General features: G+C 43.0%; 1 protein-coding gene and 1 non-coding gene across 2 annotated transcripts; both read left to right on the forward strand.

Annotated features, from left to right (window-relative positions):
- The first annotated feature begins 7604 nt into the window (after positions 1-7604).
- YTHDF2 (YTH N6-methyladenosine RNA binding protein 2) lies at positions 7605-38408 on the forward strand. Its single transcript, XM_040229776.1, has 5 exons — positions 7605-7979; positions 8478-8502; positions 9079-9158; positions 12165-13751; positions 37559-38408. Exons 1-5 carry the CDS (start codon positions 7953-7955, stop codon positions 37580-37582), a joined length of 1743 nt encoding a protein of 580 aa, XP_040085710.1. The 5' UTR covers positions 7605-7952; the 3' UTR covers positions 37583-38408.
- Positions 38409-54669: 16261 nt separating this feature from the next.
- TRNAE-UUC lies at positions 54670-54742 on the forward strand. The gene has a single exon. It is a non-coding gene; the product is annotated as a tRNA-Glu (tRNA).
- The last annotated feature ends 17040 nt before the right edge of the window (positions 54743-71782 follow it).

Here is a 71782-nt window from a genome sequence, read left to right on the forward strand (position 1 = left end):
CTTCTACACTGAATAAGTTTAGCTTTATGAAAAGCTTATTATATTATCATTAGCTTTCTCATTTCTTGGGGGACTGGTGAAACTTTCAGCTTTTACCTCTAGACTCTGAGTTAAAAACTTCAAGGATCTTTTCCTGCTGGCTCTTTCTGGGTTCTGGTTCTTTTCTGCCCTTGATGACATCCCCAACAGGGCCCTTGTGGATTCCTAGTGTCCTTAGGCCACCTGGCCCAGCTGTAGGTCTTTTCTTCCTTTAGCTTTGTTCTCATGTTGCTCTTCTCAGACCTTCATTCAGCAAGTCATAAAACACACCTGCACGTCAAAAGCCAACCATCCATTTATCTTGGGATTTCCACAGTGCCTTTCCTTTAACATTCAATTATGCTAGTTAAATCTTCACATTTAACTTTTGAACGCAAAGGTTGGCCCCACAAGGTTTTCATTAATAAAATGGAGATTGACATTACTAGGGAGAATTTTGAAAATGAATGAGAGAAATTAATTCAACAAACATTTATTTAGCAAGCACTGGATTATAAAGATTAATAATAAAATGTTTTTTGTCCTATAAGCAGTCACAGATTTATTGGAGAGGCAGAATATAAGCTGAGAGCTGGTTCTCTTAACCTGCAGTCAATGAAATGAATGTACTTGGGGAAAGTGTGAAAGCAAAAGCGTTAGTCGCTCAGTAGTGTTTGACTCTTTGCAGTTGCATGGACTGTAGCCCGCCAGTCTCTTCTGTCCCTGGAATTCTCCAGGGAAGAATACTGAAGTGGGTAGCCATTCCCTTCTCCAAGGGATCTTCCTGACCAGGGATCAAACTTGGGTCTCCTGCATTGCAAGCAGATTCTTTACCATCTGAGCCACCAGGGAACCCCCATACTTGGGAAAGAGAGTACATAATGAGATTGGAGGTAAAAATTCGGTTGTATGTGCATTTTTCTGAGAAGTTTCATTATTCTCATTAGATTTTCAACTGAGTCCAAGATTTCCAAAAGAAAAATGCTGATATAAACAGATAACTTTAATACACTAAAACAGGTTACCATAAGGAACTGTGACCAATATTATGGGTGGACAAAGAGAGCACCTTTGTTCTGCTCAAGGGAAAAAATATGGCTTAATTGATCAGGGTTTCGAAGGACAAATGGGAGTTGGGGAGGGGAGATGGCAAGGACACTGGAGGCAGAAAGAACAGCATGTGCAAAGTTGTAGGTTCCAGGAAAAAAATGTATGTTTCAGAAAAATGCAATGTGGCTGGAGCTTGGAGTGTATGGTGAGAAATATACATGGCTAAGGAGTCACAAGCTTTGTAAACTGTGTGGATTACAGAGAACCAGTAGAAATCTTTAAAAATAGGGTTTTACAGTGTCAGTTGTGTGAAGTATATAAACATTTATCAAAGGATAAATGTTCCATTCCTGCCTTAATAAGGGGGTGACTTGGGCAATGAAGTCTGCTGTTCCTGAAGTCTGGAAGCATTTGAGAAAAAGAGCAAGACTGCTAGGGCCCAGCCCAGCCCATAGTAAAATTCTGGAGATTACACATAAAATCTGTCCTAACCAGGGATTGAACCTGTCCTAACCAGGGATTAAACTTGTCCTAACCAGGGATTTGAAATGAGATTAAAAGACGCTTACTCCTTTGAAGAAAAGTTATGACCAACCTAGATAGCATATTCAAAAGCAGAGACATTACTTCGCCAACAAAGGTCCGTCTAGTCAAGGCTATGGTTTTTCCAGTAATGTATGGATGTGAGAGTTGGACTGTGAAGAAAGCTGAGTACCAAAGAATTGATGCTTTTGAACTGTGGTGTTGGAGAAGACTCTTGAGAGTCCCTTGGACTGCAAGGAGATCCAACCAGTCCATCCTAAAGGAGATCAGTCCTGGGTGTTCTTTGGAAGGAATGATGCTAAAGCTGAAACTCCAGTACTTTGGCCACCTCATGCGAAGAGTTGACTCACTGGAAAAGACTCTGATGCTGGGAGGGATTGAGGGCAGGAGGAGAAGGGGACGACAGAGGGTGAGATGGCTGGATGGCATCACCGACTCGACGGACATGAGTCTGAGTGAACTTCAGGAGTTGATGATGGACAGGGAGGCCTGGCATGCTGCGATTCATGGGGTCACAACGAGTCAGACACGACTGAGCGACTGAACTGAACTGAACCAGGGATTAAACTGTATCCCCTGAGCTGGAAGGCTGAGTCTTAGTCACTGGACCGCCAGGGAAGTCCCCTCCTTGCCTGCTTCTTTTCTTTCTCTTATCCCCACTGCCCCCTTCATACATCCGGAAGAATTTCTTTGGTTTTTACCTTCCAGAGGTCTAAAATGGTTGAACTAGAAGGAATCTCAGAAGTTATTCTGAGATTAATAGCCCCACGTCCCTATTTTACAGTCTTGGAAATAGACTCTGAGTAAGGAGATGATTTCCTCTGTCTCTCCCCTTCCATCTCTAGTTTGGTACTGGGCCTGTTGCTCTCCTCTTGCTCTTCTGAGGAAATTTCAGGGGCTCTTTTGGCTTTAACTAACCCTAACCCTAACCCTAACCCTAACCCATACCAGAGATTCCAAGATTTGTATTCCTAGTTTGATTTTACTCTCTAAGCCCCAAACCTTTTGATTGTCTATGGAATATTCCTATCTGATATTTTAGATTCTCCTGAAACACAGCATGTCCAAAGGTGAATTAATGATCTTTCCCTATCTCTAGTATTACCTGCTTTAGAAAATGGCACCTGCTTTCAATGCAGGGGGCCCAGGTAGGGGGAACTAGATCCCACATGCTGCAGCTAAGAGTTGGAATGCTGCAATGAAGATTAAGATCCTGTGTCCTGCAACTATGACTCAGTGCAGCCACATAAATAAATATTGATATTAAAAATAAACATAGTTAAAGAAAATGGCACCAGATCCACCGAATCACTCAAATTAAACTAGATATTATGTTTGTATCTCCTCCTTTAATGCCTTCCCCAAATCCAATCAATCACTGAGACCTCTCATTTTACCACCTAAAATGTCCATTTGTCCTTTTCTGTTTATATATATGTTTTCTTTTTCTCCTCCCGACAAGCCGCACAACTTGTGGGATCTTAGTTCCCCCACCAGAGACTGAACCTGGACCCTTAACAGTGAGAGCGAGAAGTCCTAAGCATTGGACCGCCAAGGTATTCCCCATCATCACTGTATTAGACCAATACCTTTTGCCTGAATTTGCTGCGATATTCTTCTAACTCCTAATGTACTCATCTCTCTCTGAATCTCCTTTCCACACTGCAATCACAGTGAATTTCTTAAAACATAAACCTGAGAGTACTAGGCTTCTATTAATCCTTTACCAGATGATCACTGCTTGTAATTAACAACTAAAGTCTCTATTTTTCTTCTTTCTGCCCAATTCTTGAGTCTCATTTAGTTTCATCCTGTCTCTCATTATGCACCAGTCACACTGGCCTTTTTTTCAGTTCCTCACCAGTGCCAAAGCTCCCTCCCTGCCTGAGGCCTTTGCACACATTATCTCTCACGTTCTTTCCCTCCTAGACTGGTCAGTTTCCGGTCACCTTTCAGGTTCTAGCTGAAGCTCAGAACTTCAGAGAAAACTTCCTGGTCTTCTGACTAATTGAGGTCCATCTATGCTTTCTCACGGAGAAGGCAATGGCACCCCACTCCAGTACTCTTGCCTGGAAAATCCCATGGACGGAGGAGCCTGGTAGGCTGCAGTCCATGGGGTCGCACAGAGTCGGATATGACTGAGCGACTTCATTTTCACTTTTCACTTTCATGCATTGGAGAAGGAAATGGCAACCCACTCCAGTGTTCTTGCCTGGAGAGTCTCAGGGACGGGGGAGCCTGGTGGGCTGTCGTCTATGGGGTCACACAGAGTCGGACACGACTGAAGTGACTTAGCAGCAGTATGCTTTCTCATGCACTCTACACAACTGTGATTGAATAATTATTTTAATAGCTATTTGCTGTCAGTTTCCCTGACTATAGACTTCAAGGGGAAGTGAACTCTTAAGACTTTCTCTCCAGCAAATTGCCTTAGTTCAGTTCAGTTCAATCACTCAGTGGTGTCCGACTCTTTGAGACCCCATGGACCGCAGCACGCCAGGCCTCCCTGTCCATCACCAACTCCCAGAGTTTACCCAAACTCATGTCCATTAAGTCAGTGATGCCATCCAACCATCTCATCCTCTGTCGTCCCCTTCTCCTCCTGCTTTCAATCTTTCCCAGCATCAAGGTCTTTTCAAATGAGTCAGCTCTTTGCATCAGGTGGCCAAAATACTGGAGTTTCAGCTTCAACATCAGTCCTTCCAGTGAACACCCAGGACTGATCTCCTTTAGGATTGTCTAGTTTGATTTCCTTGCAGTCCAAAGGGTTCTCAAGAGTCTTCTCCAACACCACAGTTCAAAAGCATCAATTCTTCAGCGCTCAGCTTTCTTTACGGTCCAACTCTCACATCCATACATGACTACTGGAAAAACCATAGCCTTGACTAGACGGACCTTTGTTGGCAAGGTCCGTCTGCTTTTTAACATGCTGTCTAGGTTGGTCATAACTTTCCTTCCAAGGAGCAAACGTCTTTTAATTTCATGGCTGCAATCACCATCTGCAGTGATTTTGGAGCCCCCCAAAATAAAGTCAGCCACTGTTTCCACTGTTTCCCCATCTATTTGCCATGAAGTGATAGGACCGGATGCCATGATCTTCGTTTTCTGAATGTTGAGCTTTAAGCCAACTTTTTCACTCTTCACTTTCACTTTCATCAAGAGGCTCTTTAGTTCTTCTTCACTTTCTGCCATAAGGGTGGTGTCATCTGCATATCTGAGCTTATTGATATTTCTCCCAGAAATCTTGATTCCAGCTTGTGCTTCATCCAGTCCAGCATCTCTCATGATGTACTCTGCATATAAGTTAAATAAGCAGGGTGACAACATACAGCCTTGACGTACTCCTCGCCCTCAGTAAATACTTGTTGTTAGTAGAGGGACTGAATGATCTATGCACATAGTGGTAGAGGTGAAACTAGAATCCAAACTAATTTCTGATACAGTATTCTTTTCTCTGCCACCCTAACATGATACCCCACACTCCAGACTTCCTCTCCCTCTTCCCGATGATTAATTATATGTCTCCCTCTCTCTTTTTTGGCTATGCTGGGGTTTTTCTTGCTGCAAGCAGGCTTCCTCTACTTGTGGTGGGTGGATGCTCAGGCTTCTCATTATGGTGGCTTCTCTTACTGCAGAGCACGGGCTCTAGGGTGCTCGGGCTTCAGTAGTCGCAGTCTGTGGGCTCTAGTGCACAGGTTCAGTAGTTGCGGTGAACAAGTTTCGTTGTCCCATGACATGTGGAATCTTCTTTCATCAGGGATCAAACCCATGTCGCCTGCATTGGCAGGTGGATTCTTAACCACTGCATCATCAGGGAAGTTCTATATGTCTTAAATTTTGTGTGTGTGTGTGGCTGTGCTGGGTCTTAGTTGCAGCATGTGGGATCTAGATCCCTGACTGGGGATTGAACTGGGCCTCCTGCTGTGGTAACCAGGAGTCTGGGCCACTGAACCACCAGAAAAGTCCCTAAATACATATCATTATTGTTAGTGTTCTGTTCAGGGGCCTGTTAAAGCCAATCTTGTGAACTAATTCAGGTTTAGAGACTATCCTTCCCCCCAGGATATCTGCCTTTTAACTGGGAACTCCTGTAGGACAGAAAGTAATCCCAAAGGGACTAATCAAAATTTCAGGCACTAAGAAAATATTATTGAAAGGAGGGAATTTTCACTATCATCCCTTAATGGGATTATAGGAAAGAAACTTAAAATGTACCAGATTTAATTTTTTGATTTATGGAACTTTATCTTTGCAACAAACCTGTTAGGTAGATATTATTATCCCTTTCACCAAATGAGGGAATCGCTGAAAGTTTTAGTAATTTACCTAGAGTCATAAATCTGTTGAGAAGGCCTGTATTTAGTCACTCCCTCTCCCAGGTTATGACTCCTGGTCTAATCCTATTTTTACCATACACACCTAAAAGGGTAGGTTAGGTAACTTTACTTACAGTTTACACATAAATCTGGGTCATGGAGTTAACTAAGTTATCTTTCTTTCTTTCTTTTTTTTTTTTTTTAAAAAAAGGCTTACCAGGTTACTTTTCTTTCTTTGGTGGGATCTATGCTCTGAACCTGGATTCTGCCAGAAATCTGTCATATTTGGTACCTCACCTTATCCATTCCAACCATAAATGTGATTATGGGCAGGAAAACAGTACTTTGAGCACTTTTAGTAAAATTATGATGCAACATCCAACATATGTTATCACTTATGTTACTACTGAGTCCACCAAAGCTTCCTGTATCCAGGGAATGGATGGTATCAGGTTGACCCTTAAGAGTGCATTATTCATCTGTTTACTACTATTTGCAAAAACAAAAGCTATTAAGTAATGGGCTGTCCCATATCAAATATCCTTGCACTAGTCAGGTTTGCCTCTGATGAAAAATGCATCTGCCCACCCTTTGTGTGTGTGCTCAGTCACTAAGTCCTGTCTGACTCCTTATGACCCCATGGACTGTAAACCCACCAGGCTCCTCTGTCCATGGGACTCTCTAGGAAAGAATACTGGAGTGGGTTGCCATTTCCTCCTCTAGGGAATCTTCCCAACCCAAGGATAGAACCTGCATCTCCTGTGTCTCCAGCTTTAGTAGGCAGGTTCTTTACCACAAGTGCCATCCCCATCCTTTAGACCTCCTCAATATATATGATTTCTCTTGGAGTTGGAGGGCCACTATTATATTCCTCTCAATGTCAGACAGGCTTAATAGCTTTGTGACCTTGGGCACATGCCTTAACGTCTCTGTTTCCTCAGTTGTAAAATGGATTGACTGACAGCTGTTTTGATGCTGAAAGCCTTTAATGTGTTTGAAAACTCCTAACAACAAAGGGTAGTCTACAGCAGGTATTTAAAGAGCATGAATTTCCTTCCTTCTCCAGGTAAGGGCTCATTGAAAGAACAGTAAAATTTTGTGTAGATGTGTGAAGTGTGTTTTTCTGGGAAAGAAAATCCACAGTTTAACAGATTATCATGGGGGCCAGCGATGTTCCTGAAAAAGAATTGTAGATTCTCCTGCCTGGAACCGCCAAAGGGTAAATCTCTTTCTCAGGGGATCAGATTTTTTGTGACCATTTTTGTTCTCTGGGTACTCTTTCTTGTGGCCTGATAGCAGAAGAGGATAACCAGGTGAGGGGCTTTCTTTCTCAGGGCAGGGTCCCTTTGAACTTTCCCTGAGGGCTCTGTGACTCCCATTTGTGTTCCCTCCCATATGAGGGGGAGTGTGCCATCCGCAACTGGGAAGCAGGTTTAAGGTCGCTCAGCCTTCGAGGGTCGCTTCTTCCCCGAAAAACCAACTTTTGTAGGTTTCCTCAAGCTAAAGGGACTCTCTTCAGCTCCAGCTGTTAGTCAAAACCTCGTGGTGCAACCCTGGCCGCCAATCCCACCCTCCTAGGCCCCAATCCCGAGGCGGTGGGGGCGGGGAGGCCGCGCGCGCCGCTTCCGCTCCTCCACACGACCAGAGGGCGCTGCGGTCCCGCCTCTACCTTCCCGGGGTGCTTCGCGCCGGGCCCCTTCCGCGTGGGTGAGTGACTGTGAGAGTCAGCGTCGCGCCGCGCGCGCCGAACGCCTCCGCTGCCCGGCGCTCTTATTTCGGCTGCGAGGGGCGAGCGCGCGCGTAAAGGCATAGAGACGGGCGTTGAGCTTTCGGGCTAGAGCGTCGCCGAGTCGGAGCCGGAGCCCGAGCCGCGCGCTGTGTCTCCGCTGCGTCCGCCGAGGCCCCCGAGTGTCAGGGACAAAAGCCGCCACCGCGCCGCCTGCTCTCGTCGCCGGGGCTCATCCACTGCCGCCGCCGCCCTGAGGAGAGTCTGCCGCCGTCTTCACCCGTGAGGATCCGAGAGTCATGTCGGCCAGCAGCCTCTTGGAGCAGGTACAGGCCCGGCCCGCATGCCTCGGCCATTGTGTGAGGCGAGAGGGAGCCTGACTAGGCCCGGATCCGCCGCCCCCAGTCGGGCCAAGGCGAGGCGGCGCTTCTCGCGGGCCAGGTTTCGAGCCTCTTAGGCCGGCCGCGCCCAGCGCCTCGCCCTCGGCCCGTTCTCCCCGCTCTTCCCCGGGCCTCGGACCCGCCGGCCGCGCCGCGTCCCTTCCTCTCAGCGGGCCTCGTTTTTTCTCCTGTTTCCTTCCCCTTCCTTGAAGCCCTAGCCCCCTCGCGTTGTTTGTGGCGCGGCCCCGGCTCCTCTCCGCGGCCCCCTCCGGCTTCGCACTTCCCCCGCCTCCCATCTTCAGCCTCCCCCTCCACCCCCGTTCCTGACGCCGCTCCTCAGGCCTGCGCCTTTATTCCCTTCTCGGGCCCGGCTTTAATTTGTCTTTCCTTTTCCGTTTCTTCCTCGGACGACTTGCCGCTCGGCGACGTTTCCTTCGCCTGCAGAGACCAAAAGGTCAAGGAAACAAAGGTGAGCCCGGCTCCGCCGGTGGCCCCGGGCGGGCGGGGGCACCCGGAGTGGGGGGGCGGGGTCTCCGGGAAGCGCCCCGGGGAGAGGACCGTTCGGAAGCCGCTTAGTTTGCAGGTGCCTCACACACTTAAGTGTTTGACCCTTTCGGTGTGTTCCTGCAGCTGACGAACAGCTTTTTAGTGAACAAGGAGTAATTCATTAGAAGTGGGGGGTGGAATCGGTCTTGAAATGTTCCAGGTCCTTAGTTTCCTGTAGGTCTTAGAAGGCCTTTGTTTTTCATCCTCGTGGATCACACTCTGGAAGTACTCACATGTGGTGGGGGAGGGGAAGCGGGAGGGAATTGAAATCTAGAGGAGCCAATAAAATGACCTTTTTAGATCAACTTTCTCTGGGTGGAGGGAGACATTTTCACTGACAAATTGTTGCTCAGCATTCACTCTCATCTTTACCGTTTTGAAATTCAAACTTAACTTGCTCTGTTTAGTAAGGTTTTTCTCTTGTTAGGAGGTAATTTGATTAATTTGGGAGGTAGATTGTACGATTGAGACACTCCTAATTGGAATTTTTTTCCTCTAGTACAAAATGGATCTGTACATCAAAAGGATGGATTAAACGATGATGATTTTGAACCTTACTTGAGTCCACAGGCAAGGCCCGTGAGTAGTTAATCATTTACATGCTTGATCATAGGATGTAGTATACGTTTATTCTTTGCTCTATCAATAAATCTAAGTTTCACTGGTCGACTTTCTTAATACCAGTCAGCATGTTATAAAAAAAAAAAGTTGCTACAGATGTTGTAGGCTGTTAAGGTTCTCATCTTTATTGTCAGCAAACAATTCTCTGAGGCTAGTAGTGATAACATTTTATAGTGTACTAACAGCAACACTTGTTTGAGTAGTTCTCCTCCTTACCGAGAATATAGCAGTGCGAAACTTAAGAGTACTTTTCTGTGTTAAATATTTTCACCCTCAAAACATTTTTCACATTGGCTTCTTTGGGGAGCTATAGAATTTACAAAATGGATTTAAAGTAATATAAGATAGTGTTTAGTACAAAGATAGATCAAGAATAATGGAATTCAGTTTTTGCAGTGTAATTATCTTCTAATGTGAAGATGAGTTGCCTGTAGGTTCATGTATGAACATGACCTGTGCACACAAAAAGTTTTGACTTCGAAGTTCTTTGTATTAGTATTTTGAATCCCAAAGACACAGCCTCAGAGTTGTAGCTAATAAAGATAACTCCCCAGACTAATTAGCCAAAAGGAAAATTGATAGTAACTCATTTGGAATATCCTAGAAGATAGAGAAGCTTATGGAACATTTATATAAATTCTGAACAGATGCTCTGTGATAGATATAATAGTCTTGAATAACTTGACATATTAGTGAGAGTGCATGTTTGGGCCTAATTCTTACGTAAAACTCTTTGATTCCTTATGTAAAAGTTTCTGCATTGAAAGTGTAGAAACCACTTAAGCAAGTGATTGGGGAAAAGTTTTTACAGAAGACAACCAGTTAATCAGGAAAAGTAGGGAAGAAGGTAGAGGAATGAACTATCACTGGGTTCCTGCTATTGAAGTAGTTTGCTTACATAATCATAACAGGGAGAGTGAGAGCATTTGGAAACATAATTCTAGGTAGTTCTTGTGAAACATTGTGTAATTCAGAGTTTTGAGCTCAGGGGCATGTGGGAACCTGCCAGATGAGGTGTAGGTATTCAGCTGTTATAATAGCAAAACCTGTGATAATGAGTGCATTTGTTTTATTAAAAAGAAAGCTAAAACTTAAATGTCTTGAAAAACTTGGGGGTATATAAATTTTGGTTGAGAAGACATAATTTGAGCATTTTTGTAGTTTGTCAAGAGTGTTTGATCTATTTTTTAACCAATTTTTAATCACATTATTTGGAATACTTCAGGCTTAATCTATTAAGTGTAGACTGAATTTCTTATTTATAATGAATTTGGGACTGTTAAAATTATAACACTATCTTTGAGACGTAGGATTTTCATAAACTTGAGGGTATATGTCACTTAGGTTTTTAAAAGAAAGTTTTAAATTGGTAGAGAAAAGCACCACTATTGAATTAAACTGCATTAGTTGAAAAATTTAATCTTCAAGGAGATGTGTTTTAGTGGCCAGGGAGAAGTACTCTTGGCTTTGATAATACAAACTAATACAGACCTAGCATATTAATAGTTACCATAATCCAACTCTCTCAAGAACAACATTCCCTATTGACTAGTTAGTGGGTTCTTAGATACCAGAGCTCTTTTGAAGTTAGAGTAAAAGCACTCTTACTTTTGAGTTGAGCTGACTCTGCAAGTATAGAAACCAATTGTATGTATCTGTTACTTTGATTTAAGGGACTGCTTTGTGAGTTACAGGGTTGATTTTAAAAAAAGTTAAAATACTGTCAGCACTGATGAAAGAATGTTCTTACAATGTAATGTTTTCTAATGTGAAGACTAGTTGGGTAAAACTTTTTCTGGTTGTTATTCTCAAGGATGATTCCTTTTTTAAAAATATGGACTGTACCATGCCTTTAGAAGTTAATTCCTGTTTTTAATGGAAAAGTTAAGTGTACATTTTAGCTACAGCCTTTACTTTTATAGATGAAACAGAACAAATACCAATACTTGTTTAGTTTTTAATTCTCTGGAAGCCACTGTGCACTTTCTTTCCAGGTTATAATTTTTTTTTCATTTTTAAAAATTTTAGGTTATAATTAAATAGTGGCATCTACTGATGTTCTCAGATGGTCTGCCAGAAAGCTATATTATAAACTAGATGTATTGAACTTTTCTTTTTGGTTTATGGTTGGGTAATGGCTGCACAGATTTTGGGGATAGAAATTGAAATTTCTAGTTCTTTTTGTGTTATTTATTATACAATGCAGTTTTAATAGGAAACTCTTTTGAATATTCTTCTGTTCTGCCAGTATTCCCATTCCTTCAGTCCAGAGATAGTGGTTTTAATAAAGGCATCCTCAGAGAGCGGGCTTCCTGGGTAACTCAGATGGTAGAGAATTTGCCTGCAATGCAGGAGACCCTGGTTCCATTCCTGGGTCGGGAAGATCCCCTGGAGAAGGGATAGGCTACCCACTCCAGTATTCTTGGGCTTCCCTGGTGGCTCAGCTGGTAAACAAAAGAATCCACCTGCAAATGTGGGAGACCTGGGTTCTCCCTGGGTTGGGAAGATACCCTGGAGGAGGGTATGGCAGCCTACTCCAGTATTCTTGCTTGGAGGATCACCATGGACAGACAAGCCTGGTGGGCTACAGCCCCTGGGGTCTCAAAGAGTCAGACACGACTGAGTGGCTAAACACACATTCTTTCTCACAGAACAGGACTTATACTTGGTGAGATGCTGCGTTTTCCCTCTTCTGAATTGAAGCACTAAAAGCTAAGGCCTGTGTTCAGTGTATGTCAGTTTAGGTTTAAATGTTTAAACACTTCAGTGATTAAACCAAAATATCTTAGTCTATAAAAATGCCAGCAAGTTTATGGGAAGAGACCATCTGAAAAAAAACACTCATTTTTTATGGTAATGGCTGAAATGTTTGTACTGTATGAATAATTCGGAGAGGAAATGTCCTGGTTGTTTTATTTGTTTTTGTGTTTAGTTCTAATTTGCCTTTTTTTTTTCCTTCCACAGAATAATGCATATACTGCCATGTCAGATTCCTACTTACCCAGTTACTACAGTCCCTCCATTGGCTTCTCCTATTCTTTGGGTGAAGCTGCTTGGTCTACTGGGGGTGACACAGCCATGCCCTATCTAACTTCTTATGGACAGCTGAGCAACGGAGAGCCTCACTTTCTACCAGATGCAATGTTTGGACAACCAGGAGCCCTGGGTAGCACTCCATTTCTTGGTCAGCATGGTTTTAATTTCTTTCCCAGTGGGATTGACTTCTCAGCTTGGGGAAATAACAGTTCTCAGGGACAGTCTACTCAGAGCTCTGGATATAGTAGCAATTATGCTTATGCACCTAGCTCCTTAGGTGGAGCCATGATTGATGGACAGTCAGCTTTTGCCAGTGAGACCCTCAATAAGGCTCCTGGCATGAATACTATAGACCAAGGGATGGCAGCACTGAAGTTGGGTAGCACAGAAGTTGCAAGCAATGTTCCAAAAGTTGTAGGCTCTGCTGTTGGTAGTGGGTCCATTACTAGTAACATCGTGGCTTCCAATAGTTTGCCTCCAGCTACCATTGCTCCTCCAAAACCAGCATCTTGGGCTGATATTGCTAGCAAGCCTGCAAAACAGCAACCCAAGTTGAAGACCAAGAATGGCATTGCAGGGTCAAGTCTTCCACCACCCCCAATAAAGCATAACATGGATATTGGAACTTGGGATAACAAGGGTCCTGTGGCAAAAGCCCCCTCACAGGCTTTGGTTCAGAATATAGGTCAGCAGCCAACCCAAGGGTCTCCGCAGCCTGTAGGTCAGCAGGCTAACAATAGCCCACCAGTGGCACAGGCATCAGTAGGGCAACAGACGCAGCCATTGCCTCCACCTCCACCACAGCCTGCTCAGCTGTCAGTGCAGCAGCAGGCAGCTCAGCCAACCCGCTGGGTAGCACCTCGGAACCGTGGCAGTGGGTTCGGTCATAATGGGGTGGATGGTAATGGAGTAGGACAGACTCAGGCTGGATCTGGATCTACTCCTTCAGAACCTCATCCGGTCTTGGAGAAGTTGCGGTCCATTAATAACTATAACCCCAAGGATTTTGACTGGAATCTGAAACATGGCCGGGTTTTCATCATTAAGAGCTACTCCGAGGACGATATCCACCGTTCCATTAAGTATAATATCTGGTGCAGCACAGAGCATGGTAACAAGAGACTGGATGCTGCATATCGCTCCATGAACGGGAAAGGCCCCGTTTACTTACTTTTCAGTGTCAACGGCAGTGGACACTTCTGTGGCGTTGCAGAAATGAAATCTGCTGTGGACTACAACACATGTGCAGGTGTGTGGTCCCAGGACAAATGGAAGGGCCGTTTTGATGTCAGGTGGATTTTTGTGAAGGACGTTCCCAATAGCCAGCTGCGACACATTCGCCTAGAGAACAATGAGAATAAACCAGTGACCAACTCCAGGGACACTCAGGAAGTGCCTCTGGAAAAAGCTAAGCAGGTGTTGAAAATCATAGCCAGCTACAAGCACACCACTTCCATTTTTGATGACTTCTCACACTATGAGAAACGCCAAGAGGAAGAAGAAAGTGTTAAAAAGGTAACCAGCTTACCCTTCTTAAAACTTTAAGGGAAGGAGAAGGAACCCTTTTTAAGACTTTAAGGGAAGGAGAAGGAACTAGAGAGAACAGGAGAAGTATAATACTGAACCGTTAATAAAGCTTTGTAAATAACACAAGTATCATTTAACAGTTCAAGTCTTTATGGGAGGATAATTGGTCTTATTATTTTAACTTAGTGTGAAAGAGTGTGGGAATATTAATAGGGGGCAGAAATGTGGGCTTAAGTTAAAGCAGAAACCATAGAGAAACAGACTTTATGTGATGCAGGAACAGGTGAAGAGTGAGTCTGAAAAGTACACAAAGGGAGTAATTGAAGTGAAAGAAACAGAACTGAAAGTAGGAAAAGATGGAGGCTGTAATGTGGCAGAGAAAATGATAAAAATTCTGTTGCAGGTTTTGGCCTAGCTGGGTACTTGGTTATTTTCAAGAGTCACCAAGCCCTAACATTTCTGCCTGCCTGGTGACAACTGACACTGTTAAGGAGGATGTTTTTCAGAACTTTCTTCCTTGTTCCTATCTTTATTAGTGTTCTGCTTAATCTTTTTTTTTTTTTTTCCAAGATCTTTTTCCCATTAGAAGAGTTTATTTTATAAAACTTGAAAAACAGATGGTCAGAAAAAGCTGGCCCCTTGCTCTTAACATTTTGCTGTATTCCTAAAGATCCACTTTCTTGTTTCCTCTGTAACAGGTGGTTATCTTGGACAGAGTGATGGGGAATAGATCTATACCAAAAGACTGAATTTATTTGAAAGAGTTGGTCCTGTGCATTGAGTGTGTAAGGACCATAAGTGAATGATAAAATACTGGTCAGAGCAGTCATATATTATCCAGAACTTAAACATATTTAAATGTAGAAAGTAGGTGAAAAGATAATGGCGAGGAGATAATACTTTAAAATTTGTTTCATTAATGATAGAATCCTGAGTGGTTAGTTTCAAATGTAAAATAAACAAAACCTAACAGAGTTATGTGGAGAAGGCAATGGCACCCCACTCCAGTACTCTTGCCTGGAAAATCCCATGGTTGGAGGAGCCTGATGGGCTGCCGTCTACGGGGTCGCACAGAGTCGGACACTACTGAAGCGACTTAGCAGCAGCACCGTTATGTAAATATATTCTCCTTGAATTGGTCATTAATTCATAGGGATCTTCTGTACTTGATCTAGGACCTGAGGCACTTGTTTTCCCTCTGTGAGTGACTGCTCAAAGAAATAGCTTTGCTCAGGTAGATTCTCCACCTCCATAACACAGAATCAGAGGTCTGTAGTTCCCTAAAACAGGATGGTTGACTTTTATCTTCCAGTATGTACAGACAAATAAGAAATAAAGATAATACTTGTCAGTGATGCTGAAAGTATTGGGGTGATAGAGCCAGATTACTGGCAAGTTGGCTGTCAAAAAAACTTGCTCCTTTCCTAGAGTTTTAATAATTTAACTTAAAATTCTCCATAATCTTGTAGAAAAAAGATAGTTGATTATTTTTGCCAAACTTGTGAAAGGGTCTAAGTATGTCTGCACAGGCTTCTCTTTCTGGAGGAACAAGAGAGGAGACTGGCTTTTTGGGCATCATGTAATGGCAGAGCAGATTATTAATGTGTGTGAGGGGCATCCAGGTGCTTGGTTTAATCACTTGCAACATGCATAGTGTCTTATATATTAAGAAACTGCTTGCTTTCATCTGCAAAGTTCTGTTCTACATCTTGTGGTTTTAAAAGTAAGAAGGCAAAGACAGGACTATTTTTTGGAATGTACAGCATAACTTAAGATGATTCTGTATATATTAGAACTGGTGGGGAAGCTGTTTAAAAATGAAGTAGCAAGTTTGAGGATTGTTAACTTATGTTCGGTCTTTATCAGGTATTAAATTCACTTGAGTGGTTCAGTGAATGATAAAACTTCATAAGAAGGTGTGCGATACATTGACCAGCATTGTATTTTCAAAGAGTGAGTGTATTAATCAAGCTGGGGTCTTTGTTAAGGTAACTGATGGATCTTCCATAAAGACTTTTGATGAATGAGTACCCTAATTGTTCTCAGGTGAACTAATCACCAAAAATAAAAATAAAAGCTATTATACTTGTGTCAGATTACTTTTTAGCTTACTTTCTGTAAGAAAAACTTGCTGAGGTTTCAGGAAGGTCCCTACGATTGCTTCTAAATCCAGTTACCCTTTCAGTCAGTATTGCCTTACTCCTGTGTTGCCCACTGTTATTCTTTAACATGCTTACATAACTGACTATAAACTGTACTTTTTAGTCTTTATTAGGCTTCCAAGATAAAACAAGTTTCATGAGAATGGGACTGATAGCTCATTGAAGCAGTAAACTCCCTTAAGTTGGGTGTTTGTGTGTCTGCCTTGGTATTATTTACAAGATTGCAAAAGATCTTTTGACCAAATGGTAACTCAGTCAGTAGGGAAATACTTAATACTTCATCCTGAAAATGATGTCACAGCTGTTCTAAAGTTCCATGATTGGGCATGTTTCTTGGCAGAACACAGTGAAGCAGAACTGCAGCCATTTTTGCCTTGTTCTGTCACATGATCTAATTCAATATCATAAAACCTTTTCAAGATCTATCTGGCTTGAATATCTTAGCTGTCTGGCTTGACGCTTCCAGCAAATTTCGGTGACTTCAATATGTGGTTTACTTTGTTGTATACCTCGGATACTGTTTTGTAAACTCTTTGTGCATTTGTTTAGAACTTGCCCCTAATTGTTAAATATTTCTTCTGTGACATCACTTTTGAAGGCTTCATAGTATTCTATCAAAGATTTACTGTGATTTGCCAGTCTCTGTTGAGTATGTCGGCTTCTTTATACATTTTTCCTGGCTAAAGTAACACTGTTGTAAACATTCTAAGGGGCTTCCCTGATAGCTCAGTTGGTAAAGAATCCGCCTGCAATGCCGGAGACCCTGGTTCAATTCCTGGGTCTGGAAGATCCTCTGGAGAAGGGATAGGCTACCCACTCCAGTATTCTTGGGCTTCCCTTGTGGCTCAGCTGGTAAAGAATCCGCCTGCAGTATGGGAGACCTGGGTTCAAGCCCTGGGTTGGGAAGATCCCCTGGAGAAGGGAAAGGCTACCTACCACTTCAGTATTCTGAGCTGGAGAATTCCATGGACTATATAGTCCATGGGGTCTCAGAGTCGGACATGACTGAGTGGCTTTCACTCACTCACTCTAACATTCTAAGATATAAATATTCAGTCACACCTATCCTTAAGTGCTGGGTCAAAGGATATGCTTTTTGAAGATCTTGGCTGTGCTATACATTGCCATGAGCCTTTTTCTTAAAATTTTTTTTGTTGAGAGAGCTCTGTCAGATATTCAAAAGGCAGCGACCAAAAAAAAAAAAAAGGCAGCGACAGTCAGTTTTTCCCTCTATCTCAACTTCGGAGTAGTCTGGGATAGAGGGAGAGTTGCTCCTTGCATTCAGTTCAGTTCAGTCGCTCAGTCGTGTCCGACTCTTTGCAACCCCATGAATCACAGCATGCCAGGCCTCCCTGTCCATCACCATTTCCCGGAGTTCACTCAGACTCACGTCCATCGAGTCCTTGATGCCATCCAGCCATCTCATCCTCAGTTGTCCCCTTCTCCTCCTGCCCCCAATCCGTCTCAGTATCCGAGTCCTTTCCAGTGAGTCAACTGTTCGCATGAGGTGGCCAAAGTACTGGAGCTTCAGCTTTATTTTTTTTTTTTTGAGCTTCAGCTTTAGCACCATTCCTTCCAAAGAAATCCCAGGGTTGATCTCCTTCAGAATGGACTGGTTGGATCTCCTTGCAGTCCAAGGGACTCTCAAGAGTCTTCTCCAACACCACAGTTCAAAAGCATCAATTCTTCGGTGCTCAGCCTTCTTCACAGTCCAACTCTCACATCCATACATGACTGTAGGAAAAACCATAGCCTTGACTAGACGGACCTTAGTCGGCAAAGTAATGTCTCTGCTTTTGAATATACTATCTAGGTTGGTCATAACTTTTCTTCCAAGGAGTAAGCGTCTTTTAATTTCACGGCTGCAGTCACCCTCTGCAGTGATTTTGGAGCCCAAAAAAATAAAGTCTGACACTGTTTCTACTGTTTCCCCATCTATTTCCCATGAAGTGATGGGACCAGATGCCATGATCTTCGTTTTCTGAATGTTGAGCTTTAAGCCAACTTTTTCGCTGTCCTCTTTCACTTTCATCAAGAGGCTTTTTAGTTCCTCTTCACTTTCTGCCATAAGGGTGGTGTCATCTGCATATCTGAGGTTATTGATACTTGTCCTGGCAATCTTGATTCCAGCTTGTGTTTCTTCCAGCCCAGCGTTTCTCATGATGTACTCTGCATAGAAGTTAAATAAGCAGGGTGACAATATACAGTCTTGACGTACTCCTTTTCCTATTGGAACCAGTCTGTTATTCCACATCCAGTTCTAACTGTTGCTTCCTGACCTGCATACAGATTTCTCAAGAGGCAGGTTAGGTGGTCTGGTATTCCCATCTCTTTCAGAATTTTCCATAGTTTATTGTGATCCACACAGTCAAAGGCTTTGGCATAGTCAATAAAGCAGAAATAGATGTTTTTCTGGAACTCTCTTGCTTTTTCCATGATCCAGCGGATGTTGGCAATTTGATCTCTGGTTCCTCTGCCTTTTCTAAAACCAGCTTGAACATCAGGGAGTTCACGGTTCATGTATTGCTGAAGCCTAGCTTGAAGAATTTTGAGCATTACTTTACTAGCCTGTGAGATGAGTGCAATTGTGTGGTAGTTTGAGCATTCTTTGGCATTGCCTTTCTTTGGAATTGGAATGAAAACTGCCCTTTTCCAGTCCTGTGGCCACTGCTGAGTTTTCCAAATTTGCTGGCATATTGAGTGCAGCACTTTCACAGCATCATCTTCCAGGATTTGAAATAGCTCAACTGGAATTCCATCACCTCCACTAGCTTTGTTCGTATTGATGCTTTCTAAGGCCCACTTGAGTTCACTTTCCAAGATGTCTGGCTCTAGATTAGTGATCACATCATCATGATTATCTGGGTCGTGAAGATCTTTTTTGTAATTTTGTTTATAAACCTCATAAAATAGTTGGCTTGGTTTTATCTTTCTAGCCTTTTAACTCTAGGCAAAAATAAGATAGGCTTTTTTGGTGGCTCAGTGGTAAAGAATCCGCCTGTCAGTGCAGGAGACATGGGTTTGAACCCTGGGTCGAGAAGATTCCCTTGTAGAAGGGAATGGCAGCTCACTCCAGCATTCTTGCCTAGGAAATCCCATGGACAGAAGAGCCTGGTGGGCTACAGTCCATGGGGTCACAAAGAGTCAGATACGATTTAGCGACTAAACAATAACAACAAATATGATAGTGTAGTAGAGGGGACTAAGGGCTGTGTAATTCTCTTAAAGCCTAGCCCAACATTAGACTCAGTCAGATATCTGGGTAAGAGTTTATCCAGTTGTTTAACTGGAAAGCTCAGGGGAATTTAGGAGAGACAGATCTAGAGAAAATGTGGTTATAATGACAACAGCTTAAGGTTTAAAAAATTTTTTTTTTTAATATTTAAAAAAATTCCCATTACTAGTGAGTGAGAATAGTAGGATTTCTTTACTTCTAGGATTCTAATTTTCAAGCAGAGGATTTAAAAATGGAGACTTAATTGTGTTTGCATGTAATGAAAATTTATTATGGTGTGTAAGAATTGAGATGAAGTTATTTATCTTTTCTTTGAACAATTTTACAATGTGCTAGACCTTATAGAAAAATCAGAGGAGTCTTGTCAGGGAGCCTTACATTAGTGATACATAACAGTACAAAATGGAAAGTGTTTTCTCAAGGTATGCACAGGGTGCCAGTTTGAAAGCTTGAAGATTGCCTAACCCAGTTCGGGGTGTGGGTTGATTGATCATGGAAGAATCCTTGAAGAAGTGATCTCTGAGCTGCGCCTGAGAAGATAAGTAGAGGATAGCCAGAGATGTTTTGAAAAGAGTAAACATAGTTTCAGAACAGCTCAAATCTGTCTGGATAATAACATTGTATAGATAATTTGGAATAGGAATTCTTGTATAGTTCAAGAAGAAGTCTAAATGGAGATTGTCAGATGTGTTTCTCCTAAGGAAGTTTGGAGATCAGATGAGGAAAAGGGAGTTGATTTGCATTTAGTTGGATGTAGAAGGAATCTACTGAGACAGACACAAAGCTGGCTTAAAAAAACAGGTATGCAGGGTAGGGTCTAATTTGAATCAGGTTGGAAGAGGTCCATGATGTAACCTTCACATGAAAGGCAGTGGGAAACTTGTAGAAGTAAAGGTGGGCCTGTACTATTACTGTATGTATACAGCTCACTTCTCAGCTCACTTCTTCCCGCAGTGTGTTTTAGACATGTTATCTTATATCCTATTTCTCATCATAGTGTTTAGCTTAGTAGAGATGATTTAGAAGGGGAATATAACTTTTTAAAAACTCTGGTAGGTTTATTCTTCATGTCAGTGACAGCACTAGAATCAATGGATAGAGGATATCGGGAGGAAAATTTTTGTAAATAAAAGGGAGAACTTTTTTAAAAATGGAGTCTTAGTCACAGGAAGATTTGAAGAAGAGACCCAAAGGACTTTTATTAGGTAAATCGTAAAGATTCACATATGGGGTAGTTTAGAACAGAGAAATTGAGGGTGAAGAGAGGGTTTTCTCTCCCCAGTGGCTTACTCCTGTCCAACTCTGCGATCCCATGGACTGTAGCTTGCCAGGCTCCTCCTCTCCAGGCAAGAATACTGGAGTGGGTTGCCATTTCCTTCTCCAGGAAGAGAGGGTTAGGTGGCTTGATGACATTTGTGGTTCATGGAGAGGAATTGATACAAAAGAGATCTTTTTTGGAAAACTTTATTTTTGTTTGTGTTCTATAATTTCTGACTTAAATACTTACTACATATAAAATATAAAAAAGGGCTTGAGGCTAGAAGACGATAGATGACAGAAAGGATTTGTGAATTCTCAGTGGATCTTAGTATAGATTAGGTGTCCGGGTAGTTATTAATATATTTATTGTGTGTTAATGAAAAGCTTATCTAAAATGTAATAAAGACTTAGCAAAGAAACACAAAGTGATTACCACATAATCGTTTCCTTTCTAAAGAAAAAAAATCTAGGTTTACTGTAGTGTTAGCACAAGTAATATTTTTCTTTATAAAGAAGTTTTTTTTTTTTTTCTTGCAGCTCTCTTTTTCCCCCCTCACCCTTTAACTTGGACATTCATTTCCTTGTTTACAAATATTGGCTCCATTCTCAACTTCAGAAAAATATTTAAAATATCGAAGTTTTGGTGATGGCAAAAGTCAGAAAGGAAAAAGCCATCACTTTAGCTACATGTATTGTTTTATTAAATCTTTAAGAAATAAATGACCAGGGAGTATTGTTCTTTCCATTTAACAATATCCCACTCCTGTTTTTTTAAATTACTTCTTCAGAACTAGTGAGTGGGCATCCTGTTTTAATCAGGATGGCAAACTTGAATGTTTTGTAAAATTCTAAGGCATTCTTTGTTTTCTGTCTTGCAGATAAATTTACTTGTCTTTTTGCTAATAGGATTGAGGGAATTCTATTTGTATTACTCATCTTCCTTGCTTTGTGAATAGATGAAATGCCTCTCTGTAGCCTTCTTAAAGGAGGACCAAAAGAGGATAGGTGACACTGAATTTGGAACTTTTTGAAGCATGCCCTTTGTTTGTATCCATCTTTCAACAAATGTGTTTGTGTTAATTGCTGTGATAGAACAGATAAACAAGGCACCATCTTTGTCTTAGGACCAAACAGTGTTGTTAAGCGTACAACAAAATGGATAAAATACGAGATAAGAGCTGTAATAGAGAGATGAAGAAATAGTTTGGCTTTCTGGAGAAGTGATAAGTTTGGGGAAATTAAGAAAGGCTTCATGGAGGAAACAGCATTTGGTTTGTATCAAATAGAATGAGCAAGGGGTTAATAAGCACTTAATGATAGCACAGTGCTTGGCACTTGTTGCACATAAAAGTTAACTACCCATCTAGTATAATAACTTTCCCATCTAGTATATCGTTCTCATATTTTAGATGAGGAAGCAGGCTTAAAGAGGTTCTGTATAAAGGTCTCATAGGTACAAGTGGTGGAGTTGGTATTTCAGTGTCCAAGTCCAATAATGTGCTTGAGCTTGCTCATTGTGAGCCAGCTGTTTAGGTTTCAAGAATTTTAGCAAGCTAGTTAAACACAATCATCAAACAAATTATATGAATTAAAAAATTAAATACATTGTATTAATAGATGTTTTAGATTTCTATTTACGTTTAATTACATTATAAACTACAGTTTGAAATGTACATTAAAGTTAAGCTACATAAATTTAGAATACTGTTATTACCATTAAACCATAATATTTAATCTTGAAGTTATGTCTGTATCAATATAATACACTGCACTTGCATGTCTCTTAGCCCTACAGATAGCCCACTTTTAGTTTGAGCTCAGCTATGTTATTGACACTACAGAAATTGGCAAATGCTGTATACAAATCAGGACTTGATTTTTGTTGATTGTCTAGACTTAAAAGTGATAGAGAAAATATTAATGCAGATTTGCTGTGAGGCATTCGGGATCGAACCCATGTTCCCTGCAGTGAAAGTGTGGAGTCCTGACCACTGGACCACCAGGGAGCTCCCTTAATGCAGATTAAACACACTTATGTCTCTATCCAAACGTATTTTGAATAACACAAAATTTGAGGAATTAGTCTTCCACAATTTGAAAATCATTATCCAGTTTAGCAAGGAAGTTGTTCAGATTGATGAGCCAGTGAAGTACATCTTCATTTCAGTTGTCTTAAGTCAGTAATGGGCACTAACTTTGTTAGGCACTTTCATAGTTTTGCTTTAATCCCTGCACCAACTCTCAGAGACAAAATTTATAGGTAGGAAAATGGAAACTCAGGTTAGCAATGCAACTAAAATCATCTGTTAAATGGAGAGAGAGAGGTATAGGTGACTCAGGCCAAATGAGAGTTTTTTAAAATAGTTGGGAGAAAGACACTGAGAGCCTGAATCAAGATAGTGGGAATGGGGAAATGTGATAGAAACATTTGCTGATAGTTATTTAAAACAAACAAAAAACACAAACAAACAAAAAACACAAACAAACAAAAACTTAGAAAATACTGTGAGCAGCAGGTTAGGGTTTGGAGATATGTTGGATTTTGGAAATAGTATTAGGGGTACCTGTGGTACAATCAGTTGATGGTAGGATCTTGGGCTCACGAGAGAGGTCTGTTGATAGAAATTTGGAGTTTGAGCCCTCAGTGTAGGTAAAGGCATGGATGAGTTTAAGATTCTTTAAGAATATTGGTAATAAAAATAATGGCCGAAATTATATGTTCTGTAGTGTCTATAGTATGCAGCTGTCCTGAATACATATTTTTATGTATGTTTTCATTTAATTCTATCATTGTGGTACAACTTACCTCAGTTTTACAGATGAGAACTCTAAAGAGTAAATACCTCTGCACAGTTACCCAAACTAAGAAAGCAGAGCTGATGTTCTACTTATTGTGGTTCCAGAGCCAACGTGCAGTGAGAGAAGAGGGCCAAAGAAAGAACCCCCAGCAGTAACACAGTTTAAAGGATGAATTAAAGAGGGAGCAAGTGAGAGAGATTGACAGGGAGTAGTTTGAGTTTTAAAGAGAACCAGGAAAGGGCTATATCTTGAGTAGAATTTCAAACAGTGGGGTATAATCAACTTATTCAGAGACTGCAGAGAGGTAGCAGATGACTGCAAATGCCAACAACTATCTGAATAAAAGTAACATGAGAGTGCTTTGTTAAGGGTTTGAAGGTTTTGTCCTCCACACATTATTCAACAGACTCTGCGTTTGTTGTTTCTGTAGTTTTCTAACCCTTCCCAACCTGCAAAGTTTTCCAAGCTGTCTATTCCAACCAAGTCTTAAAGAGATTTAAGGAAGTAAGACCAGCTTCTGTTTAGTTAGTATTGGCTGTTTTGGTGAATTAGACCATATAACAGTTTCTGAAATACAGTTGAGTATTGAAAATGTCAGTATTCTGGTTCTTTTTTCTTTTTTAAATTTATTTATGCACAGGGTCTTGGTTGGTTGTGTGGTGGGCTTTTTCTAGTTGCAGTGAGCGGGGGCTGCTCTCTAGTTGCAGGATGGCTTCTCATTGCAGTGGCTTCTGTTGCAGAGCACAGGCTCTAGGTGCGCGGGCTTCAGTAGCTGCTCCCCTAGGCCCTATGGTTGTGGCGCACAAGGCTTAGTTGCTCTGAGGCACGTGGAATCTTCCTGGACCAGGGATGAAACCTGTGTCCCCTGCATTGGCAGGTGGATTCTTCTCCACTGTACCACTAGGGAAGTCCAGTATTCTGTTTTTGATAGGGGTAAAGATTGATCTAGAGGGCGCCATTTTTGCAGACCTGAATAGTTTGGGACAAGGAGTGGTTAACAATTTTAGAATCATTTACTATTTGTATTTACTCTGAGTAATATAAACCAAGAATTACTGAGATGTGAACTATTTTGCTTATCTACCAGAAGTAAAGATTAGTCCTATAAGTTTTCAGACTTTTTAACATCACAGTTTTTTTTTTTTTTTTTTCTGCTCCAAACACTTGCTCAGAACCCCATGAATGGCTGATTTCACATGTGTGTTGTGCTAAGTTGCTTCAGTTGTGTCTGACTTTTTGCAGTCCTATGGGCTGTAGCCCACCAGGCTTATCTGTCCATGGGCATTCTCCAGGCAAGAATCTTGGAGGGGGTTGTCATGCCCTCCTCCAGGGGTCTTCCCAACCCAGGGATTGAACCCAGGTCGCCTGTTTTACAGGATTCTTACATGCTCAGTGTTTTTTTCCCCCTCTGGGTGATCTTCAGAGTACCTCCTCTGTGAAGCAGAATTGGGAACCCACTGTGTGACAGGAATTTTTTTGTTAATGGAACGAATGGTACAAGGAGGTGGAATTGGGAGTTGGGGTGATCTGTTTTGAAACTGAAGAACCGAAAGGAATCTGCTGCTTCAACATCTCATCTAGATGTATTGGTTATTTAGCCTTGGAGGAAGGGAGGGATTAAGAAAACATCTCACAGAAGCTGGCGATGCTACAGCACTGGCTTTGACTGCCTTAAAGAACTGTATGAAGGACTGACACCTGCACTAGTTAGGAATTTCATGTAGAGGAGAAAAAGCTCTGGTAGAATTAGGGAAAGCAAATGTGATCTCTTCACCATTGAATTCTGCAAGCCTGCAGGAGCTGACAGCTAGCTCAGTAAATAGTGCCCTAATACTTTTCATCCCTTGCTGAATAAACAATCCCTAATTGAACTAATTTAACTCCATTTAACCCTAGGGAGGAGATATAGATAAAATAGTATAAGACAGTGCATATTGGAGGAGTTGTCTTAGATGAAACAGTATAGGGCAGTGTGTATTAAAGTGCTAATTTTACAGTATGAAACTAAGTACAGAAGAAAAGAATAGCAAGACCAGGGTTGTCATTTTTATGGAAGACTGGAGTTGAGTTGGGTCTAGAAGGACATGTATGTAGAAAAAGAGTGTGGAAAGAAAGATGAGGGAAGAAAATGGCTAAGTCTTCAAGTTTCAGCTGTTGAATGTTGGGGGCGGGGGGAAGGGAAGAAGCAGGCAGTTGCTCTTTCGAACTCTTGCATTTACTGCTGTTGTAATACCTGTTGGTTCTTATGAAACAAGATATTTAATGCTCTGCTACATGTGTCAAAGCTGAAAATTTTGGACAGATAACTTGTGTAATGCATGAAGTCATTTATAAAGGGTAGACATATATAAGCTTTTGTCTTCATGTGTACCTTGGCAGTTGGTGTGGATAGCATACTGAGTTTTTAATTTGTGTTAAATTTGCTGTGTGCCAATTTTATATTAACATTTGCACATTTCCCATTGCATTTGTTTTTTCACTGGAAAATATAACCTAATTATAAAAAAACTGTAGCAATGAAAGCTGACCCATAGTTCCTCTGCTCTGACAAAACCACTCATCATTTTGGCTGATTTTCCTACACAGTTCAGTGATTTATGTAGTTATCATATTCTATATAGTATTTAATCCTGCTTTTTCCCCCTTAACACTTCAGGTATTTACCCATATTTAGCCATTTTTTTGCACGTTTATATAAGGCACTTTGCATATGTTATTGCAGACGCCTTATAACAATCCTATAGGATAGTTAAGATTATGTTGTTTTTTTTTTTTAATCCCCACTGTGAAGCTCAGGGAGGGGAGGGGATCCTGACTGGGGATCCAACCACCAGGGATGGAACCTGGGTGCTGTGCAATGGAAGCAGAGTCCTCCTAACCATTGGATGCTGGGGAATCCCCAAGATTATTTTCATTTTACAATTAGGGAATTGAGATTCAAAAAGGAATAACTTTCTTAAGAGACTGGCTAGGTCGTAAAAGAGCTGGAATTTGTTTTGCCCCAAAGCTTTTTGTTCTTTGGTCTTGTGAATCTTCACATTTGTCATTTAAAGTAAAGTAGCTAACAGCAATGATCTATTATCTATTGATGCCTATAGCCAGTCACCTCTTTGTTGCCTATATGAGGAGAGCATAATTAATTGAAACTTAAACCTTTATTTAAGCACTTAGGTTTAAAACTTCCCTCATCACAAGCATCAAAATGGAGCAAATTGTATCTACCTAACCTTGTGAGAGTTGCTGCTAATGACAGCAGGAGTAAGGGAGAACATAAATGGTTCTCTGGGTTTTTGTTTTAGTTTTTAGAAACATTATTTACTGTTTATCTTTGGCTGTGCTGGGTCTTTGTTGCTGTGTGTAGCCTTTCTCTAGTTGTACACAGGTTTCCTGCAGAGCATTGGCTCTAGAGCGCCGGTTCAGTAGTTGTGGCACACGGGCTTAGTTGCTCTGGGATCAAACCCACCTCCGTTGCATTGGCAGGCAGACTCTTAACCACTGGACCACCAACCAGGAAGTCCTACAAGTTACTATTTACATGACAGATCTTTGTCCTTCCTCTCCTACTAAGTGAGCACCTTTGAAGCTGAGGCTTTGGAATCTGCATTTTCTCAGCTCCATAGTTGATTCTTTGTATTTAAATTATGAATGTCATTAGGTACTTTTTTGTGTGTCCCCCACCTCAAATTCCTCATGCTCATTTTTCCTGGAAGTTTCTTCTTTGGCCTAAAGTTTTCCCAGTCTCTGCCTGCTAGTCTCAGACTTGATGTTTGGAAACAATGTTAGAAGTCATATGTGTCTGGTAAGCCTGGCTGTATACCTTTTTATACTGTGGCCTACCTTGAGGCTGAAAGGGTCTTTTGAGTAGTATTTTTCATCAGCTATCAATATTACCAGCCTCCAGTGAATTGCCTGTAATTGTTCATTAAAAGGTGGCAGTGTAACTGAATATCCTGCATGTAACTTTATGCTGTAATCTACTCAGAGACATTATGGCTACTTCTAAGAGGCTTTAATGTTATTAAGTTTTAGCTTATTTTATTGTATCTTCCTTTTTATGAGCACCTTAATTGTTTAGAGTTGTTAGATAATTTAAAGGAATAATATTTAGTGACCACTATCCATCCTGAAGTTGTCTAAAGATGTTAACTGATTTTTAAAGGTAATTAGTTTTGGGGGATTGTGGGAAGGGATTCTGTGAAGTATATTATGTATGACAGGCCTTTTAAAAAACTTAGGTATTTATATATTGTTCACTAGGTTGATATTATTGATGACCATAAATCATAGAGTCTGTGGTTTTGTTAACATAGTAGGGAAAAGCCTAGGACCCTTCTCTGCCTCTTAGTGATTTGAGCAAGTAAACCTTTTGAGCCTTAGTATTTTATGAAAATAGGGGCAAAATCTTACTGAGTTGTTAGGATTCAGTTCAGTTCAGTCGCTCAGTCGTGTCCGACTCTTTGCGACCCCATGAATCGCAGCACGCCAGGCCTCTCTGACCATCACCAACTCCTGGAGTTTGCTCAGACTTAATATCCATCGAGTCAGTGATGCCGTCCAGCCATCTCATCCTCTGTCGTCCCCTTCTCCTCCTGCCCCCAATCCCTCCCAGCATCAGTCTTTTCCAGTGAGTCAACTCTTCGCATGAGGTGGCCAAAGTACTGGAGTTTCAGCTTTAGCATCATTCCTTCCAAAGAAATCCAAGGGCTGATCTCCTTCAGAATGGACTGGTTAGATCTCCTTGCAGTCCAAGGGACTCTCAAGAGTCTTCTCCAACACCGCAGTTCAAAAGCATCAATTCTTCAGTGCTCAGCCTTCTTCACAGTCCAACTCTCACATCCATAAATGACCACAGGAAAAACCATAGCCTTGACTAGACGGACCTTTGTTGGCAAAGTAATGTCTCTTCTTTTGAATATGCTATCTAGGTTGGTCATAACTTTTCTTCGAAGGAGTAAGCATTTAATTTCATGGCTGCAATCACCATCTGCAGTGATTTTGGAACCCCCCCAAAATAAAGTCTGACACTGTTTCCACTGTTTCCCCATCTATTTCCCATGAAGTGATGGGACCGGATGCCATGATCTTCGTTTTCTGAATGTTGAGCTTTAGGCCAACTTTTTCACTCTCCACCTTGACTTTCATCAAGAGGCTTTTTAGTTCCTCTTCACTTTCTGCCATAAGGGTGGTGTCATCTGCATATCTGAGGTTATTGATACTTGTCCTGGCAATCTTGATTCCAGCTTGTGTTTCTTCCAGTCTAGCGTTTCTCTTGTTAGGATTAAATATATATATATGACTGAAGTATTTGCATACAGGTCTTTTATTAATATTATCCATAATCTCAGGCATATAAATATATATATACATAAATATACATATATTTGTGTTTATTTTGGGTCAAACATCAAATTCTTCAGTAACTTTTGATACAGTACTTAATAATGCTGCTGGGTCCCCATTATTGGAACAGACTGAGGAGGGCACAATACTGAAAGACATCAGTTAAAAGGAGTCTGTAGCAAAGTTTTATTGAGAGATCACAGTAGCTTGGGCTAGAGAGGTATTCATGGAGGTGTCGAGGATGGTTCCACTAGAAATTTTTGAAGGTCGAACTGGAGGCTATATCATTTATCAAATAGCTGGGAAGCATATTCAGTGATTGCTTCATTTTCTGAACTTACTGTCAAATGCTGGGAGCTGGGGGGTTTGACTGACAAGCTATTAAAAAACCTCATTTGTTAAATTGTATTCTGAAGTGTTTTCAGAAATTGGTTTTATTGTAAAATTAGTTTTTGTTCAAATGTATTTCTTATTGGAGAATCAGTTATTTTTGAAGAATAACTGAAAAAATGTGATCTGTCTTACCCTTTGTTCTGTTACCAGTTAGACTTAACTATTCAGTGCTTGAAAATAGTAGATTATCCAGGCTTTTACTTCTAACCCTTTTGGTGAAATGTATATAGGAGTTCAGCTACTAACTCGTTGTAAATGTGATGGTAGGAAGAGTTAATAGTTAAATGCATTTACTTCATCCTGGTGCTCTTATGTCATTTCCTAGAAGTTTATTTCAACTAAATGTCCATTTCTGCACCTAGAAAATCTCAAAAGGGAGAAGATAGAAGATACTTTAAATAAAATACTATAGCTCTGCTTTAAATTAGAGAATTGATGGAAGATATTTTTGTTCCTTCATTATGGGGAAGGCAGAATATTTATATACAGCTTGTGATCTTTCTGCCCTTAGACTCAGGTAATGCATATATTAACAGCATCAGGGATTATTAAGATTGTTTTCAGGGAGTTCCTTGGCAGTCTGGTGATTAGGACTCCACACTTTCACTGCCGAGGGCAGGAGTTCAATCCCTGGTCATCAGGGAAATAAGATCCCACAAACCTCAAAGCGGGACCAAAAAAAAGATTTATTCCATAAACCATATAAAACAGTGAAAGTTATTTTAGTATAATCCTATTTTCATGTTAAGCTGTCTACCATTTTCTTATTTTCAGCCAGAGGTTGTGAAGTGTGTGTTCTTATCTACCAAGGACCATGGGGACATAAGATTTAGTTGAGGGCTGTTAAGTAAATTTTATTTCAGAGGATAGACATCAGATTTTAAAGTTAATAAAATTAAAAAAAAAAAGTTAATAAAATTATATCTGATGAATAGATGTATGTGTGCCTGTTGTGTTTGTGGCCCATTTAAAAGTTGGGAGAGGAGTGGTAGTAGAGATGAGAAAGGATATTAAGCTAAATAGAGGGAAAATTAAGCAGATTTAAAGAATCTCAGAAAGAGATTTAAAATGTGCAGACTTTAAGTAACATTGCCACTTTGTGGCCTTTAGGATATTTCCTCTAGAGATGGATTTTTGCATTTTATAGTCATAGATGTAAGGTGAGAAGAGACTAAAATGTGATGGATAGATGGTGTATTAACCTTTAGTTGTTTAAGTGACAGACCAGATATTGAGGCCTAGAAACTTCTTCCCCTGGCTTATATATTCTTAGTTAATATCTTTAAATTTATCTTATTTAATTTCATAAGATTTTTTCCTTTATTGAACAGTGAACAATGGAATTGTGAACTGATTTAACGATTAGGTGAATGTTCTAGTGGGAATTTTGTAATGCAGTGTGAATTCAGTAAAATCTTGCTCTGCTATTTTCCTTTATTCCTTATTATATCACAGTATATTGTAAAGCTCTGGGAATGCATCTTTCTTCCTTTTAGCATTTGGTCTGTTTTCTGTTTAGGACTTCATGATTAATTTTGTGTTTGTGCTTGAGGATCTTATATAGGGGCTTAACCTAGACTGGCCACTCCAGCCTGTTCCTACCACTGATCACACTATAGCTGCCTTGCACATGACACTAGGTTTAAAAAATGTGGTAGATATAGGCTGCAAGAGGACACCACGGTGGGGAAAGCCAGTATGCCTTACCACTTCCCCTGCTACGGTGGATCAGTAGCATCTCCATGTATAAAAGCTGGAGTGTCCAGCAAGACACAAGTACATTTTGTGCTTCTGGCAATTCCAGCTGGGACCTGGACCCACTGGAGGTCTCAGCTTGCTTTTATGTGTTCTGCTCTTTCCTTTTATTGTATATCTATCACCATTCTTCTGTCTCACTCCCAGGTTTTTCTTTATTAAATATTACCACGGTAGCACTGGTTGATTAGAAATGTTATAAATGCATTTGACAAATGGAGTCTTGACCACAGATTGTCAAAGCAATCAATTTATTGGGATTCCTGCAGTAATAGGAAATAGTCAAACAAGTAAAAGAAAAGGCCTGTTGTAAGAGAAGTATTTTATAGAAACCTAAAAGGTTTCAATGTCTCAAAATGGTTAAAATAATGGTCCTTGTGTTAGAATCTTTTCTGTCATTTTTTCTCATTTTAAAAGACTTGTAAAAAGCTGATAGGAAGATGTTTCTTTTTCTTTTGCTAAAATACTCTCATGTTTGATGATTTTAGCATAGATATGAGGAAATAAACACATTTCAAAGTTTCATGAGTTGTTAAACTTCTTTTTTCTTGGCTACAGCTGCAAGTGGGGTCTTAGTTCCCTGCCCAGAGATCGAACTAACACCCTCTGCATTGGAAGTGCACAGTCTTAACCGCTGGATCGCCAGGGAAGTCCCCAAACATAGCTTTTTAATGCAGCCAATTATTGCAGAATTAAATGAATTGTCCCACATTTTATTAGCTTTTTATCTTGAAATAATTTCAAATTTGGAGAAATTTAAAGAACAGTGCAAAGAACTCCCAAATAGTCTTCACCCAGATTACCAGTGTAATATTCTGCTACATTTGTTTCATCATTTTCTTTGGAGATGTGTGTGAAATTTTTTTGTGGATCATTTGAAAGTAAATTCCAAGGCATCGCGCCCTTTTTTCCTCAATACTTTGCTGTGTAGTTCCTAAAAAGAAGAGCATGCATTTATGACCACAGTGCAGTTTTTCAGAATCAAGAAATTTAACATTGATGCAGTACTGTTGTCTACGCTACAGATGGTATTCATATTTTTACCAGTTGTCTTAATGTCCTTGGTAGCAATTTTTTTGTGGTCCAAGGTCCAGTACAGGACCTTTCAGTTTTATGTCTTTTTAGTCTCTTAATCTGCAGTTATACACACACAATCACACACCAGCATCCTACCCATTTGCCCTTTTTGTTTATTACATTATATTTCTGAAGAGTATATGAATTCTGTTTTTGTAGATGTTGCTCTCGGTTTGTCTAAAGTTTCCTTTCCTCATAGTGTACAATCAGATTATGCTTTTCTGACAGGAATACTCCGTAAGTGACTGTCCTCAGCGCATCACATTAGGAGGCATAAGATGTCTGTTTATGCCATTATTAGTAGTGTTTACTTTGAGCACTTAGGGTATCCATGTGGTTCTTCATTGTAAAAGTACTGTTTTCCTTTCAATAAGTGGGAAAATAGTTTGAGACTATAAATAAATCTTGCTCCTCATCAAATATTCATCTTTTAGATTTAGCATCCCTTCTTGCCCAGTTAAGATATTACTAAGATAGTTGTTCATTTATCATTAAGGCTGTGTAATGCTCACATCATCATAGATTTGGGCAGTCATGGGCCCTTCAAGCTGGGTCATCTGATTCATTTCTGTTTCTAGCCAAGTTGTGGATCTTTGTTGTTGTGTTTTGTTTTGATTTTCTTTTTTGGCTGTGCTATATGGTTTGCCAGATCTTAGTTCCCTGACCAGGGATCAAACTTGATCAGGGATCAAACTCATGTCCCCTGCAGTGGAAGTGTGAAGTCCTAACCACTGGACTGCTGGGGAATTCCCCTTAGTTTTTTTTCTTTCCTTTTTTAATGTTTAAAATGTCTAGCAATATTAAAAATCTTGTCAATCATTTACAGTTTTATTATGTTTATCATTTATAGTTTTATTATTTATATTTACAGTTTTATTAGTTATATTTACAGTTCTATTATTGATGCCAAATTCATTTTGCTTTTCAAGATGTGAATGCTTAAGTATCTTTACAATTTCCGAGAAGATGGATATTTATTTGTAAATATGTAAGCTTATTTGTGTACACATCAAAATTGTATTTGAAAGTAGAAGAGCAGTTTAATCAGCTTGCTGAATTGGATCAATATGATATTTTCTTGATGTTGATTAGGAGATTAAGGCAGCTAATGCCATTTGTTGTTTGCATGAAATTTCCATAATTTAAAGCAGTGGTCCCCAACCTTTTTGGCACCAGAGATCAGTTTTGTGGAAAACAGTTTTTCCATAGTGTGGGGGTGGGGGGTGGTTTCGGTTTTGCCCCAACCCTGGCCCCTGCCCTACCACAGCGCTCACCTCCTGCTGTATAGTATGGTTCCTGACAGACTGTGGGGTGGGGTGGTGTTTTAGGACCCTTGATTTAAAGTAAACCTTCTGTCACACAGGTTTACATTAGGACACAGGTAGTATTTGCCCTCTTGGTATAATTGTTAAATTCAGGAATAGTTTTGTTGGAGGCAAAGTTGAACGCAGGTGTTTGTGGATTTAGTATCATATTATATAAGGAGAAACAAACTTTGTTTATAATAAGTGCAATTTCACAGTGCTGTTTTGAATTTCTTTTCACTAAATATTTTATTTTATTTATTTATTTTTTAACTTGAAATATAGCTCTTTATTAGGTATGTATTTGGCAAACATTTTCTCCCAGTGTATGGCTTGTCTTCTCATTCTTTCGATATTGCTTCTTATAGAGCAGAATTTTTAATTTTAATGAAGTCCAACTTATCAAGTATTAACTTCATAGACTGTGTCCTTGATGTTTTATCTAAAAAGATGTCACTATACCCATATCATCTAGGATTTATTCTATGTTATCTTGAAGGACTTTTTTTTTTTTTTTACTTTATTTTACTTTACAATACTGTATTGGTTTTGCCATACATTGACATGAATCGACCACGGGTGTACACAAGCTCCCAATCCTGAATCCCCCTCCCATCTCCCATCCCATATCATCTCTCTGGATCATCCCCATGCACCAGCCCCAAGCATCCTGTATCCTGCATCGAACATAGACTGGCATTTCGTTTCTTACATGATAGTATACATGTTTCAATGCCATTCTCCCATCACTAAATATTTTAAATGTTGTAATTTGCCAAGCCACTGGGCACATGGAGATTTTAGTTCCTCAACCAGGGATTGAACCTGTGCCCGTTGCAGTGGAAGCATGGAGCCCTAACCTTTGGACCACCAGGGAATTTCCTATAAATGTATTTCTTAGGGGAAAACAGATTTGGCAGAGTCTAGGTTTTCTAATTTAGCAGTACAATTTGGAGTATATAAGTTTATTTGTATTCTTGGGGCCACATTATATTAAAATAAGAAATAGTAGGCAGAATTTTTCCCCCAGTTTTTTTTTTTTTGTCTTTCTACCAGTCCATTTTATTTTTTGATGTATTACAAAGAAATTGTCATTATCAGTACAGTTCACCCCTAAACATTTCAGCATACATGTCATTATTAGAGCGCAGTATTTGTTTTATGTATTTCTTGAGTTTAATTTACATGAAATGCACAAGTGTATATTTACAGAATGCTGACAAACGTACTTATCTGTGTAACTCAAACTCCTCTGAAGATACAGAATGAGGACTTTGTGGTGATCTAGAGGTTAAGACTTTGCCTCCCAAGAGCTGCAGGTTTGATCCCTGGTGGGGAGCCAAGATCGCACCTACCTCTCACTAAAAAATCCAAAACGTAACACAGAAGCAAAAAATTCAATAAGGACTTTAAAAATTATCTACATCAAAAATAATAATTAAAAAAAGACAAAAAACATCATTCTAGAAGTTTCCCTCATGCCCATTTTTAGTCAGTCCCACCCCTGCTTCACCAAAGACAACTACTTTTCTAATTTTGTCCCCATAGATTTGTTTTCCCTGTTATAAAACTTCACATAATTGGAGTCATGCATTATGTGTTCATTCTTTTTGTTTAAGGCTTCTTTTATTCAGCATGTCTTTGAGAACTACTTTTCTTTTGAACTACTTTTCTTTTAGATCTTCAGTACTTACATTCAGAGCTAGGAGAGTGCTCCCAGATCCATAAAAAGCAGATCTATATGTGCTGAAATTGAACAGTCTGCAGGACATATTAAGTGAGGGGGGAGAAAGCAAAGTGAAGGGAGTGTTATATGCTACTTGTGAAAAGCAAAAAACAATATCAGCTTTTATGTGCGTAACATAACTCAGGAAGGACAGGAGGAACTGGTAATAGAAATTGCCTCTAGGGATTTTTCCCAGTTTTTTGAGATGTAATTGATACAGCATTGTTAAATGTGTACTACAGCATAGTTATTTGATAAATGTGTATATTGAGAAATGCTTACCACAATAAGTTAATTAATATCCATTACCATTTTTTTCTTGTGATAAGAACCAGAATTTTATTTAAAAGTCAATTGTAGCCTGTTATCCACTGCCAAACTTGTAAGTAAGTATGTGAGTGAGCTTAATTGAAGACCTTTTCTTTGCTTTCTAGGAGGTTTTGGTTGAGTTGGGACTAATTTTCTATGAAACAAAACAATTTAATTTTCAATTGTGGTTGCAGATTTAGAAGGACCTTTAAAACTGCAGTGATTAAGGAAGTCTCAAGGAAGGAGTTTTGAACTGTACCCTAAAGGTCAGAAGGCTAGGTATTCCAAGCATTCTTGGCTTAAAACTATAAGAATGAGATTTAATCAAGAAACATGAAAAAAAGTCCATATTTCCTGAAAGGAAAGATAGATTTTGATTAGCAACAGAAGAGAGGTTAAATAGTATTCATCCAAATTAAGAAAGACTGAACTAGGTAGATAAGTTTAAGATTGATAGGAGAAAAATTCTATAAAGCAATTATACTTCAATAAAAAAAAGGAAAAAGAAACAATTGATAGAACCTACTGTTATAGCATAGGATGCATTCAGTATTTTGTAATAACCCATGATGAAAAAGAATATATGTAACTGAATCACTTTACTATATGCTTGAAACTAGCACAACATTGTAAATCAGCTATGTTTCAATTAAAAAAAAAGACTGATATGAGAATTGATGTGCTGTTGAAAGTTTCATTTTGGTCAGTGCCAGAGGTTTTTTTAGTTGGAATTTTCCTATTGTAAATAATATATCCATCATGAAAACTTTGGGACAGTTATATAGAAAGTGTGTGTGGAGGTCAATATTGCAGCTCAGGAACATCAGAATTTTTGAGGTCCCTTATTTATGTTGGATTTAACTTCTTATTCTTTTTTCTTTTTCCTTTTTCAAATTGTTGAGTTTGAATTTCAGAAATAGCATGTGGGTGAATATTTTTGTTAATTTTATTGTTTGAAATTTCCAAATGACTTATTTTGAAAATAATATCCCACTTCTTTGTATGTTGGTGAGTTTATCTCTGAATTCCAGACACGTCCAATAGGACATTACAAAAAGATAACTGCTCCTTCTGAATAGTTTACTGTTTTTTATATCCATGGAGTAATTTAGTGGTAGGGTAGTCAGTTCACCACAAAGCCTCACTTCACTTTGTTGAGTTTTGCATAAATATTCCTACGTGTTGTAGACAACCACATAGCCATGGGTTTGGAATCTTGGTTCTTGGGAAACCTTGGTCAAGTAACTATTTTGAGTTTTAGTTTTTTATCACTAAAGCGGGAATAGTTCAGTCGTTGCAGGTTGGTTATGAAGATCATTATGTACAGTGCCTGGAATGTGGTAGCCCATAAGTGGTAGTTGGCTTTTTTGGTTGTTTTTTAAATAGGAATATTTAACTTCAGAACCATAGTTACCATAAGGTGAATAGGAGCAAATGACTACTTACGTAGCTTGATGAATTGAGTCTTAAGTTCAGGTATGTGCGCTTGCTCCTAATCACTTAATGCTTTTGCTTTTGTTTTTTGCTTTTAAAAGGCATGTGGGTTTAGTTGTATGTTTTAAAATTCCTTCGTGAGGTAGTGTGTGAAATGGAATGATGTTTAGGGTAAATTTATGAAAAGCTTATAAAAGAATGATTCTTAGTAAGAAAGGAGCATTTAGATTTATTTCAGGGAAAACGTAAGTATTGCGTTCAGTTTTCAAAATCCATTTCTGAGTGGATTTTAAACTCTCCCTTGGGGAAAAGGATGATTTTCTTGCCTGCTATGGAGTAAGAGCTTTCTGTACGTCAGTTCATTAATTCTCCCACGGCCTGGATACATATCCTCACTTTACCAAAAACAAGAAGGAAATTGACACCTGTGAATATGTTTAATGCCTTGGGACTAATATAGGAGGACTCCAGTATTGTTTAGGGCTTATGGAAGAAAAATAATTTCATATTAATTAGGGTTCGTGAGTGTTAGTACTTCAGTTTAAAATATTAGAAGTAGAGCTTCCCTGGTGGCTCAGTGCTAAAAAACTCACCTGTCAATGCAGGAGACACAGGTTTGATCCCTGATCTGGGAAGATCCCATATGCTATGGAGCAGCTAAGCCCGTGGGCCACAACTATTGAGCCTGTGCTCTAGAGCCTGGGAGCTGCACCTACTGAAGCCCACACCCCGAGCCCATGCTCTGCAACAGGAGAAGCTGCTGAAGTGAGAAGCCCTCACACCGCAACTAGACAGTAGCCATGGCAGCAGCAAAGACCCAGCACAGCCAAAAATAAATAAATTTTTTAAAATAAAATATTAGAAGTAAAAAGTCTTTACCTGTGGGGAATCTTCTGTTTAGCTCAAATAATTAATTTTCTGTAGTGTTATTCTATGAAGCTTTAATTCTTGTTCAGTTAAGTTTTAACTAACCATTTCAATTTTTTTTTTAACTTCTATAGGAACGTCAAGGTCGTGGGAAATAAGAGGCAGTTCTGCACAGACTGCAGCAACGGTTGCATCTGCATATCCTAAGAGGAAAAAAATGACCTTCAAGAGAATTAGGACTTTTTTCTTAATTTCATTGACTTCAGAGACGATTGCAGACTTGCAGTTTAAGTATTGGAATTTCACAAAAGACATAGGACTTAACTGGAAAATGAAAAAAAAAAGAAAAAGGAAAAACTAAACAAAAAATCCCTCTAGGTAGTTTAGGTGAAAAATGTCCCTTTTATTTTGGCTTTGGTTGTGATTTCAGAGCATAAAGCTTTCTTTTGTTTGTCTTTTTACTATGTTTTTCGGATTTTAAAGTCCGTAAGTACATACAGTTTTCTCTAATTTTTGAACCCTTTCCTCCCCCCGTTTTGACATTTGCACTTGGAGAACACTTGAGTTTTGAAGGTTTTGGGCATCCACCCCAGAAAGTGGGAATTTGGTTTTTTCCTTCCGAACTGGAAGAACATTTTTATGAAGAATTTCTGTCTTGGAGAATTTAACAGTGTTACCCAAGGTTGTGTCTTTAAGGGTGGTTCATTTTCTCTGACCCTTTGTTACTCAAAGTAAAGTACTAGGAGTCCTAAGAAATGTTCTGTTCTTGTACATTATACTGATTAAGTCAGGATTAATTTGATTTCAAAGCTAAGAACAGTGGTAAAAACTTGTTTACAGAAATGCATTTTGGAAGAGAAAAATATTGTAAAAACGTGTAGTGAATGTTTCTTCAGTTTCTTGTTCAGCCAATGAGGAAAGGGCATTGCCTTTCTTTTTACCATTAATCACTTCTCAATAAACGTGAGATCCTGTTGAGCATCACTTCTAGTACCATTTATTAGTATTATTTGATTTGCTATGTTTTGTGAGAGCTTTGGAGTACAAGCAGTTTCATGAGGTGAGACAGCAACCATTTTTAAAAAGTTCACTGAGATGGAATAGTTCAGGAATTGCTTTGTACCCAGGGTTGGATAACCATGACCACTGCAGAGCAAGGTGGGCCAATATTCATAATGCTTTATTTCTGGATACTTCTGAGAAGGTAGTGCCCCTGCTATGCTAAATTGTTCAACAAATATTTGATTGTGTGTCTTTATTAGTTGCCAGGCAGGCACTGTGCTAATAACCCTCTAGTAACCTGGCCACGTATGTTTTGTGCAAAGAGCCCAGTATCAAGGATATACAGTTTAATCTGAAATATGACTGACTGAGGCAGGATTCCATGTATCCCACGTATAAGAAATTCCAATGGGCTTGGATCTTTGTGAACCATGTAACCATAAGGGTAATTGATTCATCATTATTTATTTTCTAAGGTTTGGAGATTCTCTTTTTCTTACAGATTTTTAGCCCTTAAAGTGTCTCAGTTAAATGTAAAAACTTCCATAATAAGAAAGGATTCAGGAAATAGATTATAATACTGTTGGATCGTGTTTTGCTCTCAAATGATTTATTCATCCCATTCTACACAACCCAGGCTACTAACTCATAAATTGCTGATAATAATAATTAGCATTATTGTTAACACTTAGAGTTGAGAACCTTGCTCTGCCTGAGACACGGTCCAGTATATCTAGATATTCCTATTTGCTAAGCTTTTTGAAATACATTCCCCCCAAATCAGGGAGTCCTTTGTGCTTTTATCAGTTTGAGGATGCCCAGTTTCAAATTGGAAATGTAACATTTATTGCATTCAAGTTAAGCTGAGACTTCAGTGACTTCTAGAGGACTCCCATCGGTTTAATGGAGGTTTAGTATTTCACTTTTGAAAGGGAAAAAATATCCTGAGAAAAGCAAATTCAAAATCAGTTTCAGCTAGATTTTCCTACATTGTATTCAAGTTAGATATGAGATCATTTAAGATGCTTTTCTGCAATTCGAAATGTTACTGCCTCAGTATTTAAGCCAGTCTTTATTTTTACATCACATAAAAAATACTGGTATGGCTTTGAGGACAAGCTGAAAGGAATTTGGAGCCTTTAACAAGGCTGCTCACTTGAGTGAATATTGAGGGAGTCAGGATGTTAGATTTGTGTATTTAAAAAAAAGAAAAATTGGACTTTCAATATATAAGTAGTATAAAAATTAGATTATATTCGCTCTTAAAAAGTTTGTCCAAAAGTTGGTTTGGTGAAGATCCCCAAATGCAGCTAAACTAGTTCTCTCATTTGCTAATGACAACTTTGCCAGTGGAAATTGTTGACTTTTGACTATTTGCCCTTGTTGACTTTTGACGGTTTGCCCTTAATGCTTTGTTTGTCATTTGTGAATGTAAGACTCCGGCAGCCATGCTTGTTTACCTTTCTCCTTTGTTGCATATGAAGGGAAACTGAACAGTCTCACAGCGTGCCATCAGTGTTAACTCAGAGCATTTTAAATCTTTAATGTGAACAAACTGTGTAAGTCTCACATTCACTTGATTTAATACTTAATTGGCTACCTTTCTCCAACCATGTTCCATTTTTTAAAAACTTAACTTTGCAAAAATGGTGTGAAGAGTTCTCATATACCCTTCGCTCAGCTTCCCCTAAATGCTAACATTTTATATAAGCCACTGAACCATTTTCAAAAGCAGTAAATATCGATACAGTACTATTAACTAATCTGTAGACCTTATTTGACTTGCGCCATCTGTTCAAGAAATGTCTTTTTTTTTCCCAGCTCAGCATTCAGTCCAGGATCCCATGGTGTGTTTAGTTGTCTTTAGTTTGTAGACTGCAAGTTCTTCAGCCTTTATCTTTTATGATTTTGACACTTGGGAAGAGTACTGGCCAAGAGTACTGGCCAGTTGTTTATATCGTGCCCCTCGAATTGACTTTGTCTAATACTGTCTCACTACTAGATTGAAGTTATATTTTGGTAAGAATACTGCAAAAATCATATGCCCTTCTTGGTGCATTATATCTGGACACATGATGTCCATATGTATTATTATTGGTGGTGTTAACTTTGATCACATTAAGGTAGTATTTGCCGTGTTTCTCCATTGTAAAGTTATTGTTTCCCTTTGTAGTGAATACGTAACTTGTGGAGGGATATAGTTTTAAACAATCTTTGTTCACTAATTTTGACACCTTGGATTGTTATTCACTGGCTATCAAGTATGTGACATTTACCAAGTATTAATTCATTATGTCTATTCTTTATTCTACATTTGTACTATTAGAATTCTATAAGGAGACACTGTCCCTTCTCCCCATTTTATTTATTTAGTGACATCAGTATGGACTCAGAAGTATTTTATTCTATGGGTCAGTGCTATCATTTGTTGCTCAAATTGTCCCAGCTTTGGCTGTTGGGAGCTCCTTCAAGTTGGCTCCTGTGTCCTTTTGACATGCCCCCAGTGTTCTTTCCTTAACATTCTGGTATGTACTATAAGATGTTCTTGGCTAGTCTTGTATTTTTAGTCTCTCAGCCCCATTTTTCCAAAGAACAAAGGTTCTTTTTATTGGAGAATATTTAGAAACCAACCCTTGATTTTTTTCTAAAGCAACACTTTGAATTGCAATAGATTATTAAAGTGGGGGTTTATTTCTTGTATAAGTGAAGAATTATTTAGCCTAATCAAAACACTAACCACTCCTCTTCCACTTTTGTAGAGCTGTGTACCAGTCTTCTGGAGTTGTGGAGAGGGCTTTTCACTTGGCTTATTAATGCTTCATCTAGAGTGGGGGCCGATGAGCACGGGTTGGTGTGCACCCTACATTCATTTCTGTCTTTTTAGTGTTGTAAATTAGAGACCCAAAATGTTGAAAATCCTGGCTTCCACCCCACCTAAACTAGTTTAGGGGTTCAGAGCTTTTTCTGCCTATGGAAAAGTAAGTGGTCATGTGCTGACATTTTTCATTAGGGAGCAGATGGCACTTGAGTATTCCCACTCTTATTTGAAAAATGATTTTTTTTCTCCTGGAAATGTAGTCTTGTGTCATGAATGTAGGAGCCTTCCCTCTGAAAATGAAAGTGAGTTAAAGTGTCCTGAGGATTCAGGTTTCATAAAGCCAGTTTACAGTCATCCTGTTTTTTTGCCTGTGATAGTACCCCCACTTTGTCACGACTGTATCACTCACTGCTAGCCCTGTTTCTGGCAGCAGATGAAACTCCTTACCCCTGAGACAAGCCTTTCTTTGAAACTAATACTTGGTACAACTGCTGGGTTTGCACGTGGAAAGCTGACATGGCTGTAGGGTAATCAGCCACAGGGAGATTAAGTGGGTTGGAAGATGTCCCACAAACCTGCAGGGCTCTGCTTGCAGGTTCCCTGGACTGGCTCTAGCCTCGCCTGCAGGGGAGTGGGCATAGGGCACCCGCCCGCCCTCATTTCGGTCGCTGGGCTCCGTGACTGGACAGCGCAGTGCGTGCAGGTTGGCGCCGCGCCTGGTGGCTATGGCATCGTGACCCGCAGGGAGACAGAAACTTGGGCCCTGCTAACCTGATTCTCCGTACTCCCGCGACCCCGCTAACTAGCGCGCTGCAGCCTGGGGGGGGGGGGGGCCGCTGTGCATACCCTACCATTTGGTCTGATTTTCCCCTGACTTTGACCGTGAGAAATGTGGGTTCAAGATGGTGTAGATACTGCTTTTGCACTCGTGCAAAATCCTCTCTTGGTGCCAAGCCTCTTACCTTCACAGGTGAGCTAGGTCTCTGCTGCCTAAAGGACAGGGAACTGGGGTTTCACACTATCCTGCTCGCGGGGCAGAGATGACATTAGGGCCATGCATGGCTTGCTGCTTGCTTCTTCCTTTTAAAATAATGCTCAACCGCGTGCCTGCTGAAGGTTGTGAAACTGTTACTGTGGCCCCACCTGCTGGCGATTGGCAGTGTTCACGTGCTCTAAAAATAAAGTTACCGTGGAGTTTCCCTTTAAGGGGAAGCTCCCTAAAGAAACTCCCAATTTTGCTGCGTTGTCCAGTTTTTCGTGAGAATGTGTTCATCTGCTTTTCCCATCTATTCAGTCATTCAGTCTGTATTTTGTGAGCCCCTGTTGGTGCTACTGGGCACTGGGGGAGAGGGAATGATTAAGATTCTCGTCCTCAATTTAGTTCAAGGATTGCAGTGTAGAGTAGGTTTACAGTTGTGGGAGGTACACAGAGTAGGAAGAACAGAGGGGCTGTACCTAGCAGATTTCCCTTTCAGTATTGGATCTTCCTAGATTTTTCTTACTTGGTGGGAACCACATGAGCTCCTTGCCTCTTCATCTTCCTGTTGGCAGTTTGAGCTCACCCCTAGGTACTCTGCTCCATCAATGAGATGTCTGATTGGGAAAGTCAGGGAATTACTCTTTGCACTTATTTCCTCACTGGAAAGAGGAATTGACTTCTGAAGCCACTTGATGTATGGTTTTTGCCGGAATTTAGATTCATTTTAACTACTAGAGCTTTTCTAATCAAAACAACCTGTCCAGACAGTTACATATATAGACTAAAGTATATCTTGGTATAACGCTTTGCTATCTATCCTTCTAAACCATTAAACAAATTGCTTTATATGTAAATTCAGTATATAGTATATAGCATGTGTGTATTCCTGAATATAACGCATATAATGCATATAATTTTAAGTTATTTTACAAAGATGGAATAATACTAAACCATCTACAGTGTGTGCCTCCCTGCCCCTCCCCCATCACAATTTCAGGAATTTTTCTATTTTGGTCTGCCTGAGAAGGACCCAGGTCTTCTAGAACAATATGGTTGACCTTCTAGGATCCTGGAGTGAGTAGTGCCCCAAGGACCTAGGTTTCTGTCATCAAAAGCTACCTGGCAGAACCTTGAACTTGTCATCTTGTTCTTAAGCACTGGGACCCAAATTTTCCAGACTAACGTTTCCCCAAAGTCTTTCAACTTGAAGAGTTAGGCACTGTGTTTTTAGATGAACATCATTCCAAATCAGGGTACTTTGATGCAGAAGTCTAGGACATGTCCTGGATGTGGTTGAAGAGTAAGCTGGCCAGGATTGGGATAAGGAGGATAATGTTGGGGGGCACTGCTAAATGCCAGGCAGAATTCTAGGCACTGGGGCCACAGCGGAAAACTGAAAGCCCTTCCTTCATTGGGACTTCAATTCTGGGATGAGTGCTATAGAGAAAAGAACACAAATGTTTGAGGCTGGAAGAGTCATGCTAACAAATTCAGAGAGGTGAGTGATGAAGACAAGCTGGGTAAGGCTTTGAGAAGAAAGCACTCACTTTTGAGAAAAGTGTATCATTTTACCTCACCGCACCTCCTCTCCTAGACTAAACTTCATGTTCCTCATAATCTCCCTCCCACCTTGTATTCACTGTCAGCTCTCGTGCCCCTTGCTCTTCATCTGTTTTAATTGACAAACCACAGTCTTGGTTACATAAAATTTTTCACCTACCCACACCTGTGCAGTTTACAGTGGTTGTATAAAATCATTCAGCCAGCATCTTGTCTTAGATTCATGATCATCAACCTCAGGAAGGGGATCATTTCAACATTTCCCCCATCTATTCACTTTTCCTACTCACAAGACAACCATTTCCTCCTATTTTCTCCCAACACCGCATATCCCATCTTCACTCTTCAATGACTTCACATGACTCAGAAAAAGGAAGCAATCAGAATGAAAATCACCGACTCCTGCCGCTACATCTACTTACCTCATAACTGGATTGATGTTTATTAAAGCCTGGTCTCCAGGCCAGCACTATCAGCACCACTGGGGAACTTGTCAGAAATGCAGATGATTGGATTCCACTTCAGACCTATTGAATCAAATTCTGAGGGTGGGGCCCAGCAATCTGTGCTTTAGTAAGTGCTCAGGTGATTCTGATGAAGTTTAAGAGTTTGTGAACCAATGCGTCTGGGACTAAGTATGTTTCTATGAAGAGTCCCTTTGCTCACCGACCTTAGTCTTTCAGCATCTCAGGAACACCACTCCATCAAATCTTCCACACCCCAATTTTACCTTTGTTGGATCATTCCCATCAGCATAAAAATGTGCTGCCTTTTTTCCCATTTCTTCTGTCAGTTACAACTCATTTCTCTATTACTCTTTGCAGCAAGACCCCAAAGAGGAAGCTGTTACTCCCTGGCTCCATTTCCCCCTCATTTTCTCTAACCACTCCAATCAGGCTTTCATCCTCTTCATTTCAGTGGCACTGATCCTGTCAAGGTCACTAGTGACCTTGCATTGTTAATTCTTAGCCCCTGTTTGACCTATAAATGTCAAGTGATTTCCTTGATACGCTTTCTTCACTTGGATTCCAGCATGGCACACACACTTCCTGGGTTTCCTCCTATTTTACTGGTTGTTCCTATTTAGTCTCCTTGGTTGGTTCTTCCTCTGCTTTTTGCCCTCTTGATGCCAGAGTGATCTAGGGGCTTAGTCCTTGACCTACACTCACTAGGTTTCATCCAGTCCAAGGGCTTTAAACACCATCCATGTGCCAACTACTCCCAAATGTAGAGTCAGTTCAGGTCTGTCCCTGGCACTCTGGTATATTCAGTTGCCAGTGCAGTCTCTCCACTAAAGTCTCACCAACATCTCAAACCTAACACTTATATAAACCTACACAACCCCCACCTCTTCATCTGCCCCATCTTATGTAATAACTTCATCTCTCTCATTTCTCAGGCCAAATCCTGAGAGTAATGTTTGACTCTATTCCTTATATCCTATGTCATAATTGTCCATAAGTCTGACTGGTTGTCCACTTAACATATCTATGATCAAGTTCTCATCCTCTCTCACCTAGCTGACTGCACCAGTCTTTCAGCTGGTTTCCCTAATGGCTCAGTTGGTAAAGAATCCGCCTGCAATGCAGGAGAAGCCAGTTTGATTCCTGGGTCAGGAAGATATGCTGGAGAAGGGATAGGCTACCCACTCCAGTGTTCTTGGGCTTCCCTGATGGTTCAGCTGGTAAAGAATCTGCCTGCAATGCAGGAGACCTGGCTTCGATCCCTGGGTTGGGAAGATCCCCTGAAGAAGGGAAAGGCTACCCACTCCAGTTTTCTGGCCCGGAGAATTCCATGGGGTCCATGGGGTCGCAAAGAGTCAGACATGACAGCGACTTTCACTTTCCGTCCTCCACACAGCAATAAAGGGATCCTGTGGAAAAGTTCATCAGATCATGCCACTTTGGAGCTCAGACTTTGTCTTGGCTCCCATCTCACTCTAGAGTAGAGGCCAAAGCCTTCAACAGCTCACAGATTCTTATGCCATCTTGAGCATCACAATTCCATTTTCATCTCACTGTTGTATTTTTACTCACCTTGTCCTCCCCGCTTTTCTTCAGACACGCCGGGTTCCTATCACAGGGCCTGCACCCTGGTTGGGTCTTCCACCTGGAATACCTTCCCTCGTTTATCTGCAAGTCCCACTCACCCCTTTTCCAGCAAGGATTCCCTCACCAGCGAGATCTCTCCAGACTCTCCTATTTACATTCGCTCTTCCAGCTCCCATACTGCCTGCTTCCCTTGCTCTGGGCTTATAGGCAGCAGTAAACCCCAGACTGCACTCACCGCAGATCTGCCTCTCTAAGGTGGAGAGTCAGGAAAGCTAATAAAAAGGTGACACGAATTAAAATAATTGATTATCAATTACTGGTTACCAGAATTTTAAAAATATAGTTTCTATCCTCCAACTCCAGATTTCTTGGGGAGATAGAACTCTGACCTGGAAGTCAGAAGCCTTGAATTCTAGCCCTGGATCTATCATAAAGGTGCTCTGTGACCTGTGGCAAGCAAGTCATCAGGCTTGGTCAGCCCAGGAAGTGAGGGAACTAGGCTAAATGATCTATGAGGTTGACCTTCCAATCACGTCAACCCTGCTACCAAAATAAATTCGCATGTTGTCGGTGTTTCTCATCTGCACTGCACCACCTCTCCATGCTGTCTTTGTTTCCTGCCTGGGGTACCGCATCTGCCTCCTTTCTCATCTCCTGTCACTCTTGTCCTTTAATCCTCCTTCCACACGGCTGCCTGAATGAATGGACATGTATAAATCGGAGCATGCCCATTTCTCTCTTGAGCCCTCTAACAGCTGCCCGCTGCACTTAGAATCGCCCCTGTGCTCCTTCTGGCCTGCAGGGCCCATCACCGTCTGGCCCTGGTTTCAGCCACAGTGGTCTCCAGCCCCTCCGGTATGCCAAGCTCATTTCCACCTTGGCAGTCCTTTGTCTTGCTTGCACGTTCTTCCTCCTGTGTTCTTCTGGTGATTTCCTCTCTATCTTTTTTCCTCAAACTCAGCTTCAACATCATTTCCTGAGCGTGAGCATTCTTTCCTGATCACTGTAGGTAAACCCTGTTCTCCTTTTTCTAAATTCACCCCCCTACTTATTTTCTGTTTGCATGCTAACATTTATTTTAAACCATGCAACATTCACACAATGGAATACCATACAATTATATACAAGATAGCTATGTATTGATATAGAGTGACTTCTTAAGATATATTGTTAAGTGAAAACCCAAGGTGCAGGCTAGAGTGTGTAGAATACCACCGTTTGTATAAAAGGTTGGGGTGGGGGGGAGAATATATTTGCTTGTATATTCATATGTTTTCTCTGGACGGGTACAGAAGAAACTGATAACATTGCTGGCCTCTATGGAGGGGGCTAGGTGGCTAGGGGCAGGAATGGGAGGCTTCACTGTGTACCTTTTTGTATTTTGAATCATACAGTGTACCACCTGTTACAAATAAATACATAAATATTAAAAGTTGTGTGCTTGCTTTGTTTCCTGTCTCCCTTGAGAACACAAACATCATGAGAGTGTATGCCATGTCCTTATTCCCTACTATGCCCTTAGCACTTAACACAGTGCCTGGCACCTAACAATGCTCAGTAAGGAACTACAGGATGAATGAATGAGGGGATGAAGGTCATTCCTGCTCCATAACTGATTTCAAGACTGGAAGACACGGACTCAAGGACCAGCCGTCTAGAGGCACCGAACGTGAACTGTTTTGTCCTGTGTACTGTTTTTCTTGTTATCAATAAACTTTGAAAAACAAAAGGGTTGGGGGGGGGGTGTATGGTGGGTGAAACTTGGAGGACCTCCTTCCCAGCTGAGAGCCCAAGGGCCACAAGAGGACAGTGTCCTGCTTAGACCATGTCCCAGCCATGGCCTCAGCACAAAAAGCAGCCCCCCTTTCCTGAGGTCTCAGAACGTTCAGGGTCACACCACACTCCAGTTCTGAGACTGTCTTCTTTCCTAGATGCTAAACTTTTTTGAGGTCAGGAACTGCGTTTGTCTTGTTCACCAGTATACTGAGAGCCTGGCATAGACGTGATGAAAGAATGAATGAAAGAACCATTTGCGTGGAAAGCCCACCATCAGGAGCTGTCATTCCCCATCTAGCCAGGAGGTGGCATCAGAGGAGCATTTTCTGAGTTGTCGGTTCCCTCCAAGCCTACAGTCTGGGGTTTAGAGCTGTATTTTGACCAGGGACGCGGCGGAGGGGGCAGGTACCTGACTTTTTGACAAACTTACTAAGCAGCTCTACTAGGCATTGAGGGTTGTAAGAAGAGATATAGATGGGAGACAGAAGCCTCACACAGAAATCAACACTATGTAGGAAGAGAAGAGCTATTTCTGGCCCTTAGGAACTCTGAGAAGGGAGGATTAAGTTTGAGGCATTTGGGGAAAGTTCACAGAGGAAGTGACATCTGAACTGGGCCTTGAAAAGGAGGTTTTAGGCAGTTGGAGGACATTATGGGTAGAAGGAATGGTTTCATGAGAAATTGTGAGACTGGTGAATTGCCAAGAATAGCTGAGTTATCCCAATTTGGTGGGAGACATTCTGCTCTGAGAATTTACCCTTTTGTTGAAAGGACAAAAGACTCGTGGAATTAGCGCGATGCATGCACTAGTAGCTCGAGAAATAGCCAGTGCACTGAGGTCTTTGTCTCAGGCAAGTAGTGGAGACTCCATACGTGTGTTGTTGAATGAGTGAATCATGGGGCTCTGGTTTTTTCCGCGCTACGTCACATGTCCTTGCTGATGCTTTATGAGCGTGTTTTCCAAGGCTCTTTCCTCCAGTGTCTGAAGCTCCTCACGGGCAGCTTTTCTTTCTCTCAAAGACAGAAAGCCTGACCCCAAAGGGGAAAGGATTACAATTAACCTGTGAGGCTCCCAGTGTCCAGAGCATCTCTTATTAGAGGGTTCCCAAGTCCTGTTTCTGGAACATAGTCTCCTTCCGCGCGCGCGCGCGTGTGTGTTAGTCGCTCAGTCGTATCCAACTCTTTGGACTGTAGCCATGTAGACCCCATGGACCGTAGCCCACCAGGCTTCTCTGTCCATGGAATTCTCCAGGCTAGAAACTGGAGTGGGTTGCCATTTCCTTCTCCGGGTCTCCTTCATTAGGACTGAGATAAAAGTAATCATCACTTATATTTTTATAGAAACTGATGTCTTCCATAGCTTTCCTATTGATAAACCCACTGGAAACATTTCAATCCTCATTCTTAATTCAGAAGACTGCTCCTTTCTTAAAACATTCTCCTTCCGACTTGTGTGACCCCTTGCTCTCTAGTTTACCGCCTGCCTTTCTCCCCTTTTCGTTTCATCTGCTGACTTCTCTTCCTCTCTGGAGCCACTTTAGGCTGAGTTCTAGGTCCTAGCCTCCTCTTGCTTTATTCTCTGCCTGGATGATATTCTTCCCTGTGATTTCAGCTATCATCTAGATGTCAGCCATCCTCTGGGCACCAGCCCACACATCCCACAGCCTACTTGACTTTTTTGTTTGGATGTTTCTTGGGCATCTTAATTTCAATATGTATAAAAACTCCTCATCTTCTCTACCTGTTCCCCTACCGGGGTGAATGGCCGCATCACCCAGCCTGTTGAGCCAGCCAGAAGCATGTGTGTGTGTGTGTGTGTGTGAGTCATCCTTGTCTCAAGTCCCGACCATTCCACCCCCTCACTCTCCTGAATCTTTCCACTTTCTTCCCTTCCCATCACTACTATCACCTCCAGCTACCTGCTCTGCTAGGCCATTCTCTCCTCAGTAGCCAACGTGACTTTTTAAAAATGCCATTAAGATCATGCCACAACTCCTTCCCATTTCTTTGAGGTCATTATTGTTGTTCTTCCATTTCCCTTCTATAAAGTCCTAGCCCTTTAACCACGACCTTCAAGACTCTGCCTGATCTGGCTGATGCGCACTTCTCAGACTCCTTCTCAGGCTGATGCCCACCTCTCAGACTCCTTCTCCTTCTCAGACTCCTCCTCCGCTCTACTTCAGCTAGGAGGAATTTCATATAAGCATTCATTCAATCATTCATTCAGGCAACCAGGTATTTATAGAGCGCCTCATTGGTGCCAGGTGTGGTACTAGGTGTTTGGATGTGAGCAAGGTGAATATCTCTGCCCTCGTGACCCCTCCCGAGGTTCCTCTTCCTACTTCAGGCTGTTTTCATACACTGCTCCCTCCGCCTCAACTGCCTCCTCCAACATACACACTCTACTTCGCTCAACCACTAACCCCGGCTTATCACTCAGGTCAAAATTGAACATCACTTCCTCTCTGAAGCTCTCCTGGGGCTGCCAGGCTCCATTAGGACTCCTGTTACAGATCCCAGGGGTCCTGACCTTGCCTTCATTGCGCATTCTGTTTCCCCTGCTGGACCAGAGGCTCCATGAGAGTGAAAACCAGATCTCCGGTGTTCACCAGTGCCTGGCACGATGCCTGGCTCGCGTCATGATTTCAGTACAGATGAATGAAAGGACACAGGCATTTCCTTTGGGTCTGCTCTTTTAGAATATTTGAGGATGACCCCTTAAAGGCTCATAGACAGGGCTACCCTAGTGGCAGCCTGCACAGTCCAGTCTACCAGGGCCAATGCTGTGCTTTAAAGGAGGCCTCGGACTGCGATATCACCTTGGTTCAAGGAAGCAAACACCCAGGCTGCACATAGATTAGCTGCTAAAGCCTTTCATGCAGTCAGCATGTCCTGCAGAAAGGCAACCAGCGGTGTCAGACAAAGGACCGGGGCTTTCAGGGGGAGGGATTCTAGCTTCCAGTCTTGGCCACTTGTTAGATGTGTGAACACGTCATTTAACATTTCTGCCCCACAGCCTTCCCACCTGTGGAAAAGACAGGTATAATCACATGTGTGTTGCTGGGCTGATGGGAGGAGTTCATGAGCTGTCACAAAGGACTTGGGAGCCATTAGTGTCAGTCTTCTTCATAACTTCAAGGCAGTGCAGGTTATTTGTTAGCAGTCTTGGTTCTGGGTCAGACAGACCAGAGTCTGAGACCTGGCTTTGTCACTTCTTAGTGATCTGACCTTGGGCAAGTCATGTCACATCTCTGAACCTTAGTCTGCATGAGTGGAAAATGCAGACAAAGTTGTACCTGCATCCAGTGAGTGCTTATGTGAAGAGCATGTGTATAAAGAGCTCAGCCCAGAGCCTGGTAGTGCTCCATAGATGCATGTAGCATCAAGATGGTGACAGTCAAGGAGACAGAAAATGTGTGTGAAGTTCTGATCCTCACTGGTGAGTTCATTTCAGACCTGTTTACCAAGCGTCTAACTTGTGGAGCATCTTATGGAAGGGTATCATTCAGTATGGACCCCCTCTCTCCCAAGTCTAGGATGGGAGAGAGGACATAAATAAGAAAGTGTGTGCCAAGTGATAAACGTTATTTTATCAAAGGTTATTAAGGGAGTTCCCTGGTGGTCCAGTGGTTAGGACTCTGATTGGATACCTGGTCAGGGAACTGAGTGAGATGCCACAAGCTGTATAGTGTGGCAAAAAAAAAAAAAAAAAAAAAAAAAAAACAAAGCAAACCCAAGAGACTCAAAAACTTGTTGAATGAAAGAAGCTGGAAGCAAAGGAGTCCGTACCACATGATTCCACTTTTATGAAGTTCTAGATCTGGTGATGGAGAGAAGTGTGATTCCCACTGGGGCATTGGCTAGGAGAAGCATGAGGGAGCTTTCTGGAAATGTTCTGTCTTGATCTGGGTAGTGGACCCCTGGTCGTATGCAAAATATGCAAAAATTCCACAATTCAGATTTGTGGAAATCTTACAGTAAACTGTATGTAAATTATATTTTAAAGAATTGCACCAGAGGAGTTTAGAGAAGGGAGCGACTTCTTCCAGCCATATGGGCAAGGAAGGCTGTATGGACTGGAGAGGGAATAGCAGAGAGGAAACCACCCCTTTGTGTCTCTTGGTGGCTCAGTAACAAAGCATCTAAACAAAGCACTTAAATGGAGTCAGAAATCATCAGTAAGTGGTTTTGGAGATTATTTGCTCTCTGTTTACATTGAAAAAAAAAAAGTTTGAGATTATGTAATTGCCAAAGTTAAAGTCAGAGGGGTAATTATCAAGTGTAACATGAGTGCTCTATTTTTGGCCTCGCGGCAAGCTCTTCTGGCCCTTCATTCCCTTCAGCTAATGTGATTGCAAGTTGTTTTGCTGGTTCTCTTCTGTCGGAGGCGGCTGATGATGGGAGGCAGTGGATGGGGAAATAGAGTGGAATGATAAATCACATCTCTGCCGGGCTTCACTGTTCACAGAGCACCTGTGCGCACAGCGTCCCACTTGATGATAGCAATCTAGGAGGGGGGCGGGGGTATCAGTCAGGGTTATCGATTGCAAGCAACAGAAACCAATTCTGGGTAGCTTAAGCAGAGAACGAGTGTATTGGGAGGTCATCAAATAGCTCACAGAATCACAGGAAAACTGGAGAACTAGGGTCAGAAAATAGGCAGGAGTCAAAGGAAGCTTACTTAAGTCTGGGTATTTGAGGCTGTCTTTGCTTCAGCAGCTTAACTATCATGGTTACATTTGGAAATCATCGAGACAGATTTTCATGTAAGTGGTAGTGTGGACATCGCTGATGGAAAGTAATTTGACCAGCAAAGAAGGGAGTTTCCAGGATGGACTCATTGGATGAGCAGAGGCAAGGAGGTAGGAAGAACTTTGAAGGTGTGCTTGGGGAACTGAGTTTGTTGCAAGGTAGCAGAGAGCTAAAGCTGGGAAGGGAAGTGGAGGCTGTACCGTGAAGAGCCTTGTGTGTCTGGTTGATGAGTTGGTACTTGAGCCAGTGGGCAGTAAGGATACTTGGAGGTTTTTATTTACTTATTTATTGGACTGCATCAGGATTTATTTGGCTTGACTTCCCTGGTGGCTTAGACGGTAAAGCGTTTGCCTACAATGCAGGAGACCTGGGTTCAATCCCTGGGTCAGGAAGATCCCCTGGAGAAGGCAATGGCAACCCACTCCAGTGCTCTTGCCTGGAAAATCCCATGACAGAGGGGCCTGGTAGGCTACAGTCCATGGGGTCATAAGGAGTGGACACCACTGAGTGACTTCCCTTTCCCTTTCCCCATTGGCTCAGCTGGTAAAGAACCCACCTGCCAGTGCAGGACAGAGAAGGCAATGGCACCCCACTCCAGTACTCTTGCCTGGAAAATCCCATGGACGGAGGAGCCTGGCAGGCTGCAGTCCATGGGGTTGCTGAGGGTTGGACACAACTGAGCAACTTTACTTTCACTTTTCACTTTCATGCATTGGAGAAGGAAATGGCAACCCACTCCAGTGTTCTTGCCTGGAGAATCCCAGGGGTGGGGGAGGCTGGTGGGCTGCCGTCTCTGGGGTCGCACAGCAACTTAGCAGCAGCAGCAACAGCAGCCAATGTAGGAGATGTGGGTTTGATCTCTGGGAAACTCCCCTGGAGGAGGAAGTGGCACCCTACTCCAGCATCCTTGCCTGGAAAATCCCATGGACAGAGGAGTCTGGTGGGCTACAGTCCTGGGGTCATGAAGAGTCAGACACGACTGAGCATGCACGCATGCACACAGGGGTCTTATCTGCAGTGTGTGGGCTTGGTTGACCCGTGGCATGTGGGATCTGAGTTCCCCAACCAGGGATCGAACCCACATCCCCTGCATTAGAAGGTGGATTCTTAACCACTGGACCACCCGGGAAGTTCCCCCTTGGAGGTTTTTGAACAAGGGAATAAGATTTTCTATTCCACTTTAGGAGGAATAACCTGGTACCCACAAGAGGACTGTGTGAAGCAGGAAGAGTCTGGACCTGGGCCCGCTGACGTAGGAAGTGACACTCTCACCTCCTCCTGAGATGCTGAGGCTGAGGACCCTAGAGGGCTTTGGTGCCTGGGTCACTGGAACCACGAGAAAGCAGTTTCAGGAGTGCACTGAGGCCAGTGTGCAATGTTAGAGGCTGAGTTGGGGTGAGGATGTGGCGTTTCAGGCAGATGAGAACACAGGCCCTAAGTCCAAGCTTTCCACCAACTACCCCCCCAGCCCACCACTGTCTTCAGCTCCTTCTGGGCTCCCCTATCTCCCCTGACCCCACACTCTTGCCCTGCCTCAGGGCTGAGTCCTTCTGGATTTTGCTCTTTCATCCTGTTTCCCCAGCTTGATGGAGAATCTTAGCGTCCGGGCCATCTAAAGACCTTAGATGGACCAGCGGAGGCTTGGGGAAGGGACAGGACTAGCCAAGGACACAGCCAGGGAGAGGCAGAGCCAAGAGTGAAGCTTTGTCTCTTCTGCCCCGTTCAGGGCCCTGACTAGACACGTCTCTTCTGAGACACTGTCCCCAACTGAGCCTGTCACTGGGTTAAATCATAGTGTCGTGGTGGCATGCATTTGGTTTGATTGCATATTCCGTGGGCAACTTAAAATTCCTGATTTGATGTGTCTTCCGATGAGACGCGGCAGAGGCCTATTTCTTCGTCCTTGAAGTTCCCTCCAGAACTAGAGTCCAGGGCTCTTCACGGGGAGTTCTTGGGCCCAGTGTTGAGGTCAGCTCTCCGTCTCAACCTGGGGAGATTTCTGAGCACAGACCCTGCAGCCTTCAGACTGATTCCCAAAGGCAGTGCCCCGTGAGAGAACACGAAGCTAGGAGGTGCCCTGGTAGAAGGCTTGAGCCAACCTTCTGCTCTTTGGAAATCCCTCTAGAGACCGCTTCACCTTCCAGGGAGTAGTCTAGCACCACCCCCAGGCTGTACAGGCCTGGTATGCTATGTCTTTCTAGAGTATCCTTAGGGGCCCAGGACACATTTTACGTTCATCCCTCAGCTTGTGCTTCCAAGATCATGTGAGGAGTGTCAAGTCAAGCTACACACCTGACCCTGAGGAGTTTCCTGGTGGTCCAGTGGTTAGGACTTGTCACTTTCACTGCCAAGGGCCTGGGTTCAATCCCTAGCCGGGAACGAAGATCCCATAAGCCACAGGTGTGTCCAAAAAACAAACATACAAACAAAAGACCAAAAAACAAGCCTGAGCTTGGATTAGAAATTCCCAGGGAAATACCCACCCTCCACTCTAACTCAGGCCAACACACACACGTTTCCTTGTTTTTCCCTGTGCCAGACTAGAGATTTTTTTCTTAATCTCCTCTTCTGCCAAGGATGTAGTCCTGGGAGGGTCCTGTCTCAGTTTTAACTCTTCATCCTGTATCATTAGAACCTGGACTCAGCTACCCCTTATTATCTCTCCACTCAATTCCCTACCCTGAGAATCTTCCCCTGCTTTTCCTCAACTTCACCCTGGAGGAATCTCAGCATGGCTCTGATCATGCTCAAGAACCTTCAGCGGCTAGAAACGTAGCACATCATTAACTAAGTAGCGTTTCAGACCTCTCATCACCAGCGACTCCCAGCAGAGAGGCCACTAGGCAGGCAGAGCAGTAACCCAGCGGGTATCAGGGAGAAGTGCCTGCCACCTGCTGGCCCTTGCCCGGCACAACGATGCCCCCTTCACTGTCACTCACATTCTCCTCAGACTTCTTGTGCCTGTTTCATTTATAACAGAGAAGGGATGAGAAAAAATGCTATTTACAAAAAGCTGCCCCAAATGGTAAATTTTATGTTATGTATATTCAGCAAGGGAAATAGTGGGGGAAATCGAAAGGGGAAGAGTGGAAGCAGTGACAGGTTTTCTTTTCTTGGGCTCCAAAATCATTGCGGATGGCAACTGCAGCCGTGAAATTAGAGGATGCTTGCTTCTTCGAAGAAAAGCTTATGACCAACCTAGACAACATGTTAAAAAGCAAAGACAGCACTTTGCCAACAAAGATCCATCTAGTCAAAGCTATGGTCTTTCCAGTAGTCATGTATGGATATGAGAGTTGGACCATAAAGAAGGCTGGGCACCAAAGAATGGATGCTTTTGAACTGTGGTGCTGGAGAAGACTCTTGAGAGTCCCTTGGACTGCAAGGAGATCCAACCAGTCCATCCTAAAGGAAATCAACCCTGAATATTCACTGGAAGGACTGGTGCTGAAGCTGAAATTCCAATACTTTGGCCACCTGATGCAAAGAGCCAACTCATTGGGAAAGACCCTGATGCTGGGAAAGATTGATGTCAGAAGGAGAAGAGGGTGACAGAGGATGAGATGGTTGGATGGGATCACCGACTCAATGGACATGAACTTTGGCAAACTCCGGGAGATAGTGAGGGCCAGGGAGGCCTGGCCTTCTGCAGTCCATGGGGTTGCAAAGAGTTGGACACAACTTAGCGACTGAACAACTGTAACAGTATTCAACAAGAAAAAAAATCTGCCAGGTTTCATTTCATCTTGGTGTAAGACTACCTTAAAAAAATTTTTTTTAAATGTTTTATTCACATTTGCTTTTTCGCTTTTAGTGTGCTCACAGAAAATTGGGACACCTTAAGCAGTTTAACAGCAATTTTTGTAAGCAAAGTTACATTCCATCTTTATGTCAAATTAGTCAAAGCTTCTCCAGTATTTACAAAACATGATAGACAAGGTGCTACACAAAGCCACTGCATCTGAAGATCTTTTCCTTTGTTCTGAACGATCACTGGAAAAGAAAGCATTGTCTGCAGAAGACTGCCTTTTGGGGGAGAATATTCCTACTCCGCCTCCCTTGATGCCAAGGATGAAAGTGCAGAAAGAAGCTGAGACCAAAACAGCAAAACACGTCCCACCAGGAGATAAACGGTCAGCCTCTGGCTGATCGTTTCGTTGTTACCGTTGTTTGTTTTTGTTTGATTATAGAGGCTGTTCTGGTTCTTTCTCTGGAGGACCCAAGAAATGGGTGTGCGGCACAGTTTGGACACAGTAACGTAGGGGCAGGAACGGAAGAAGGTCTTGATTCGAGCAGGGAAGTCCCCTCTCCTGTGGCAGAGGCTGGAGGGGGTGGGCTGAAGGACCAGAGGGGCGTGGCCGAGGGGCCTGGTGATGGCCATTTATCTAGTAGGGCATCGGTTTCCAGCTTTCACTAACTGAATTGCAGTTTCCTCACGACGTACCCAAGCTGTCAGCAGGGCTTGTGAGCGCCACAACTAGCCCGGGGCTGGCGCTGTCTTGGGGAATGAAAGGAAGAACCGAGGCTCTCTCTGGGTGAAGGTGATTGGGAGGGCGGCAGCAGCCTGAAAAAGTGATTACAAGGCAGCCTGGAGTGATCAGGAAGCAGCCAGAGCAGCTGTGCAGGTTTCCCGGCAACAAGACATAACTATAATCTATGAGTGTTTTTTGCCATACCGCATGTCTTGTGGGATCTTAGTTCCCCAATGAGGGATAGAACCTGGGGTCCCCCTCTCACAATGAGAGCACGGAGTCCTAACCACTGGGCAGCCAGGGAATTCCCAACCTATGACTTTTGGATTCAGGCAGCTGGTTTTGATTCATGGTTGTACCTTACAAGCGGTATGACCTTGAGCAAGTTAACTAACCTCTCCGAGCCTCCACTGTACCCTCTGTTAAATGAGAATAACAATCCCGACCTCACAGGGCTGTCATGAGGCTGAAATGAGATACAGCAGTCCCCACCTCATCCTTGGTTTTGCTTTCTGAAATTTCAGTTACCCACGGTCAATCACAGTCTGAAAATATTAAATGGAAAGTTCCAGAAATAAACAATACAGACGTTGTAAACTGTGCCATGTTTGGAGATTGAGATGAGATCTCATGTGGTCTAGCTCAGCCTATCCAGTCGTGAATCATCCCTTTGTCCAGCATATCCTGCCTGTTTCTCACTCAGTAACTGCCTCTGTTATCAGACTGACTGACTGTCGAGGCATCTCAGTGCTTGTGTTAAGTAACCTTTATTTTACTTAACAATGGCCCCAAAGCTCAAGAGTAGCGATGCTGGCAATTCAGATATGCCAAAGAGAAGCCATGACGTGCTGCTTTTAAGTGAAAGTTCTAAACTTAATAAGGAAAAAAATCATATGCTGAGGTGGCTAAGACCTACAGGAGGAACAAGCCTTCTGTCTAGGAAGCTGTGAAGAAGGAAGAAGAAATCTGTGCTGCCTTGGTGTCACAGCTCAAATAGCCAAGGTTGTGGCCGCAGTGTGTGATAAGCACTTAAGTAAGATGAAAAAAGTGTTAAATTTGTACGGGAAGATATTTTGAGGGCGAGAGTTATGTGCGTTCACATAACTTTTATTATAGTATATCATTATAATTGTTCTATTTTATTATTTTGTTAATTTCTTACTATGCCTTATTTATTTATATTTACTATGCATAATTTATAAATTAAAATGTATCATAGGTAAGTATATATAAGGGAAAAAAATATCATAGCGTATATCTGGTTTGTACTATCCTATTTCAGACATCCACTGAGTGTCTTGGAACATATTCCTCCGAGGACAAGGTGGGGACTGCCACGCTGTATGTATAATTCATGTCACGTAGACCTCAATTCAACCATATGAAATCCCTTTTTTTGTGTTCAAATGGGGTTAAGAGGCAAATTCATATTGTTAGGGCTCACAAGGACCTGAGGGGCATCCCAGGTGGGTCAGTGGTAAAGAATCCACCTGCAGTGCAGCAGACAAAGTTTCAACCCTTGGTTTGGGAAGATCCCCTGGAGAAGGAAATGGCAACCCACTCCAGTATTCTTGTCTGGAGAATCCCATGGACAGAGGAGCCTGGTGGGTCCATTGGGTCCATGGGGTCACAAAGAGTCAGGCATGGCAGAGCAACTACACAATAAGGACCCAACAAGCACAGGACATTATTTTTATCGTTGTTGATATTATTAAGTATCTCCTCTCCGGGAACCTCAGAAATATTGGCAAGAAGACTGGACTCCCTGCAGTTGTTTAGAGGGGAGCTGGAGGGGTTTGGTTCTGGTAGTCAAGGGAAGGGGGAGCCAGGGAGCTCAGAAAACAGGGGACTCTCAGGTGACAATTGTTACCCTCTTGAAAATAACTTCTCTTACTTGGCCCATATACTAAATGTACCTTGACCTTTAATTCTAGGTATTTCCCTTTCATGGCCCCTCTAACTCCCTCACCCAGTCCCACCCTCAGGCAGATTGTATCTGGCCCATAGTTAGTTTTTAAAGTAATTTATTCTTTCTTTTCTTTTTGGATGTGCTAGGTCTTTGTTGCTGCACTCGAGCGGGCTTTCTCTAGTCGTGCTCAGCAGGGGCTCCTCTTTGTTGAGGTGCACAGGCTTCTCCTTTCTGTGGCTTCTCTTGTTGCGGCCTGTGGGCTCTAGATCTTGGGGTCAGCAGTCGTGGCGCCGGGCTTAGTTGCTCTGAGGCATGTGGGATCTTCCTGGACCAGGGGCTGAAGCCATGTCCCCCCACTGGCAGGTGTGTGTCAGGAGGCCCCTGGACCATAACTGGAGGGAGAGGCTGGTCCTATGGAAGCAGGTGAGGCAGAGCCTGGGCTGCAGAGAGGAAGCGGGGGTTGGGGGGGATGGGAGGGCCAGGGTGGGCGAGGGGGGTCTCCAGGAGGAGGGACGTGGGGGAGGCCTGGCTCCCTCTGGGCAGCATGTTCTGACAGCAGGGTCTGCGGGCAGGAAGGGCTGGGGCCTTCAGGAGGGTGCTGGAAGCTGCAGAGAAAGGGGGGGCCTTCTCCAGAACACAGACCTGGGTATGAAGCTGGGAGGGGAAAAGATGGAAATGAACACCCTCGCCCCCAGCCTGTGTTAACTTTCCTGGCCTTGAGGGTGGGTGGGAGGTGTCTCTGGGGCTGGTGGGCAAAGGGCCAGGAGCTGGCTCTCTGGGGAGAGCTGGACACTTGGGTTCCCCTCACTATCCCTGTGGAAGGAGACAAGGGAGAGATGGGCAACTTGCGAGTCCTTGGGATCTCTGTGCTCATTTCACAGACGCTTGAAGAGCAGTCTGAGTCACGTTGCCAAGTGCAGTGAAGACAGGACACCCAGCCTCTGTCTCCAGGCCCCTCCTCACGTGCCCCCCTACCCCACCTGCTGTCTCTGCCACTTCAGCCAGACTGGCAACAGGAGGAGATTTACTGATTTCTAAGAAGAGGAAAATAGCTTTGTTGGATTTTTTTCTGTTTATTATAAAAGATTTAGACAGTGACATAAAAATATCTTTCTTTCCTGCATTCCCTCCTTCCTTCCTTTCTTTCTACCTACCTATTTATCCATCTATCTATAAGTAAACAAAATCACGTGGTCCCTCAAGCCTCCAGACTTAGCTCCCATTAGCATTTTGGTGGCAAGCTTTCCACACTGTTTTCTTATGCATTCATATGCAGGTCACCCAGAAGTCTGTTAGGGTCTTAAGATGAAGAAAAGGCGGGCTTGAACCCTTCATCCCATGCCCACTGGAAATCTAATTCCCTCCTCAAAGCGGAGTTTCCCCAAGGAGAAACATGAGCTCAGTCACCTCTGTCTCTATCTTCCCAGCTCTACCAAATGGCTTCCCTCGTGGTTTAGCGGTAAAGAATCTGCCTATAATGCAGAAGACACAGGAGACCCAGGTTTGATCCCTGGGTCAGAAAGATCCCCTGGAGGAGGGCATGGCAACCCACTCCAGTATTCTTGCCTGGAGAATCCCATGGACAGGGGAGCCTGGCAGGCTACAGTCTATGAGATCGCAAAGAATCAGACACGCTGAAGCGACTGAGCACACACAGCGCATGTGTAACACATCCAGGTGGCAGCTGAGACTTGGAATCTAGCTCCTTTACTCCATTTCCAGGAAAGTTCCCTCCACAAGAAGCCATGTGTATACATGTTGCAAACATTTCTAAGGTGGGAGGGATAATGGTGGGGAGTAGAAGCCACTGAAGATTGAAGGTTGACATGCTGATAAGCCCTTGGTGCCCATTCCGCCCTCCTTCCTTTTCTTGTTCCTTCCGCCCCAGTTCATGTTCTTAATGCATCTCTCTCATAGGCTGGTCTGAGAGTGAATGCACTTGGGGAAACGCTTCCTCCTCAAGCGGTTTATCAAAGTGTTATCTTAAAGAGCGACAATTCTCTCTCCAAGGAGCCCACTGCCATCTGTTAAGATGACAGTTCTTTCCATCCTGCTAGACATATCTTTTTTTTTTTCAAATGAGCTCATTCTACGCATCCTCTATGACAACGAAACTGATATTCCCCCCCCTCCATTTTACAAAAGAGGAAACTGAAATGAATCTTGGCTCTTGCCTAAAGGCTGCTCTGCCCAGCTCTTCACATGGCCAGGACTCCGGGTCAGGCAGCTCTATCCCTGGGGTTGCACACACTTCTGAAAACATCTCTCATTAGTGTGTTTAATATTGTGTTTCTTTTTCCTCCTTCCTCCAGAAGGTAAACTCACTGAGGCCACAGACTGTCCATTCTGTTCAATGCTCTGTCTTCAGAATTAATCACATAGTAGATTGTTTCTTCAGAGAAACGGAGTCAATAGGATGTATATATGTAGAGAGACTCAGTTATTTTAAGGAATTTGCTCAGGTAATTATGAAAGCTGGCAAGTTGAAACCTGCAGGGTGGGCTGGCAGACTGGAGGCCCAGGGAAGAGCAGTTCAAGTCTGAACTGGGGAATTCAAGCTGGGGAATTTCTTCTTGCTTGAGGGAGTTTAGACTTTGTTCAATTCAGTCCTTCAGCTGATTGGATGAGACCCCCCTCCCCACCCCTGCCCCAGCATTATAGTGCTTCCAGGTGACACAGTGGTAAAAAGTCTCCCTGCCAATGCAGGAGATGCAAGAGATAGTCTTGATCCCTGGGTCAGGAAGATCCCTTGGAGTAGTTAATGGCAACCTACTACAGTATTCTTGCTTGGAAAGTCCCATGGACAGAGGAGCCTGGCGGGCTACAGTCCATGGGGTGACAAAGAGTCAAGACACAACTGAGCGACTAAGCATGTATGCACACTCACATTATGGAGGGCAATCGACTTTACATGAAGTCTACCAACTTACATGTTAATATCATCCAAAAACGCCCTCAGAGAAACATTCAGAATAATGTTTGACCAAATATCTTTGCACAGTGCCCAGCCAAGCTGACACACATTTTCTGTGTCACAATAGGCACATGATAACTATTTGTTGAATGAGTGACAATGAATGAATGAACTTAAGGAGAGTGAGAGTCTTCCCAGGTTCACACAGCTGGTGAAAAAGAAGGCCCAGGTCTTCAGAACTCAGGGCAGGCAGCTGTTCTTTCCATCCTACCACAGGGCGTCTAGGAATGCTGACCAGAGCCAGCCTTGTGTGGTTCCCAGGACTGCTTGTCAGGGCATACAAGACTTTCTCTCCTCTCCAGTCAAAGTAAGCTACTTCCTGTGTGAGGTACACGCCCTGCAGTTAATTCTCTCTGCTGTTGCATTTCACCGGGTGCTGTTATCGCACCTGGAATGTATCTCCCCCTCCTCTATATTTTATCCATTTATTTATTCATTCAACAAAAATTTCCTTAGCATCTACAACAAGGTGGGTAGTAGGACTTAGCACTGGTAACACAGAGATGAATAGAGAGATAAAGTGCCTGCCTTTCTGGAGCCCTTACATGCTAGTACTGGGAAAACAGACACAACTCAATTGAGGAAGCGAACAAGATAATTTCAGGTGGTCATCAGTGCTGGGAAGAAAACCGGGAAGTAATAACAGGTGACGAACAGGCTGATGTGAAAGATGGTGCTAGGAATGTAATTTAGATGGAGCTTAGGGCTGGTGTTTGAGGTGAGACCCCAGCCACGTGTGGAGTGGGGAAAGAACACTCTAAGTGGAAGGAACAGTAAGTGCCAAGGTATAAGGCAGAACAAATTTGATGTGTTAGAAGAGAAGAGAGAAAAAACTCATACCTATTACACAGTTTCTGTTAGACATGTGCTAGGCTCTGGAATACAAAGATAAGTAGGGCATGGTCACCGGGGGCGGGGGGAGGGGACTTCCTGGTGGTCTAGTGGTTAAGACTCTGAGCTCGCAATGCAGGAAACACAGGTGCAATCCCTGGTTGGGGAACTAAGATCCCCTACGGCAGGGCCAAAACCAAAAAAAAAAACACCAAAAAACAAAAAAGTAGGGCATAGTCCTTTCCCCTAAAGAGTTCATTATTGGGGGAAAGACAAACACGACAGCTACCACCCTTCGAGTGATCTACCCATGCCGTGAACCAATGACTGCATCCCTGGCAGCCATATTTGTGCTCTGTGGCCACAGCTGATTGGTTGGGAAGGGCGTTCACCTGACTTAAGCAGGACCAATCAGATTTCTTTCCCTCAGGATCACAGAATAGGGGGGTCAGGCACTACCCTTGCTTGCAGGGTAGTGCTACCTGGCATTTGTTATGTCTTGAGCAGGTATTGTCAGGGTGACTCAGCCTCCTGACTTTCCCAGGACTGAGAGGTTGCTGTGGAAAAACTAAGAGAGTCCCAGGATAGTCCGTCATCCTATCTTCAGTGTGCCGGGTTGACTCTTAAACCTGAGAATTTAGGAGCTGGGGGTGGGGGTGGGGGTGGGGAGGTGTCAGACCCGTCACTGTGGCTGGAGCAGCAGAGGATGCTCGTCTGTAGAGAGCGGAGAACGGAGGAGCGATGAGAAGCAGAGATCGAGTTACTGGGATTCTATTCTTGGTACCAGGGTCTTTCCAGGGGCCATCTACATCCCTGACTATGGATTCTCAGATACCCTTGTTCTCTTACAGAAAATCTCCTATGTCTGTTTGAGTCAGTTGCAGTGGGTTTCTGTTCCTTGCAACCTCAGACTTCTAACTGATAGAGACAATGACTATAATAACTATAACCCAGGAGGTGTATGCTTCATAGAGGTGTCCACAGCCTGAGGTGCACTGAGGATGTGGCCTGCCTGCTTGGTTACATCCCCAGGGAAGCCTTCCCCAACTCAAGCTATGGTCTCTCTCACCTCCCAACAGCCTCATCTGACCCTCACTCATAACACTCACTCCTCCCTTATATCTTATGTCACCTTCTAGCCTGTAAAGACTCATGTGTGAAAAATCTCTGTACTTTCTTCCAAACATAGTGTCTTATGTGGCTAATATCTTGTACTTTTGCAATGCTGCATATATAAAGCATTTTTGTTGTTGTTGTTGTTGTTTTGGCCAAGCAGTGTGGCTTGTGGGATCTTTGTTCCTCCACCAGGGATTGAATCTGGGCTCTCAGCAGTGAGGGCACAGAGTCTTAGCTGCTGGACTGCAGGGGGATTTCCCGCAAAGCATTTTCAAGTTCATTATCTGATGTGCATCCTACTCTTCAAAAATTTGAATATTAGCATTAATAATAGCAGCTGCTGTTTATTTTGTGCATACTCTATGTGCTAGGTGGGCCAAAAAAACGAGACTTAGAGAGGATACATGATTTGCCCAAGATCTCTGAATTTATGTGTCACAGATCTGGCCATAGAACGTTATTTTCAGGCTATTAACCCATGCTCTCTCTGCCCCACCAGGATCTTGGGGCAGAGTGCAGGCTGCTGATCCCTTCCCTGGAGCCTCTGACTCAAATCCTTTGGGCTGGCCCTGGCTCTGCCTTGACGTTTTCCAGTAGAGCAGGTCTCAGGTCACTCAGCTTGCCAGTCTGGCCAAGTCAGGCGAATTCGGCTCCCTGGAGCCGCTGTGGTTGCCATGGCACCTTCCCTGGGCTCCTCTCAGTGTAAACCTGGGGGCGAGCTGTTTTGCAGCAAATAGGGGTGAAAACAGAAATTCTCCCATGAATGTGGGCAACTAGCAAACAGCTTGCCTCTCCTTGGAATTTCTTTTGGTGCCTTGCAGGTGGGTTTTTAGGGCCATGAAATCCAATTCCTCCATTTCACAGGTGAGGAAACTGAGGCCCAGGGGCTTAGTGTTTCACAAAGAGATTTTGTGCCATGGCCAGGAGGTTTCTGGAGTCAGAGAGACCTGGGTTCCAATCTAGCCTCTGCCTGACACTGGGCAAGCTCCTGAACGGTTCTGAGCCCTGCACTCCTCATCTGTAAACTGGGGCTCGTGACACTCCTTCTCTGAATGAGTTAGGGGAAGGGCTAAATCATATTTTTTCATATATACATAAAAGTGCTTCCCAAGGGCCTGGTATGTGAATAGATGCAATTGCCCAAGGTCACCCTGCTGGGAGTGGGGGAAAGTATGTTGTTACATGATTCAGGAGATACAGATTCTGGCCTTGACTTTGCTGCTAACTTGCTGCGTGTAAGTCCCTTCACCACCTTTGAACCTCAGCAACTTTTTCTGTAAGTGAAAGGTGGGTTGGATGAGATGATGCCTCAGTTTTCATTTCCCCAGCCCTACAGGTCTGTGCATCTGACAGAATGCTAGTTCCCAGGGCTAAAGCTGTGCTTGTTCACCACACCACCCTGCCTCACCAGCAAAGTGGCCCAGGGATCCAGTCAAGAGCCCCAGAGTCTTTGGCGGGAGAGGAAGGGATGTTCCTAAAGGTAGGAACTCTCCATGAGGGCCAGGGCTGCACTCATTCTGACTCCAGCATCCTCCTCCAGTTCAGAGTCCTGCCCAGGCTTTATGGGGAGGACAGGGCTGAGTGGAAGGGAGAAGGAGGTTGGGGACTTGCTGGTGAGGGAAACCCATCAGATGAGGTCAGCTGAAAGCAGTTTTAAATACTGTCAGCATTAGTGGGTGGAGATGAGAGGTGGGCAGTGTTGAAGCTCCGTTCAGATAGCAACAAGAACTGAGGAAAGAGGAGAAGGAGAGATGGGAGGGGGTGGCATCAGGGATCCAGCGACGAAACAGGAATCCAAATTCGGGGGAGGAGGAGGTGAGCAGTGGGATGGGGAGCTGGAGGCAATGGATGGAGAAGAAGTAGAGACAGGAAAGGGAAGAACTGCTTTTTGTCGAAGGAAAATGATAGCTTGATAGAAAAAACTGGAGATAGAGCACGTTCACTCCCAACACAGTGTTTGCTCACTGCCGCCAGGAGGCAGGCGGGGAGGCATTGAGTACTGTCCTCAGAGGGGAAGTCCCATGGCCCTTCTCCCGCTCTGGGCTGCCATTGATGGGCTGGCCTGCTGGGGCCCCGGGCCTCTGAGGGTCCTCACCTTCTGCATGTAGCACGAGGCTTCTAATCACAGATGAGCTGGGGGACTCTGAGCCAGTCTTGCACCCTCTTCCCAGCCAGCATCCCACGCCTGCTGCCGCCCAGGGGAAGTCCCTTCTAATCCCTTCCTCTCCTCCACCCTAAACAAACGCATCCTACAGTTTGACACTTGGGAATGAACTCAGCACATGTACCCAGCACTGGCTACTTATGGGGGTGGGCCCATCTAGGCCTGGGATCACTTTGCCTTACAAGATTGAGAAAGGAAGCCTGATATAAACATGGTCTTCTTGTTATTAGTATTGGGTATGATTATTGTAACAATAGTACTAGTTAAGAACTTATTGAATGTTTTCTGTGTCAGGCACACAAGTTCTGTATTTCCATTACCTCATTTATCTCCTTCATAATCCTATCAAATATGTATTGTTATCATTTCCTCTTCTTAGATGAGGACACTGAGACTTGGTGAAGTTGAGAAACTTATCCAAAATCATATAATTAGCATGTGACCAACCCAGTGTTCAAACCCAGAGTCCATACTCTTTGAGAATTCTACCTCCCCCAGTCTCCAAACAAAGTTGTAGTCATGCCAGGAAGCCATGTCTACTTATTCTTGTGTCATTCTTCTTGGATGTTACCCTTGGATGTTATCCTAATGCTTTAAGCTACAAGTAAACAAAAAACCATCATTAAGAATGTCTTAAACAAAAGATCTTGAAGTCCAGAGCCAGTATACTTAGAGTTCAACAACATCATCAACTATCCAGGCTTATCCTTTCTTTCTATTGACAACCTCATCGTTTTGGCTTTTTATCCTCATGCTTATTGCTTTGTAATTGCAAGATGGCTGCTATAGCTCCAGGCATCACACCAGCATCCCAAGGGGTCTGGACAAACAGATTTCTTCTGATGCAGCTTTGCTTTTTATCCTGAAAAAAAAGGATGTCAGCAGATTTCTCTACACATCTCCATGGTTTCATATCCATCCTTAGACCAATCACTGATGTAGGAAGGTATGTAAGTACCTATACATCATGATGGCTCCTGCTTAACAGATCATCCCAAAACTTAACAAGCATTCACTAGTGCTATGAATCTGTGGATAGCTGAATGGTTCTGCTGGTTTGAGCCAGGCCAGACTCATCTTGGTTGGGTTTCCTTCTGTGCCCGTGAAAGTTGATAGGTCAGCTGGGAATTGCCTGGTCTAGGACACCCTTACTTAGTCACATGTCTAGTGCTGGCTGTTTGCCAGCTGGGGTGATGGAGTGACTAGGTCTTTCATCCAGCAGGTTGGCCCAAGCTTGTTTCCATGGCAGCGGTAGGGTTCCAAGAGATTGAGTAGAAGAAGGCAAGGTCTCCTGTGGCCTGGACTCTGGACTGGCATGCTCATTTCCATTGCATTCTTTTGGGCAAAGCAAGTCACAAGCCAGGTCAGGTGTGGGGGTGGGGAAATGGATTCCACTGTTTGATTGGCGAGCTGCAAGGTCACGTGGTAAAGGGCTCAAATGCAGAGAGTGATGAAGAACTGTGACTGTTCTGCAGCCTACCACAGATTTGTTGTTTCGTTTAGTCGCTCAGTCGAGTCCGACTCTTGTGACTCCCTGGACTATAGCCCACCAGGCTCCTCTGTCCATGGGATTTCCCAGGCAAGAATACTGGAGTGGGCTGCCATTTCTTTCTCCAGGGGATCTTCCCAATCCAGGGATCGAACTGGTGTCTCCTGCATTGACTGGCAGATTCTTTACTGTTGAGCCGCCAGGTTCATTTAGGCCAGTTTATCCCCTAAGGGTGGGAAGGGCTCCTTTCCCCCAAATCAAGGGAATACCCCTACCTCCTGATCAGGGTACAGGTGCAGGAAATAAAGGGAGGACATGGCTTGTGGGTAGACTGCATCTAGACAGGGGTCAATCCCAGGCACAAGGTGGGGAAGGGAGATTTTGCAGCTTCAGTTTCTCCAGGTCACCTTCCTTCTTCTGAAGAGGGTAATTTTCATCTGTCTTTTGTTGATGCTTGGTCTGGGCCTCATGGTGCTTCCACTAACAGGCATATGCATTTCCTCGACACTCAGATGCAAAAAACAATTTACAAAACTAAATAAAATGAACTCTGCCGCCATCCACTAGTTGTGGGAAAATCCAGTGTCAGTCACTGAGGACAGGCCAGGGGGTTGTCTAGTTCTCCCTGAGGTTTGCATGAATTAGGAAACATGAGGCAAAGCCTTTGCTATTTGGTCCATTAAATTTTCTTGTGAGGTGCTTTTGTCCAAACCCCACCCAGGTGTCCATTCAAAAGCAAGAGACTCTATCTCTGCTTCCTTGATCTTGTTGTAGAAAATTTCCAGGTTCATGAGAGTTCCCTGGCAGTCCGGGGGTTGTGATCCCACACTTCCATTGCCAGGGGCCTAGGTTTGACCCTTTGTTGGGGAACAAAGATTCCCCCAAACCTCACAGTGTGACCAAAAAAAAAAAAGACCTCCAGGCTCTTAACTGTCCATCCAAATCTTCACAAAAGGAACTTACAAACCTCCTCTGCCCTCCTTTTCTCAAAGAATGCAGCTCTCTCCTGCCTCCCTATTCAACTCCACTCCTTTTTCTTAACAGACCCAGCCCTCCCCGACAATGTCTGGGTGGGATTGTTTTCCAGGAACCCAAGACCTGACTGTGCTTCCTGGAAGAAAAAGCACCCTGAGAGAGCAGACAGTAAGTGATAGAAACGAGTCTGAGGGATCAGGGAAGGAAGACACAGCTCAGCTGAGATGGGCAGGAGTGTAGGAGTGGGTTAGGTGACCAAGGGGCTGGGAAGCCTGCAGTAGTGTTCCAAGCAGAGGTGCCATCCTTACTGCAAGAGCCAACATACTGAGCACTGCCTACATACCAGGTTCCGTGAAGCAGATGCTTCTGTTGTCCCCACTTCACGCAACTTACAGAAGAAGTTAAGGAACTGGCCCAAGGATGTACAACTAGTAAGGTGCTGAGCTGGGATTTTCAATCCAACCAGTTTGATGCTGAAGCCCTACTCTTAATTACTTAGATGAACCCAGACATGAGAGGAGAAGGTTGTTTGGAGAACCAAAGGGAGTTTATTTTGGCTGGAACATAGTGTATGAAGGGGAAGGTGGTACAAGAGGTTATGGAGGTAGAGAGAGATGCCAGTGTGGTGACTCCTGCTGCCACATTGCCGCTCGGAGGCACCCAGCCTAGAAGCATTTCAGAGGCTATTTCAATAACTTTAGCAGGAAATGATGGTGGGTCAGTCTAAGCAGATGGTAATAAAAATAGTTAAAAAAAAAAAAAGTAAAGGACTTCCCTAGTGGTCCAGTGGTTCACTGTGTGCTCCCAATGCAGGGGGCATGGCTTTGATCCCTGGTCAGGGAACTAAGATCCCACATGCTGCCAGGCATGGCCCCAAAGTTAAAATTAAAAAGAAATGGCAGGATTTGTGGGTTATTAGGAAGAATGGACAGCCCTTGGTGATTACGTAGTGGAAGGGGATTTGGTGTGGGGGAAGAGGCAGGAGTCAAGAGTGACCCTCAGATTTCTGGGTTGGGAAACTAAATGGATGTCCTGATCCTATTCACTGGCTTGCTTTGAAAGCATCTCTCCCAGACTCTCTAGCTGTCTGTCTTCCTAGCTCTAAAATGAAGATAATGAAACCTGACCTCCCCATTATCCAGATGGTGTCAAGATAACATGAAGTCATCAATTTGGAAGTGCTTCGGGAAAGTCAGAAGTACTTTGCAAATGCAAGTGGTTATTATTTTATGGTTATCGTTAAGGTCCTGCCCCTCCTGGGGCTTGCAGATGGAGCCAGGCTCAAGGCAACCCAGGGGAACTGCCCACTGGCACTCTCTCTCACTTGGAGGCAGTCTCAGCATTCCTAGCAGGCAGTGCCTCTTTGGCAGGTGGGAGCCACAGTCCTACGTACTAAATTGTTAATAGCTTCCCTGGGGAGTTCCTTTCTGCTCTGACTCTTTCAGTAATTTCTGTTTCTCTACTGCTGACGCCTTCTGATGCCCTGGGTTGGCCCAGGATTCCCCATCCATTTTGGTTTGTGTCTTTGTTCTGACCTGAAGTCAAGGATGGGGTCAAGCAAAATTGAATTGTTTGGCTGTCCAGGCATGGAGGGCTGTGTATTCTGTTCTCCACCAAGAGCAGGGACGGACTTAAGAATCCCCGATGTTCAATGACTCATCGCCCTTCACAGCCGTGGAAAGTCTGCTGAACAGAGACAGCAGCCACTGGTTCTTGTGTTTTGGGGGGACTGACTTTCTAGGTTTCGCTCTGAGCGGCAGGAGTGAGGGCCAGCAGGAGCGAGGTCCGTCAGGAGTGGCTTTTGGGGTCACACAGACCCGGCTTGACGTCCCTGCTCTGGCGTCAGCACACCACCTAAGCTCTGCCAGATGGAACCACAGTAGAAAGCTCTCACATTTCTAGGGCTGCCGAGAATTAAATGAGATAATCCATGGAGCACTTGGCGCCGGCGCCTGGCACACAGCAGACTCTCTCTAAATGGGAGCCAACAGGATCATTTATGAGTTGTGACCACAGAAATGAGACTGTCTTTTAAAGATAAGTAGACTAGAATGCTCACATCCGAGTAAAAATTGATCTCTTCAAAGTTTTCACTTTGGGAGTTCATTGGGGAAACTCCTTTTAGATGCCCTCAAGTTTCCATGTGTGCTTCCAGTGTCCTTGGGGTGGGGTGGGGTGCCAGTTCACATGCACTGGCATTGAGCCTTAGTCATCTGAGGCTGCTGTAACAAAGTACCATAAAAGAGTGGCTTATCAGCAACAGACATTCATGTCTCATAGTTCTGGAGGTTGAAAGTCTCGGTGCAAACAGGATTGAGTTCTGATGAGAAAGCTCTTCCAGCTTGCAGACTGTTGCCATCTCATCATATCCTCCCATGAGAAAACAGAGATGGCAAGCAAACTCTGCAAAGACACAGCCCATAATAGCATGTGTGGTGTCTTAGCAATCATGTCCCTCATGTACTTGGTCATTTACTTATCTGTCACGGCTTCTTGACTGCGAGCTCCTTTAAGAGGGCAATGGTCTGACTCATGCTCTTGGTTTCATAACTTGTACTCATGCAGCCCTTTCTCAGTTGGCACAGCATCTGTTGTTTCACCAGATCCTCACACCAATCCTGCCTCTCTCTACTTTCTGGATGAGAAAACTAAGGCTCAGAGAAGTGAAGGGAAACTTTCTGTCTTTTGGCTCCACCATAGCTGTGACTTTCCACCATAGCATTTCCTCACCCAAGGGGGACTCAAAAAAACATGGTGGAATGCAATGTTTAAAAATTCCTTCCAGCCCAGTATGGAGAGGGGGTGGAGTCAGAAGAGGGGAACAGTAAACCCTGGGTAGGACCAGACTGGTCCCTGTGTCGTTCACTCATGTCAGATTCTTTTGCAACCCTTTTGGATTGAAGCCCACCAGGCTTCTCTGTCCCTGGGATTTTCCAGGCAAGAATAGTGGAGTGAGTTGCCATGTCTTCCTCCAAGGGAGCTTCCCGACCCAGGGATCAAACCCACATCTGTGTCTCCTGCATTGCAGGTGGATTCTTTATCCCCTGAGCCATCTGACTGGGAAGGGCCTCAAATGCAATGCTGAGGGGTGAGGGTAGACCTGCTTGGTGACAGTCAAAAGCCAAGGAGGTGACGGAGTTGGGAACTAGGACAGATGTTCTCTGATTTACAATGGTTTGATTTACGATTTTTTGACTTCACAGTAGTGCAAAACTGCTACACATTCAGTAAAAACTGTGGTTTGGATTTTGAATTTTGATCCTGTCCAGGCCTGTGCTATGCGGTGTGGACAGCATCAGTGAACCACAGCTCCCACTCAGCCAGGAGATCATGAAAAACAGCTGGTATACTTACCACATCCTGTGCCCACACAGCCATTTGCTTTCAGTAGAGTATCCAATAAATTAGTGAGATAGTCAACACTTTATTATCCAATAGGCTTTATGTTAGTTGGCTTTGCCTGACTGTAAGGAGTACGTCTAGGCTGTAT

Source organism: Oryx dammah, unplaced genomic scaffold (genome assembly GCF_014754425.2).
Source record: "Oryx dammah isolate SB20612 unplaced genomic scaffold, SCBI_Odam_1.1 HiC_scaffold_27, whole genome shotgun sequence".
Classification (NCBI taxonomy): Eukaryota; Metazoa; Chordata; class Mammalia; order Artiodactyla; family Bovidae; genus Oryx; species Oryx dammah.

What these genes read in the sequence shown, in the direction of transcription:
- YTHDF2 (XM_040229776.1), top strand. Translation starts at nt 7,953, where the DNA reads ATGTCGGCCAGCAGCCTCTTGGAGCAG. An exon ending in CCAGCAGCCTCTTGGAGCAG is followed by an intron (nt 7,980 to 8,477) that starts GTACAGGCCCGG and finishes CTTCGCCTGCAG; the next exon opens with AGACCAAAAGGTCAAGGAAA. An exon ending in AAGAAGAAAGTGTTAAAAAG is followed by an intron (nt 13,752 to 37,558) that starts GTAACCAGCTTA and finishes TAACTTCTATAG; the next exon opens with GAACGTCAAGGTCGTGGGAA.